The sequence below is a fragment of the Eschscholzia californica genome, unplaced genomic scaffold (assembly GCF_041429995.1).
Source record: "Eschscholzia californica isolate CP2 unplaced genomic scaffold, dmEscCali1.0.p SCAF_3, whole genome shotgun sequence".
In the NCBI taxonomy this organism is placed as follows: domain Eukaryota; kingdom Viridiplantae; phylum Streptophyta; class Magnoliopsida; order Ranunculales; family Papaveraceae; genus Eschscholzia; species Eschscholzia californica.
Genome location: NW_028238420.1, coordinates 16387206 through 16459294, shown reverse-complemented (window position 1 = coordinate 16459294; position 72089 = coordinate 16387206). Strand labels below are relative to the sequence as shown.

Below are 72089 nucleotides of genomic sequence, written 5' to 3'. Positions count from 1 at the left end.
TAGTGTGATTTTTTGAATGATTTAGTTTTGGTTTTAAAATAAAATGAATAAAATATTAAAATAAAATAACATAAATGAAAATGAACTCAAATGGGGAAAACCTAGGGTTTTCGAATCCATCCACGTGACAATCTTAAAGTTGATCTATTTGCCTTAGTCAACTAAGTTCTTTGTTTTACTCGGATTCTACAGCATGAATGTTCTAAAATCCGGAAGGTGTTATCGTTAAAAACAATAAAGACTTTAAAGTATCTAAAGATTTAATCTAAAATTCAATTGACTCGCATATAAATCGAATCGATAAAATTCTACCTATAGACTTCATCTAAACCCTATATGGAAAAATTAGTGACTCATGGAAAATGATATTAAATCAATGAGAATAAAGTAAGAGGTAAAAAGGGAAGAAAACAGACTTTTTTTTTTCTCTTGCTGGAAATGGTTTCCTTCTGATTTTCCCGTCTGGCAGCCAAACGCGCCCTAAGGGAACGCGATTTTCTCGTCTTCTTAGAAACAATTTCTTTATGGGAAAATTATTTTCCCACGGATTTTCTCGTCTTCCCCACTTGAATTATCTCTCTAACTTTCTGAAATCTCTCTTTCTCTTCTCACTCTTTCTGTTTTCTATTTCTCACTAATAGAAACTGTAAAGTAAGAAGAACAAAAATCAATCCAATTAGAAAAAAGAAGAAGAAGAAGATTGAACACTGTTTATTTCTTCTCTTTCTCTGTAATTTCTCTCTCTACAAATCACTCTCTCTTTCAATCTCTGTTTCACTCAATCTCTCCCATTCTTTCTATATATTCAATCTCTGTTCTCTCACAAAACAAAAATAAGAACAGAAAAAGAAGGGGATGAAGATGATGATGATAACTCTCTCTGTTCTACTTCTTCCTCTTTCGAAAGATTCAATAAAGCCCTAAGAGGGAGAAGATGATCAGAGGGCAACCTTCTTGTTTTACTGCCTCAAAGATCAGATCCTTTTCATTCCATGCCTACTCTGTTTTTATAAAGAGAGGGAGAAAACCGGATTCCCTCTATTTTTTATTTCCAACAATAATATCTTTCTGTTTTCAACTCTCTCCTCAATCTCTTCTTTTATCTCCCAATTTAATTGCCCTAGAAAGAGAAGATCAATGATTCTAATGTGTGAGAGAATATTAAAGCCAACCGAGTTCCAACCGAACACCTCTCTCTAAATCAGTATTATTTCTGATTTTAGAGTATCCTTCCATCTCTCTTGATCTCTAAAATCTCTTTCAAACAAGTCCCTCTCTATCTCACGTTCATTCTTTCTCTGGTTAGAGATACCAAAATATACCTCTCTTTATTTGTGTTAAGTTATCTTTCAAAACCTATTTGAGAAGATAGAGATGAGAGTATGAGAGAGAAAAAATCAATTCAGATTTGGGTAATAACCCAATCGAAATCCGTGAAAATAGCCAATCCAGTGCTGCTTAGTTGGTTCTTTGCTGGCCAGACCTAGAAAAGGAGATACGCTGGAACAGGGACTACCGGGAGAAGTTACATCAGCCCTCGGATGGTTCTTGCAGATCCGTGTGCAGCAGGAACCGTCAGATAGCACGCGGAGTACTGAAATTCGCACGTGCAACACACTTGATAATGCCTCATTCAGAACCAAGACATCGGTCCCCTGACACACCAATATTGACCGAAGGCATCCCGGTATTGATCTGGACCGTCCGATGTACTTGATCTTGCCCAACAAAGAAAACCAAATTCGGTATAGATTTGCACGAGAGAATACCGCGTGCTAGGATATCGCACCCCTGATCAGCGACACTTGTCACGTGGTGCTTTTTCTAAACATTGGTCAACTGTCTTTGACTTTAATCTTTGACTTCGCCTAAATTGCTAGTCCGTACTCCGATTTGAATCCCGTTTTCACCTACGGATTCGTCTTCGACTCTACATTTCATTCGAGCACTAAAATTTCTAGAATACCATAAACTCCAAATGACCAAAATGCCCTCAAGTGTGTCTTTCTTCGATTTTGTCCGTTTTTCGCGTTCAATTCTGTAAAAGACACCTGGACAAAAGAAACACGTAATTTATCAGAGTAACCGCTCGAATTGGACTAACTAGCCCGAGTTAAGAGATTCAGATGAGACATTTTCTTGTCTCATCAAATATCCCCAAACTTAGATATTGCTAGTCCTCGAGCAAAACAGAAAATACAACTAAACTCAATTCACCATATTCGTAGGGAATCACGATTGCACTTAGCCCGTGCAACAAGCCGTTAAACCTCTAGGTTGCCCAAGAGGACGAGTTTTGTCTCGTGAGGGTTTGCAGTGAATATACCCACAAAATTCGATATTTCAAAAAATTCATAAGGGTCTAAATATGACATGGACTAAAAATGTTTTATCCGGTAGATTTTCGAAAGTTAATAGAAATGAAATCCAAGTCGATCAGACCACACAAATGCTAAAAATCTCTTCACTAGTGATCTAGCCTCGAAGTGCAAGTGACCAGCCAATATGAGTATCCTCTCAGTTTTCGAACAGACAAGACCTTGATTACCTTCTCAATACATTTCGCCTCGACTACTGCTTCACGGTCATACACTCAAAAATTAAAGTCACTCAAGAATGGTTCACTCTATGTGTTAGTATGAATATGAAGGAAAACTCAACACATGAAAAAGACGGACTAAAATTTTGTGGACGACTGATCTCAAAGAAGGAAACAACCACTAATATGGAATGGGGAAGCTAACCAACTCTTCTCACCTGATCTACTATCTAACAATGCTTCCTAGAGGTCGATAGACGCTAAGGATGAACTAGAACTCCTGAGAACTTGACGTCTTCAAATCTTCAAGAATTTATTCAAAACATAAACATTTAAACTAAACAAACATATTTTTTTCTTTACTCTTCTTTTTTTTCTTTTTCTTTTTCTTTTTCTTTTTTTTATTTTTTTTTATTTTTTTTTCTAACAGACTTCTGGTAATAAAACTCAAAATACACAACGTACTTTCTTAACACTTTCCTTTGGTATAATTCTCTTCACTTCGGTTCATGTGTTATTCTCAAGGTTCTAAATGGTGAATAGAGTTCCTATCTTCCTCTAGTTGACGATGTTTTCAAGTTTCTCAGACTACAAAAGAAAGGTTTACTTCCTGATGACATCCCTAGTGGTTGTAAAATTTGAACTCAAGAGATCAAATGACTTCTTCTTTCAATATTACGAGGTTTAGTAGCTCTTCACTCTAGTCAGAATTAACACAGAAGAGATCACTCAAAACAAAAAGAAAGGCTCAAAATCTCACATGGGTTAAGTCTCCACTAATGATCGATTAAGTTTTCTCAGAAAAGTCCACTCTTCACCTATCTAACACTCACATGGCTAGTGCACAGAGAACTTCAAGATTCAAAATTCATGAAAAAACCTTTAGCAAAAGCATAGCATGACCAACTAGACTCTATGACTATTAACAAGCAAAAACAACTAGACTCACTTTTTCAATCCCAAAATTAAAAATTTTGTAAAAATTTGAACCCTTTTGAATTTTTGAAATAAGGACTTAGTAAAAATTTCAATCCCCTATCCCCAAACTTAAACTGAACATTGTCCTCAATGTTCTGAAGACTATGCGAAAAATATAATAAGGTGAAGGGAAAGATATTACCTGATTCAAACGTCCTAACCGTGGGTTGCCTCCTAGAAACCGCTAAGTTTAACGTGTTCAGCCAGACAAAACAGATGAATCGAAAAAATAGAAAGAATTATACCTACTGGATTACGGATATGTTACTAACTGTAAACCAATGAGTAACTATAAATACTAGGACCAACGAGTAGAAAGTTATCAAAAGGATCGACATAATAGTGAAGGCCCAATATATCTGTTGAAGGCAAAAAATCATCTGCAAGCTTAGTAGATATTCTATCCACTATCTCCATAGACGTTCTTGAGGAGATGTCTGTAGTGTCCCAAAAGGGATCAATAACCGAGTCTGAGGCCATGTTGAAGGTCAAACCAGACTCTAAGGGTAAGGCAATATGCTCGGGACCAAGTCAAGGTCCATGGTTTCCTTAGGTATACAGTCTGACAAACTATCTAACATGTCTCTAACGTCATCAATGTCCTCAAAGACATCTGAAGCCTCACAGTCAGTTATAATATCATGCCTTCCTAGAATTTCATCTAAGACTGACTCCTTAAACGTGTCAAATATCAGAAAGTTCAAAATTGTGTCACCCTTAAACTTGCTCATAGAGCCATCATCCTGAACATCAACGTCTAATGCAGTCCTATCATGATGAGATGACAGAGGTCGAGGAAACAAGACAACAAGGTCATCAGTCCGTTCGGGCTCTAGGGTCCTCTCAGTAGATTTGTCGATATTTAACTTAGTATTAGGGTTAGACGTATTACCCTCGTCATCGTACCTAGTACCCTCTTGAGTTTGGGGTGGTGAAACCCCTTCCTCGTCGACGAATAATTGTGATCCGACCATCTTTACCTGTGACTCTATCATCTTTAATTCATTTGTTAGAGACTCAAACGTATGATCTAAATGTTGCTTCATTTGAATTTGTGCCTTTACAAATTGCGACATCATCTCAGTAAAACGACTCTTAGACTCTGTTTGGGATCTATCCTCGAGAGTCTCCTCATAATAAGGCTCACTAGTGTAATTAAATGAAGACTTTTGATCATAACTCCCACCGTACCTATTAGGATCATACCTGCCTCTAAAATCATTTGTCTCAGAATAATATGGACTATAAGGTCTCTCATACATATTTGGTGTCGGACCATATCCATCACTAATCTGACCATCTCTATACATTTGTCGGTATTCTCCTAATGCCATACGAGATCGATCAGGTTCTGGTCTACTCCGCTCACTAATAGGCTCGTTTCTAGACATTTGTTGATAATCTCCAAATGTGATACCAGGTCGGTTAGGCTCGTTTATACACATTTGTTGGTAGTCCCCGAAGGTCATACCAGGTCAGTTAGGCTCAACTTGCCTATTCCCCTCGTTAAGTCGTTGATAATCTCATAAAGTCGTACCAGGTCGGTTAAGCCAGTCTTTACGCAACTGTTGGTATTCTCTTAAGGTTATATCAGGTCGGTTGATGACGGGTCCCTTTAGATCAAGGTCATCATCATCCACAGGGTACGTCCACCCATTAGAAAAATGTGCCATGATGGTCAGGCACGATCACAAGATGAGAACTGACACTTATGTAACTGAACTTGACTCCTTTCTATTGGTCCAATTTTTATTATTTTTATTATTTTATTTTTTTAATACGAAAACCGGGGGAGCACTACGAAGATCCTAGAAGGAAAACAACCACAATCAGGCGGACTCAACCAAGCAACCTAAACAAAATCTAGACGACAGACAGGTTAGTCAATTTCACTTAAAAATCTAGACAGCTCCTACTTCGTAACAAAGCTTGAACTATGATTGTTATGAGGGTTACTCCATCAAAGTACTATGGTCAAACAATTCTCCAGGTGACAGCAAACTATGAAAAATTGCAACCGTCCAACCTGAGGCAACGTTTCTTCTTCTCGAGGCGGCCTTTTTTAAAGAATTGTATGACACTTTCCCTTTTGGAATGCCCAAATAAAAATCGAGTTCCTGGATTGTTTTAAAGATCCTATGAGCTCGATACCCTAAGGCTAATGTCTAAACTAGATTTGAATTTTAAGTGAGGTTTGGGATTCGCAACGTTGTTTCCTAAATTGGCAAGAGATCGGTGATGAAATCCGACTCCTATCTTGTAATGAGGTTTGTGCCCTTACTAAAGACGATTAACTAAGCAGTTCGTCAAATCAATTAGGCACACAAAACACATACAAGGACCCACTGAGAGGGGATTCGTGGGAGATCAGAAAAGTTACTTCCCGTTCAAGACGGGCGACGACCTTTGTAGACGAGCCGGGCCACTCTTCCCTTAAGTGTCCGAACCCGAGGCTTCGTTTGATTTTCGGTTACTATTTAAAAGCCCTCTAATTTAGGGTCAAAACTTTAATAAAATAAAATAAAATTAAGAAAGTCTAAAGTCTCTCTTTCTCACCAAAATAAATACAAAAAATTAAAAAAAATGTAAATTTCTTCTTTTGAGGTCCTCCTCCTTGTTGCGCCTCCTCTTTCGCTCCTTAGTGTTCTACACACCAAAAATAGAAAAGCAAGTCAAAGTATTCAAAAAGTCAAAACTTTCCAAAAATAAAAACTTTCCAAGTTTAGAAAAAATTTAAAACTAGTCCCCGGCAGCGGCACCAAAAACTTGATGGGCCTAGAAAGTTTTCCTAAATAGGTCACCACCTGCAAGTGCACGGGCGTCAAGTGATAATTCCGGTAAGACCGGGTCGATCCACAGGGACTAAGTGAAACCTATTCTAAAACTTAGAAGTAGTGTGATTTTTTAAATGATTTAGTTTTGGTTTTAAAATAAAATGAATAAAATATTAAAATAAAATAACAGAAATGAAAATGAACTCAAATGGGGAGAACCTAGGGTTTTCGAATCCATCCACGTGACAATCTTAAAGTTGATCTATTTGCCTTAGTCAACTAAGTTCTTTGTTTTACTCGGATTCTATAGCATGAATGTCCTAAAATCCGGAAGGTGTTATCGTTAAAAACAATAAAGACTTTAAAGTATCTAAAGATTTAATCTAAAATTCAATTGACTCGCATATAAATCGAATCGATAAAATTCTCGCTATAGACTTCATCTAAACCTTATATGGAAAAATTAGTGACTCATGGAAAATGATATTAAATCAATGAGAATAAAGTAAGAGGTAAAAAGGGAAGAAAACAGATTTTTTTTTTCTCTTCCTGGAAATGGTTTCCTTCTGATTTTCCCGTCTGGCAGTCAAACGCGCCCTAAGGGAACGCGATTTTCTCGTCTTCTCGGAAATAATTTCTCTGTGGGAAAATTATTTTCCCACAAATTTCTCGTCTTCCCCACTTGAATTCTCTCTCTAACTTTTTGAAATCTCTCTTTCTCTTCTCACTCTTTCTGTTTTCTATTTCTCACTAATAAAAACAGTAAAGTAAGAACAACAAAATTCAATCCAAATAGAAAAAAAGAAGAAGAAGATTGAACACTGTTTATTTCTTATCTCTCTCTCTGTAATTTCTCTCTCTACAAATCACTCTCTCTTTCAATCTCTGTTTCACTCAATCTTTCCCACTCTTTCTATTCAATCTCTGTTCTGTCACAAAACAAAAATAAGAACAGAAAAAGAAGGGAATAAAGATGATGATGATAACTCTCTGTTCTACTTCTATCTCTTTCGAAATATTCAATGAAGCCCTAAGAAGGCGAAGACGATTCAGAGGGCAACCTTCCTGTTTTATTGCCTCAAAGATCAGATCCTTTTCATTCCATGCCTACTTTGTTTTCATAAAGAGAGGGAGAAAACCGAATGCCCTCTATTTTTTTATTTCCAACAATAATATCTTTCTGTTTTCAACTCTCTCTTCAATCTCTTCTTTTATCTCCCGATTTAATTGCCCTAGAAAGAGAAGATCACTGATTCTAATGTGTGAGAGAATATCAAAGCCAACCGAGTTCCAACCGAACACATCTCTCTAAATCAGTATTATTTCTGATTCTGGAGTATCCTTCCATCTCTCTTGATCTCTAAAGTCTCTTTCAAACAAATCCCTCTCTATCTCACGTTCATACTTTTTGTGGTTAGAGATACCAAAATATACCTCTCTTTATTTGTGTTAAGTTATCTTTCAAAACCTATTTGAGAAGATAGAGATGAGGGTATGAGAGAGAAAGAATCAATTCAGATTTGGGTAATAACCCAATCGAAATCCGTGAAAATAGTCAATCCTGTGCTGCTTAGTTGGTGCTTTCCTGGCCAGACCTAGAAAAGGAGATACTCTGAAACAGGGACTACCAGAAGTTACATCAGCCCTCGGATGGTTCTTGCAGATCCGTGTGCACCAGGAACCGTCAGATAGCATGTGAAGTACTGAAATACGCGCGTGCAACACACTTGATAATGACTCATTCAGAACTCAGGCATCAGTCCCCTCACACACCAATATTGATCAAAGGCGTCCTGGTATTGATCCGGACCGTCCGATGTACTTGATCTAGCCCAACAAAGAAAACCGAATTTGGTATAGATTTGCACGAGAGAATACCGCGTGCTAGGATATCGCGCCCCTGATCAGCGACACTTGTCACGTGGTGCTCTTTCTTAACATTGGTAAACTGTCTTTGACTTTAATCTTTGACTTCGCCTAAATTGCTATCCCGGACTTCGATTAGAATCCCATTTTCACCTACGGATTCGTATTCGACTCTACATTTCATTCGAGCACTAAAATTTCTAGAATACCATAAACTCCAAATGACCAAAATGCCCTCAAGTGTGTCTTTCTTCGATTTTATCCGTTTTTCGCGTTCAATTCTGTAAAAGACACTTGGACAAAAGAAACACGTAATTTATTAGAGTAACTGCTCGAATTGGACTAACTAGCCCGAGTTAAGAGATTCAGATGGGACATTTCCTTGTCTCATCAATGTACTGGAAACACCATATAAATCTCTCCGTTCTGTACACGGACTGCAACGTCATACATACAGAGATAAAAGACACTTTCACTTACCAATAACATTAATAATCTAATATCACTGGATTCTAAGGGAGCCCATAGCATAAAACAAAACTCAGACCGTGGAAACCCTCAACAATCTTAATTCTAACAGTAACAATCCCTGGGTAGTCATTTGTGACCTCAACAACATTCTCGACCCTTTAGAGAAAAATGGGGGTGCAGACTCAGCTCACTCCCATCTCCCTCAAATCCTAAATATCATCCATAACTTATGCCTAACGGATATGGGCTTCCAAGGTAAACCTTACACTTGGAGCAACCTTCAATTCGCGGGGAACCTCATCCAAGAGAGACTTGACAGAGCTCTGGCGAATCACCACTGGCTTGAAGCTTACCCCTAGTCGTATATTACTCATCTAGGCTCTGTAGGATCAGATCATATTCCGATCCTGCTTAACTCTATAGACATAATGCCCCAACCTAAGCCATTTAAATTCATCCGCACCTAGATGTCTCACCCAGATTGCCATCAGTTCATTGCCAATAAATAGACTCTAAATACCGACAATAATGCTGACCTCAACATTCAGCATAAATTGGTGAACCTTAGTAAACACTTAACCACCTGGAATAAGAATGTCTTCAGTAATATTGAGAAGCAGATAAACAATACCATTTCTTATCTTCACGAAAGATAGCACCAACCACCTAAACCCGAGGCTTGAAGAGCTCTATATTCTCCAAGAGAGCTTATGGAAAGAGAAATCGCGTAATAACTTCATCTCTTTGGGGGGAGAAGAATACCATATTCTTTTATTCCCAAGCTATCCAACGTCAAAGACGAACCAAATCCTGGCTATCAAAGACATCAATGGAGTGTGGCTTGAAGATCTTCAAGACATTCATAACACTTTTACCTCCCACCTGCTTAACATTAATACTACTTCCCAACCCAATCCCGATCCTACCATCATCAACCTTTTGAATCCTACCATTTCCCACTATCAAAATGAAGATCTTACAGCCATCCCTGACAAAGCTGAGATTGACCTTGCGATTCAATGGGTCAAGAAAGATGCGGCCCTGGACCGGATGGATTCCCTCCATTCTTCTTCCAATCCAACTGGGATACGGTCAACCAGGACATATACCAATTGGTCTAATTTTTTTTCCTGACGACCACTCTACCCCCAGACACCAACCACACTCACATCTGCCTCATTCCTAAAACTTTGATTCCTCAAACTCCTGCAGATTATCGCCCAATCAGGCTCCTTAATACCACCTACAAAATCATCACTAAGATACTAGTAGAACGCCTGAAAAACACCCTTAACCCCATCATTTCCCCTTTTCAAGCCGCTTATGTTCCGGGCCGAGAAATTTATGATAATTTCATTATGGGCCAGGAACTCATCCACTCGTTTAAAAAGATGAAAGGCAAACCAAGCTATTTTTGCCTAAAATGATAACTTCTTGTATCTCTACTTCCTCCATGTCGGTTCTAGTGAATGGACGCCCAGATCCAAATTCAAGCCTTCAAGAGGCATCAGACAGGGGGGACCCTCTTTCCCCTTTCTTATTCACCCCTGGCTATAGAAGGGTTGAGTTGCCTCCTTACCTCGAATCCCAGTAATGGCCAATTTTTTGGTTTCCCCACCTCTAACCCTAACCTGACGATTACCCACCTTCTCCTTGCTGATGATTACATTATCTTCGGCAAAAACTCTATCGACAATATCCATAATCTCAAAGACATTCTTAACATGTTTTACTCGGCCTCAGGACAGATGATCAATTATGCCAAGTCCAACATTTTTTACTCGAAAAACTCGCACCCTAAGTTTAAACGCCTCATCATGCGTACCCTTAAGGTTAAGTATGCCTCCACTTCGGAGAAATACTTAGGTGTCCATCTGTTCATTGGGGCGAACAAAACTAAGATGTTTAATGAAATCATAGATAAGATCCCGTCAGAATTATCAAATTGGACTCACTCCTTTCTTTCTCAAGCTAGTCGCACTGTTGTTATTTCAACAATAGCCGCGGTCGTTCCCCGATATGAGATGCAATGCTTCGCCTTACCCAAAGGTGTAAGTAAACGCATAGCGACTTTGTAAAAGTCCTTCTGGTGGGGAAAGGCTAAAGGTATATGCACAAAAACTTGGTCTTCCATTTGTCTCCCAAAGAAATCTAGAGGCTAGGGTTGCAAACCCCTCATCTTGACAACACAGCTCTGCTTACCACATTGGTCTGGAGGCTTAAATCGAACCCGGAAGCTACATGAGTTCAATTTCTCAAAGCTAAATACTATCCTAACTCCTCGTCCCCTGGGCCAGCCAAACCACATCACTCGTGGAGTTGGAAAATCCTCAGAAAACATCTTGACAATATCAATAACCTTATGATGTGGGAAGTCCAAACAGGTGGTCAGATTAACATATGGACTGACAATTAGATTCCTGGCATAATGGACCTACCACTAATCATCATAATTCGAACTTGATAACAGTTTCTCAACTCATAAACAACAACAGCTGGGACGACAATACCATAAATGCCCTTTTTGACACTGATACTGCAAATTTAATCAAATCCATTCCACTCAATAATGAAGGTTCAGATAAACTCAGATGGCCGCTTTCGGAGAATAGCAAGTTTTCGGTTAAGTCGATGTACCAGCATCTCAGTCTCAATAACCTCCCCACTCCACCTGAGTCTATGAACTGGACATTCATTTGGTCTCTCCCAACCATCCTTCGTATTCAATTGTTTGTGTGGAAAGTGTGCACCAAAGCCCTCCCAGTCAGGGAAAGAATAGGTAAATTTATCGGTGATATCTTAGTCTGTCCGAAATGTCCGGAAATAGTTTATATAGAACATGCGCTTTCACACTGTCCTCTACCTAGGCAAATTTGCTTTCAGTTCAATATCATATCAGACAATATAACATCTCTAAAAGATTAGATTTTATCTTGGCAGGAGGAAACACAACATTGTCATACGACAAATAATATCCACTTTGTTACCATATTATGGTTCATAAGGAAAACCTGGTGTGATCATTGTTTCCAATTCTCTATCACCAACACTAGTACTGTGATAAAAATGATACAGTCATTCCCGAAAAACATCAGAAATGTGGTAAAACAGGCCTCCACCCCGGAGGTCAAATGGCAACCTCCACCTTCGACCTATCTGAAAATTAATGTAGATGCATCTTTTACTAACATAGCCTCGAACATTGGTACTAGTCTTACCATTCATAATGTAGAATCTAAATTCTGAGCAGCATCGGTTACATCCACTCGAACAAGGAATAGTGAAGAAAGTGAAGCGATAGCAATTCTTAATGGTCTCTCCTGGGCGGAAGAACATTATCACAGAAAATAATCTTAGAAAGCGACAATATCAACCTGATTCGGCATCTCAAACACCGACATCACAATATTCACTGGCAGTCACTGATCCATGTCAGCAAAATTAGCAAGATTGTCAGCAAGTTGGAAAGCGTAACTTTCAGTCATACCAAGAGAACTCTAAACCCGCAAGCCGACAAGCTAGCGTAATGGGCTCGAAAGAAAGATAGATCTAAGTTTTGGACGAATGGCCCTTGTATTTTGATTCAGTTTTATTGTAATGGCACTCTAATTTAGTAATGAGAAGTATTGTTCATCAAAAAAAAATGTCGCACGAGTTTTAAAAATTAGAGCATATGCATCGAGGAACGACTCATTGTACAACTAAGTTTTGGTCGAAGTTTTCTACTAGTGAATACGTTACTTCAATTACATACACAAACGACAAACCTTTGTTGTCTACCAATTTCTTTACACCATGTTACAAGCTTCCCTTGCCTTTCAAACATTTCTTTCGTCTTAAAAACCTTAAACCCCTTCATTTAATTCGACTTCTTGGTTTTTTATCTATCGGTGGTTCACTCGAAGATGGAATTTCACATTCAACGTAGGTTTCATTTACAAACTAGGCGATTTTGGTTTTTATCTGTAGGTGGTTCATTCGAAGATGAAATTTCACGTATAATGTAGTTTTAGTTTACAAACTAGGCATTTTCACTCCCTTAAAAAACTTCAGAAGTGTTTTTGTTGTTGAATTTATTGTCCTTCTGGTCTGAATATTCTTCACTAATGATATTGTCAAAATCTCAAGAATCTATAGGAAAGAAGAGATTGTTTGGGATATTTGAGAAGTGATTATCGTACATGAATTAGAAAAGTTAAAAAACAAGCACTAGTAATTCATTGCATAGGTCGGAGGCAACAAGTCGACATAGTTATTAACCTACCGGTGGCAACTCACTAATGAAATCTTCAAAACTCAATTATGTGTCGTCAATTTACATTAGTTAGTCATTAATTTTTGCCAACACTAATTAAGTTAACTACTTTCTCAGGATTAACTCGAAAATGTAAAAAAAATAATATTTATGGAAAGTCTATACGTTGTTTGTTACCAAAAAAATTCGTCCAATGCAACTAGATTTTATCTTGATGCTGTTTTACAATGAAAATATTTTCCGAGGGCACTTTGAACTAAGCCAATTTTAATCTACTATGAATAAAGGGGGACTAGATAGGAAGATTGGTGAGACCCGGTTCTTTGATTTGAAAACAATGGGGAGCCACCTCATTCAAAATGTATAATTAGTCTAATTTTTTTCGTTCAAAGGCATAATTAGTCTAGTTGGGCAGACATTACCAAAAGGCTAAAAAAAAGTAAGACGGCTGATTTAGTGAACTCGAGTTCATACCCCAAAGTATAAGCTCCAGCTTGCAATGATTGATATAAGCTTGAGCTTGCAACGGTTGATATCTCCTCAACCGTTAAAAGAGCCTTCCTACAATTGCTTCATGTTTTAGGGTTAATTGAAGTTAATGTATCCTGTTGGGGTCCCTCCTTATAATAAAAGGACTACTAGTTGGAATAGGATTTCCCTTATTCCTTGTTTGGGGAAAAAATAGAAACTTCTATTTTTTCAAGCCTAAAAAGGAATTCCTATTTCTATTGGTAAACCTCCTTATTTATCATTATAAAAGGGAATGAAAGGGAAGAGATTATACACAACAACTTCCAGAACAAAGAGAAGTCAGAGAAAGAGAGATTTCTGAAGTGGTTCTTTCAAGAATGATTGAAAGAGTAGAATATTGGTTTGAAGAAAAGAAGATTATTAATCTTGTGAAGCAATTTAGTTTGTGGTTATCTTCTTCAACCTTTAGTAATCTAGGATTTGTTCAAATCCTAAGGAGTAAGAGATTTTATTTCTTTGTTTCTTTGTTCAGTTTATCCACCATAGTTTTGGTGAAGAGTTGTGTAACCCATTATTTAATTATAGTGGAAGATTTCTGGACTAGGTCCCGTGGTTTTTTACCTTCTAGTTTGGAGGGGTTTTTTGCCACGTTAAATAATCTTGGTGTCTCTACTTTTACTTTCGCATCGTTTATCTTCATATTCCTGAACAAGTTAATTAGGTTATTTTTCCTAACAAGTGGTACCAGAGCTAAGGTTGGATTTATTGTTCAGAAATATGGAAGTGAATACTAATCGAATGATTAGTTTAGATGGAGAAAACTACTTGATGTGGAAAGCAAAAATGGAAGATTTGTTATACTCCAAAGACCTAGCTGCACCCATTGAAAATCACGGTACAAAACCGATGAAGATAGATGAAGAAGACTGGAAGGTATTAGATCGTAAGGTTGTTGGATTTATTCGACAATGGGTAGAACCCAGTGTTTTTCATCATGTATTGACGAAGACTTCGGCTTTTAGTCTATGGAGGAAATTAGAAGAATTATATGATCAGAAGACAGCTGCCAAAAAGGCTTACTTGTTCAGAAAGCTAGGAAAATTACAATATAAAGAAGGAACCTCAATTGCTCAACACTTGAATGAGATGAAAAGTCTAGTAAATCAGCTTTCTGCAATGAAGTTAGTTTTGGATGATGAGTTGCAGGCATTACTTCTTCTAAATTCTTTACCAGATAGTTGGGAGACATTGATGGTGTCTCTTAGCAATTCTGCTCCTGATGGCATAATGCGTATGAATCACGTAACAGGTAGTTTATTGAATGAAGAAACAAGAAGGAAATCATCGTCAGACGAGTCTCATTAAGAGGCACTTGTTACAGAAAGACGGGGGAGAGGTAAAAGTAGAAAACCTCATAACCATGATAAGTCAAGGGGGAGATCAAAACTAAAGAAAGAAGTTAGGTGTTTTGGTTGTGGAAAAATGGGTCATTACAAGAGTGATTGCAGGAAACCAAAGAAGGAAAATAAAAAGGATGATGAAAATTAAGATAATGTTGCAGCAGTTGCATCAGGTGATGACATTATCTTACTCTCAGGTTGTGGAGAGACTTGCTTATGTATAACTGAGTCAGAACTAGAAACAACATGGTTGGTTGACTCAGGTGCTTCGTATCATGCTATTCCATGTAAGGATTTCTTTAACTCTTACAGAACTGGTGACCTTGGCAAAGTCAGGATGGGAAACTTAGGTTTCTCAAAAATCGTAGGAATTGGAGAAGTGAAAATTGAGACGAGCACAGGGAGTACATTGATTCTTAAGAATGTGAGACATATACCAGATCTTCGATATAACCTAATCTCTACCGGAGTATTAGATGATGAAGGGTGCCACAGTCACTTTGGTGATGGAAAGTGGAAGCTCACAAAAGGGTCAATGGTGATAGCAAGGGGGAAGAAGTGTTGTACTCTATACAGGGCTCAAGTAAAACTGTGTAAAGGAGAATTGAATGCAGTTGAAAAAGATTCTTCCACTGATCTTTGGCATAGAAGACTCGGGCACATGAGCGAGAAGGGACTTCAAATCCTTGCTAAACGACAAGACTTACCGAACATAAAAGGTATAAATTTAAACACTTGTTCTCATTGTTTAGTAGGAAAGCAACATAGAGTTTCCTTTCAAAGGAATGCATCTGAAAGAAAATCCAGTGTTTTGGAGCTCGTTTATTCTGACGTTTGTGGACCTTTAAAGGTCAAAACACTTGGTGGTGCTTTGTATTTCGTTACTTTTATAGATGATGCTTCTAGGAAAGTTTGGGCATATGCCATAAAGACCAAAGATCAGGTACTTGTAGTTTTCAAGAATTTCCACAACATGGTAGAACGGGAGACAGGAAAATCATTGAAGTGCATTCGCACTGACAATGGAGGAGAATACATTGGGCCGTTTGAAGAGTATTGCAAAACCCATGGTATTCGACATGAACAGACGTTCCCAAAACTCCACAACAAAATGGTGTAGCAGAAAACGCATGAATCGCACTATTGTGGAGAGGATCAGATGTATGCTCTCAGAAGCTAAGTTGCTTAAAAGCTTCTGGGGTGAAGCAATGCGTACTGCATGTTATCTGATTAATTTATCACCTTCAGCACCATTAGATGGAGATGTAGCTGAGAGAGTGTGGGCTGGGAAAGAAGTCAGTTATGAACACTTAAGGGTGTTTGGTTGCAGGGCTTTTGTGCATATACCTAAAGATCAAAGAGCGAAGCTTGATGATAAAGCCAAGCAATGCATCTTTTTAGGGTATGCAGATGAGAAATTCGGATACAGGTTATGGGATCCAGTCGATAAGAAGATTATTAGAAGTAGAGATGTGGTCTTTCTTGAAAATCAAACTATTGAGGACTTCGGGAAAGTTGAGAAGCATGAGAATCATAGTAATGATCTCATTGATCTAGATCCACATATATCTTCTAAGGTTATGCATGATAATGCAGGTGAAGAACAAAATCATGAAGATGAAGCTCATGAAGATGTTCCTATGGGTGATGATGTTGAGCAAGGAATGGAAGTTCAACATGAACCACCAGCTGAATTGAGAAGATCGACTAGAGAGAGAACACCATCTACCAAGTATCCACCACACGAGTATGTGATGGTTACAGATAGTGGAGAACCACAGTGTTATGAAGAAGCCATAGATGATGAACACAAAAAGGAGTGGTTGAAAGCTATGAAAGATGAGATTGAATCATTGCATAAGAACAACACTTTTAAGTTGGTTGAAAAACCTAAGAATAAGAAAATTCTTACAAATAAGTGGGTGTTCAAAATCAAGACCGAAGAAAGAAATTCACAACCACGGTATAAGGCACGCCTAGTGGTGAAAGGATTTGGGCAAAAGAGGGGTATTGATTTTGATGAGATTTTCTTCCGGTGGTGAAGATGTCCTCTATACGGTTAGTATTGGGATTGGCTGCAAGTATGAACCTAGAAATTGAACAACTAGATGTCAAGACCGCTTTCCTTCATGGTGACTTGGAGGAAGATGTGTATATGGAACAACCAACAGGGTTTGACGTTAAAGGTAAGGAACACTTAGTTTGTAAGTTAGAGAATAGTTTATATGGGCTGAAACAAGCACCAAGACAGTGGTACAAAAAGTTTGAATCATTCATGAAGGATCAAGGGTATCACAGGACGGCTTCAGATCATTGTGTTTTCGTTCATAAATTTCCTGATGGAGATTTGATTATACTTCTGCTTTATGTTGATGATATGTTGATTGTTGGCCAGGATGCTACTAAAATTAGCAGGTTAAAGAAGGAACTAAACAAGTATTTCGATATGAAAGACTTGGTCTAGCAAAACAAATTCTTGGCATGCATATCTCTCGTGATAGGAAAGCTGGAAAACTTTGGCTATCACAAGAAAGATACATTGAGAAGGTTCTAGAAAGGTTCAATATGGACAAGACAAAACCAGTGAGTTGTCTATTAGCCAGACACTTCAAGTTAACTCGTGGTCAGTGTCCATCAACTAGAAGTGAGAAAGAAGAAATGGAGAAAATTCCTTATGCTTAAGGTGTAGGAAGCTTGATGTATGCAATGGTGTGTACAAGACCGGACATTGCATTTGCAGTTGGAGTAGTAAGCAGATTTCTTGCCAATCCAGGCAAAAAGCATTGGTTAGCAGTGAAGTGGACTCTGAAGTATCTTAGAGGTACGTCTAAAGCTCGTATATGTTTTGGTAATGATAAGCCAGTATTAGTCGGTTACACAGATGCAGACATGGCAGGAGATGTAGACTCCAAAAGGTCCACATCAGGCTACCTATTTACGTGTTCAGGGGGAGCAGTGTAATGACAATCTAAATTACAAAAGTGTGTAGCTTTATCTACTACAGAGGCAGAATATATTGCCATTACAGAATGTTGCAAGGAGATGTTATGGATGAAGAGACTGTTAGAAGAACTTGGTATGAAACAAGATAATTATGTTATTCATTGCGACAGTCAGAGTGCCATCCACCTCAGTAAGAATTCTAGTTTCCATTCCAAGTCCAAGCATATAAATGTGAGATACCAATGGATCCAAGATGTTCTTGAAGACAAGGTGTTGAAGATCGAGAAAATCCATACTGACGACAATGGTTCAGATATGATGACAAAACCATTACCCAAAGGCAAGCATGAGCTATGTAGCAGTGTTGCAGGTTTGGGGATGGTAGGTCCCTCTTCATAAGTCGGGAGGGGGAGTTTGTTGGGGTCCCTCCTTATAATAAAAGGACTACTAGTTGGAATAGGATTTCCCTTATTCCTTGTTTGTTTCTATTTTTTCAAGCCTAAAAAGGAATTCCTGTTTCTATTGGTAAACCTCCTTATTTATCATTATAAAAGGGAATGAAAGGGAAGAGATTATACACAACAACTTCCAGAACAAAGAGAAGTCAGAGAAAGAGAGATTTCTGAAGTGGTTCTTTCAAGAAAGATTGAAAGAGCAGAATATTGGTTTGAAGAAATGAAGATTATTAATCTTGTGAAGCAATTTAGTTTGTGGTTATCTTCTTCAACCTTCAGTAATCTAGGATTTGTTCAAATCCTAAGGAGTAAGAGATTTTATTTCTTTGTTTCTTTGTTCAGTTAATCCACCATAGTTTTGGTGAAGAGTTGTGTAACCCATTATTTAATTATAGTGGAAGATTTCTGGACTAGGTCCCGTGGTTTTTTACCTTCTAGTTTGGAGGGGTTTTTTGCCACGTTAAATAATCTTGGTGTCTCTACTTTTACTTTCGCATCGTTTATCTTCATATTCCTGAACAAGTTAATTAGGTTATTTTTCCTAACATATCCTCAGTCTGTAAAGTCAATTTAATCACAGTATAGCCACCCCAATTTAACCCAAGTATCCTCCGTAACTAAATAAAATTGAAGATTTTTTAGTCAAAAGTCTAAAAATAGAGGGGTAATTAGTCATATATTCACTCCTAAATCAATAAATAATATAAAACCAAAATAAACAGAAAATGTAAAATAAGTCTAAAAATTCACTTTTTGGTGGGCCCCATGCATTAAGTTAGTTACTTTCTCCCATTATTGCCCTTTTGTAAATATATTCTAACCCAAAGTAAAATTTATGGTGGATATTATTGTCACTATTTATTTTCAAAATAAATATTTGGCAAATTTATTCTCGATATTTATTTCCAAAATTTTTGGTTGGTAAGACCAACATACCAAATCAGTAGTTTTTGTCCTAAAAACGAGATTTCAGTCTCTCTCTCTCTCTCTCTCTCTCTCTCTCTCTACGTTCTTACAACGTTTTATCTCTACAAACTATTTTGTCTTGAAAATCATTATGAAAATTATATATATGTTGATTAAATTTTGGATTTTCTTAAAACATTTATTTAGTTCTAACAACATACTTAAATGTAATATTTTTATCACATTTTCAGTATTTTTCTAACATTTTATTAATTCTATTAGCATATTATGTGTGCCATATGTTATGAATTAGTTAGAGTAGGTGTATAAAATTTGATTATTTTTCTAGCATCTTATTGATCCTAACAACATTCTTAAATATAACAGAAATTTGAAATTTTTTCTAGCATTTACTGTTTTTAAAAACACAATTATATAGTTACACTAAAAAATACTTCTAAGTTCTTAAAACAACTTAGGTGATGAATCTGCCTAACAACAACATAAAAATGTATCATATCATGATAGAGAAAGATATTCTCTATATTTAAAATTAGGAGTTTTTATATTTTAGAAGATATTTTCTAGTTATTTAATATTAGGAGTTTCTATATTTTAGAGTTATAAGTAATTTAGGAGTTTTTATATTTCTAAATATTGAGTCCTAGTTGATGTTTAATTAGGAGTCCTAGGAGTTTATATATTTCTATATTTCTAGATGTTGAGTCCTAGTTGATGTCTAATTAGGAGTCCTAGTTAGAGTATAATTTGTTTGGTTATAGTCTATATATATATGGTTGAGTTCATAGTAGTTAGGATATGAATATGAATATTGAAGTTATTAATAAAGTTTTCTATTAGTATTACGTTTATCTTTGGCTTGGCCTAGAGAAGGACTTAGGTTCTAATCAATTGGTATCCAGAGCAGACGCTCCTATCCTTCGCTTTCGCATTACTTTTATCTTCGTTGGAGAACCTTAATTTTGGTACAAATTCAAAAAAGAAGAAGAATGGAGAAGCAATTAAGTGAATTGGCGGAGAAGATGGCTGAGATGACGGTAAATCAATCATTATTGATTGAGAAGATTGGTCGATTGATCAACAATAGAGAGATTGTGTCTCAAAGAAGTGATCGTTTTAAAGGTGAGAGGTTATATTTTACACGGTTTAATGGATTAGATGTGGAAGGATGGATTTTTCAAGATGAACAATATTTTGAGTTCTATAACACTGCATAAGGCCAAAAGATTCAGTTTGCAATCAATTACTTGGATGGAAAAGCATTTCAATGGTGTCGTTGGGCTAAAAGAGGTATTCGTATATGGGAAGAGTTTGTTGAAGCGGCTGTAGGTCGCTTCGGGATAACGACGTATGAAGATGCAGGGGTTCCACTAGCAAAATTACGACAAACAGGGTCCTACTATGAATATCAAGAAGAGTTTGAGCGTATTTCAAACATGGTTAAGGAGCCTGGGAAAGATAAAGATAAGACAGAGAGAGAAACAACCAAAGCAGAAGAGAACAAAGCTAGCAGAGAGAACAAAAAAATCTCAGAGAGAGACGACAGCGATGCCATCCTGATGAATATACAAAAAGAAGAATCCTAAATGAAGGAAATTCATATTGAAGAAAATGTTCCTAGACCTTCTCCTCAATCAAACTGTTCGATGAACATCAATCCGCTGAAGGAAACAAAACTGACCATATATGGAGGATATTCTAAACAAGTAGCATCTAATAAGAGCAACTGCTCTGAGAAGGGAAGTTCTACAGTAAGAAGGGCGTCTCTGAAGTTATCTCCAAAGTACTATGGTCCATACAAAATACAGGAAAGAATTGGTCCAGTAGCGTATTGTTTGGAATTAACAGAGGGAACCCGGTGTTAACTATGATCAAGAACATCCTTGAGGGCAAGGATGCTGTCAAGGGAGGAGGAATGATAGAGAAAGATATTCTTTATATTTAAAATTAGGAGTTTCTATATTTTAGAAGATATTTTCTAGTTATTTAATATTAGGAGTTTCTATATTTCTATATTTCTAAATATTGAGTCCTAGTTGATGTCTAATTAGGAGTCCTAGGAGTTTCTATATTTCTATATTTCTAAATATTGAGTCCTAATTGTCGAATTAGGAGTCCTAGTTAGAGTATAATTTGTTTGGTTGTAGTATATATATATATATATATATATATATATATATATTGTTGAGTTCATAGTAGTTAGGATATGAATATGAATATTGAAATTATTAATAAAGTTTTTTATTAGTATTACGTTTATCTTTGGCTGGCCTAGAGAAGGACTTAGGTTCTTATCATATCATTTCTGACTTACTTACATTATGTTAACTAAATTTTTAACATTTCTCTAGCATTTCCTTGATTCTCATGTATTACTTAAATCAGGAAAACAATATTCCTGTAATATCTTCTAGCATTTCCATTAACTCTCAACATTTTTAACGTCTTTCACGATATATGTACTAAAATTTAGAGTAATTAAAATTAAGAGAAACCCATTAAAACATAATCAATTACAATATAATCCATTACAAGAATTACTAAATTTAAGAATTTTTTGTCTATTTATCTTTCAATTCATTCAGGAACATTTAAGTCAATTCAACCCTCATCCTTTGCGATTGCATTGATAAATCTTTGACTAACATCCCTTGTGAAAAAGGCTTAGTGATGAGACATGGAAATGTCCCATCTGAGTCTCTTAATTTAGACGAGTTAGTCTCTCTAGAGCAGTTACTCTCACGAATTACTCTGTTTTATGTTCAGGTACCTTTTTACAGAGTTATGCGTGCAAAACGGATAAAGTCGGAAAGAATACAGACTAGGGGCATTTTGGTCATTTGTTGATTCTGACTTCTTGGTCAATATTAGTGTTCGGATGGAAAGTAGAGTCCAAGACGAGCCCGTAGGCAAAAACGGAAGTCAAATCGGAGTTCGGATGAGAGACTTATAGCTAGTCAAAGTTTGGATTAAAACCAAGTCAACATGGATGATTTAGTGACACTTGGCGCTCATCCAAGCGTTAGGAGACAGATTTGGCGACAGGGATTCGGAGTGGGCTCTTTTCGGTCAAATGTGTTGGTATTTCAGGAAGCTCTGGGCGTTCAAGATTCAGTACAACCGATAGCAAGATGTTGCTGTGCACCCGAGCATATTTATTTGATCAAACGGCCTCGGTTCTACCCGTGCACGTGGCATCATCTGGGAATGCATCTCATCATCCTTTGATGTCCCGCAGCATACGCCATCAACCCCTCATGGCAATTAACGGCAACTATTTTTGAATTATATTCTCTCTCTCTCTCTACTATCTCTATTGATAAAACAGAGAGACCCGAGATTTTTCTCTCCGATAAAACAGAGAGACCCGAGAGAGAGGGAGTGAAGATTTCATTCACACGTTGGTACGGCCTCCTTCCTTATCTCTTCTCTGGTTTTCAAACTTCAATTATGAGATATCTTCATACTAACCCGAGAGAGTGGGATTGAAGGAGTTAGTTTGTTAGGATCCTAGAGAGATAAAGATCTTGGTTAATGAAGAAAATGGAGTCGGTTGGAAGATTTAGAGAGAGAAACCCGAGAGAGAAGGAGGGGATTCGATTCAAAATCAAATCAGAAACAAAGAAGGAGGGCGGGGTCTATAAAGAAGAGAAGAGTTCGGCTGAGAGGGGGGAGTTTTTTTGATCGGTTTTTAGAACAAAGAAAAAACAGAGGAGGACGGATTTTAGAGAGAGGAACAGTAGAGAGAGAGAAGTAGATTTTTTATAAACTCTAATCATTATATTTTTCTTTTTGAATTGTAATCTCTTTGTTTGTGAGAGATAGAGAGATTACAGAGAGAGAGATTGTAGAGGGAGATAAAGAGAGAATTTTGTTTAGAGTTTTGAAAATCAATTATCTCTCGGTTTTATTCTTGTTTTCTTTCTTTTTGTTTCTTGTTTAGTGAGAGTATAGAGAGAGAGATTAAAGTAAGAGATAAAGAGAGAAACAGGAGGTTAGAGAGAGAAAGAAAGTTGAAGAAGATGAGAAAATAAATTTCTCAGAGAGGAAAATATTTCCGGAAAGACGAGAAAATCGTTTTCCCAGAGGGTGCGTTTGGCAGATTCTTGGAAAAAACAGAAGGAAATCACTTCCTTAGGCTCTGTTTGGTGGGAAAATCGCAGAAAAGTTAAGTTTCTTTCTTCTTTTTCTTATATTACTTCAAATATTTATCGTTTCTAGCATGAGTAGCTAAGTCTTCTATATCTAGGGTTTTAGATGAAGTCAAAATAATTATTTTAACGATAAATTTATTAAAGTTTTTACCATTTTAACGATAAAATCTTCCGGGTTTTTAGACCGTTCATGGACTAAAACCTGAGTTATATAAAGAACTCTCTAATTAGATCAAAATTAAATTGTCGTTAGAATTATTAGGAAGACGGATTCGAAAACCCTAGGTTCCCTTTTTCTGAATACCGACTTATTTGTTTATTTATTTTTCAGTTTTATATTTTATTTTTACTTTACCACCATCAAACCAATTTTAAATCTCAATAGTTTTAAGGTTAGAATTTAGTTTAACTTAGTCTCTGAGGAACGAACCGGTCTTACCGGAACTATCATTTGACGCCCGTATACTTGCGGGTGGTAACCTTTTAGGCCCATCACTTAGTAGGCTTCGCCAACAAGTTCATCCACGTGCAAAATCACATACAACCACAATCTCGCCTATAACTTTGTAAAATATATTAGTGTTCAAACAAGTGCTTGTAATTCATGGAATGATAAAATAAAAAAATCTAAAAGAATCGAAATGTTAAACTTCATAGAAAAACTGTACAGTTGTTGATAAAGTTATTTTGAGAGTAACGATGTTTTACAAGTAACGATGTTATGTTTGTAAAATATATTATTTTGTTAGAGTTCAGAAAATGTTGGTAAAATTTCCACATTATATGCAAAATCAATAAAGTGCTACAGGAAATTTGAGAACGTTGCTGACTGCAAAGAAACTCGCTCATTCAAAATTACAAAACGTAAATGATTTTTTTGGGTAAGTCAGAAAATTATAAAACGTAAATTTGTTGTTAGAATCAAGAAAATGCTATGAAAATATACAAAAAGTTTGCGAAATATATAAGTAATTTTCGTGTAAATTTTCTAGAGAAAACAAGATTGTAGAGAGAGAAACAATGGGACAAGATCTAGAGAATTGTTTTTAAAAAAAAGATTGATATCCTAACTTTAAGAATAAGAACAACAAAACCATGATGGTGCAATAATCTATCGCGAAAAAAAAGTGAGAATATGGTAAAAAGAAATCTATAATCCATTGAGCACTATGTTCTTGTTGTTTTCTCCAGGTGAAGACTAAAAAGTATGGATGAATTTTCTCTGCAATTTCTTCAGGTTTATCTCGGCGAATTGAAGAAGAGAGAGTTGTGGTCGATTTTTTTGTTAGTCAAAAGATTAGGGAAACATTCCTTTAAAAGGAAAAGACAACTTTTTGTAGGGATAAATACTTCTTATTCAAGAATTATTTTCATGAATTTGAAAAAGTTATTTATATCTTCTAATATGGGTAGTGATGAGACATGAAACATGTCCCATCTGAATCTCTTAACTCGGGCGAGTTAGTCTAATTCGAGCGGTTACTCTGATGAATTATTTGATTTTTTTTCTCAGGTTTCATTTACGGAGTTCGATGTGAAAACATCGTGATAAAGACATACTTGAGGGGCATTTTGGTCATTTTAATGACAAGGGTATTCTCGTCAATATTAGTGCTCATGTGAAAGTAGAGTCCAATACGAATCTATTGGCGAAAGCAGAAGTGGAATCGGAGTCCGGGTTAGGGAGATAGAGCTAGTCAAACTTTTGGTCAAAAATTAGTTGACTGGATCAAGGTATGACACATGGCAAGAGCAGAGAGCAGCAGATGGACGATTATGATGCTTATGTGGTACACTTTTGGGCATTGCGGGAGTACGTCAGTATATTTCCTGAGGGTAGATTACGTGTCGCTGCATGACATCTCCCCAGTACTCCGCGCGCACATCTGACGGTCCAAACGGGAGTGAGCTGGGATCCAACTATAAAGCCAATGTGTCTTATCTGATCTTGATGCACCAACTCAGCAGCGAAATTTTGTCATCTCACAGCTATGCAGAGAAGATCATGGTGATTATTCTTTCAGTCGAAATCTCTTTCCCTCATTTCTATCTTTAGGTATATACAGTAGAGAGAGGATTCTTTCTTTTTCTACAAAATTTAAAGAGGGAGAATGTGGGAAATATAGTTTAAAGATAGAAAGAAGAGTTGGGTATTGTTGGAAGGAATTTTCGAAGATGGAAACAGTAGAAAGAGAGAGAGGTTTCGGTTGAAGAGGGAGGGTGTTCATAAGAGCTTGGAAGGCTCTCGGCTATAAGAAGGAGAAAGAGTTTCAGGAACCAGAATCATGTCTCCACGGCTAAACAACAGAGACAGAAGTTTAGAGGGAGAGAACAATTAACTCTCGGTTTAGAGAGAGAAAAGAATAGAGAGAAACCGAGAGCTAGAGCTAGAGAGAGAAAGAGAGTTTTTGGGAGTTAAAGTTTTGTTTCTTTTTCCTCTTCTTCTTCTGATTATTCTCTTTGTGAGAGAGAAGATTGGAAAGAGAGAGTTAGGAGAGATACTGTAAAGAGAGAGAGAGATTTCATATTAATAAAAATCAATTTTTACATCTCTTTATCTTCTTCTCCCTTTACTGGTTCGATTGTAGAGAGAAAGAGAGAGTTTCTTATTGGTAAAGAAAGAGAAATAGAAAGTCTAGGGGAGAAAGAAAGAGAAAACAGAGAAGGAAAGAGAAAACAGAGAAGGAAAGAGAAAAACCAGAGAAGGAAAATTATTTTCTCACCTGGAAATCGTTTCCGGGAAGATGAGAAAATAATTTTCCCTAAGGTTCTGTTTGGCTGCGCATAAGGAATAAAAAAAAGCGAAAAAAGGTGTTTTCTTCTCCGAATCTTTTTCTTTCTTTAATGTTATTAATTTTTATCTCTCCCACCATGATTATGATCTCTTTAGTGATGAGTAGCTAATTTATCTAATCTAGGGTTAGGATGAAACCTTAGTATCGCGTAAATGTCTGACTTTTTCAACTCATACCTAATATCTTCGAAGTACTTTTAAATGATAAATTGATTTTTATTATTTAAATTCATGATATGTCTTTCATTAACTATACTTATATTTTGATGATTCATGTTTAGACTAAGTGTCTTTAATGTCTCATGCTTAGGATTTGATAGTTAATAGTTAGATTATCACTTGAATATTTATTTTTGAAATCAAAACATTATATTTTATTCTAAGAAAGTTGTATTTTCCGAGGATGATAGATTTGTCTCTCCTTGAGTTATAGAAGATCGAGTTGTCACTAATTAGGCAATAATTTACGCATATTTAGGTGGATTCTGAAACCCTAGACTTTCTCCACATAAAACTTCTCCTTACACTTTATTTTCCCGTTATTTTGGAATTATTCATTATTTTTCCCACCTCAACATCTTACACCAAAGTAAATCCAAATTAGTTATAGGAGTCAGAATAAATTGACTTAGTCTCTGAGGAACGAACCGGTCTTACCGGAATTTTACAACTTGACACCCGTGCACTTGCGGGTGTAGACCTATTTAGGGTTACCTTTCTAGGCCCATCAGGTAGTTTTATTTAACCTCGAATAAGTTGGGTTAGTAGACAAAAGAGAGGATAAGCATGTAAATTACTCCTGGTGGATTTATGTTCTATTTAATATTATCGTTGGATTCTAAACCCATTGACCCTGGGATTTTGGACCTAAAAGCCATCTCTTTAATCACATAGTAACCTCTAATCTATTATATGTTATTTCTTTCTTTTTTCTTCTTTAACTTTTTGTCAACAATCGTTGGTTGGAGTGATAAGAGGTTTAGTCTTCTACCTTAGCGGTCAAGATTTCGAGGCACGCTGACCATTAAAAAAAACCTATAATATACTGAGTCATTAGAAATTATTTGCCTCCTCACGTCTACAGGACTAATTTTTTATGGTATCGGATGATTTCATCCAAACTATTTGTATTTTGTATTACTTTTCTCTACTAGTCAACTTACTAGATAGGATCTTAACAAAGAAAAAGAACTTACTAGATAAGTAACTCTTTATATTATGGGCAAGTAATTATTTGAAAACTAAAACATTAAATTAAAAAAAAAAAGACAAGATAATTGGTAATAAAGAACTTAGCAATGTCTGATTATAATCAAATAGTTAAAGAAACACTTTGTAAATTGAAGTGAAAATAAATGGCAAAATTCTAGGAAAATACGCATTATTTTGTAAAATAAAAAAAAAAGGTTTTTTGAGCTTACCCCCTCAAAACTAATTAGAAATTGAGTTTACCCCCTTCAGTAATTAGTAATTGAGCTTACCCCCTTGAATTTTGTATTTTTGGCAAAACTACTAAGGACATGGCATGAGATGATAAAATTACAAATTACAACCAAAATCAATCTTTACTAATCTTACTATCGACCAAATCAAACAATAAAAGTAAGGTGGAACAACTACGAGGAATCATATTGAATGATAATTGTTCTTGGTAGTCACATTTATTTCACGTACGCCAAACACAACCTTTGTGTTTTTGTCAAAAATAGTAAATCTAAGGGGGTAAACTCAATTACTCATTATTGAAGGGGTAAACCCAATTATCAATTAGTGATGAGGGGGTAAGTTCAAAAAACCCTAAAATAAAAAATGATTTAATAGAAGTTCTAATATCTCCTCCAAAAAAACATCGTTCTCCATCTATGACTAGTTAAAAGTGAAAATCTTGGCTTGAACTTAACGGCAATTGATGTCATGAAGTGGGTAGAACGAGGTTTATTATGGATGGATGGAAAGTTTGATGGCAGTTATGTAAATATGTTAATTTTAAGGGTTGAGTATTAATGCATTTAATTATCCACAGTTTAAAGAGAATTTATAGCAAGATTTCTTCCACGTGGAAAGAGATCTTGAGATCTAACGGGTATGAGCTCAAGCTCAATAAATCAACTCTCAAAAAATAAACCCCAAAATGGTGTTAGTGATTTTGTCCTTACTCACGTCAAAAACTAGAACTTTGTTCTACCGTTGTTTTTCTCTAGTTTTTCTCTGGTTTTTCTCCACCACTTTTTTGTTTGAATGTCTCCACCACTTTTTATACCATAAGTTTATGTCATTATGTTACCAAATTCTATCGGGTTAATTCTATTTTGGCCCCCTAAAGATTACCAATTGACCAAAATGGCCCCCTAAAGATGACCAGCTTCCAATTTGGCCCCCTTTTTCATCTTTCCGTCATTTTCACCGTTAGGGTTTGGTGCGCTGGCATTTTACTTCCAGCAATACCCCTGCCCGTATCTACCCCCTTGGTCCACGCGAAGATTTATGGTCCCAAACCTGTCCAAAATATTCTTTTTTTTATAAAGCATGTCACATCAATTCAGTGAATGACTATCACCATTAAAACACTTCACCTACCCACCATAAATACCCCCCAAAACAGAATCCATTTATATCAAACACAAACCTCCATTGTTGAACAAAAAACCTGCTTTGGGACATTCTTCATCTCCATTGCTTGCTAACCGAAATTCATTCTTCATCTCCATGAAACCTGCTTTGGGACATTCTTCATCTCCACCACTTCACCGGTGTCAAATGTGTGACGACTTAGATCATACGGCCATTGATTGCCCTTGGATCTACAGTCCTTGCAAAAACCCCAAATGTACAGGGATTAGATTTTTGTCTTCGGCTAAGAACAAAGAAGGTAAATCAAGAAAGTATCTAAGTTGCCAATTTTCGTCATGCCCAGGGTTTCAGTGGCTTGATGAGGCCAAAGATTTACACGAAGTTGATGCCACGAAGAAACCCCAAATTTGTAGCTCGGGAACTAAGGATTCATGTTTCCATTGCGGCCTTCATGATCATTTTGCTAAAGACTGTCCATGGGTGGATACGCCTTGCCCTAGGCCTAAATGCATAGGAAGGAGGAAGATCCGAACTTCAATGACAGATCAAAATTACCAAAGAAAGTTCTTGTCTTGTGTTGTTTGCAACAAATTTAATTGGGTTTCAGATTTAATGGACAATAAAGTAGGTAAAGAAAAGGGGAAAGCAGTCATTGAGGTTCCTCCTGATGAGTTTTGCAGTGAGTTTGTGAAGAAAAATGTTCTGTAAGGTTATTTTTGATTTAGGGGGGTAAAAAAGAAATTAGGGGCCAATTTGGAAAATTAGGGGCCAATGTTCTGTAAGGTTCTGTAAGGTTATGTTTGATTCCCTTTTAAATCAATTAAGTTTGTCAAGAAAAATGATTTGTGACGAATATCCAAAAACTAACATTAATATTCAAAGTTAGGATCAAAATAGACCAATTGTTCAAAACTCCAAAAGTATCTTAACCAACCAGACAAAATACACCAATAGTTTCTCCAAAGGAACTAACAAAAAAGACAAACCATTTCAGAGACCTGCAAAAGTATCATAAACCATTTCAGAGACCACCAGCATCTCCCCCCCTGTTCGATTGATTAGATGACCCAGCACCACGATTTCGAAACTGTCGAGTAAATCTCGGGACATTCAGCCTTCCTGGTATTACTACACGGGGCCTAACCGGTGGAGCTTGACTTTGTTGATTGCTGGAGGATGATTGACTTTGTTGTTGTTGTCTTCCACCAGTTCCCCTTGTTGCTGCTGATGGTGCGGGTCCCCTGCATCCCCTTTTGTTGTGGCCGTGAGTATGGCAAGTGCTGCAAAAATAGCCACGGCTCTTATTTCCCGCTTACTCGGACTTATCCCTCCTTCTCTGTGTTCTAGGCCTGCCTGCTGCTCTAGATAGCCTTGGGGGTTTCACAACATACCTTGGCTACGAAAGGTCGAGAAAGGGTATAAGGAATTGGTATGCCAGATGAAAAAAACCAATGAAATTTTACAATATTACCTCCGCCCAAGTCGATTCATCTGGGATTGGTGTAACCCTGTGTTTATACGTCTCCCTGTATGCTTTGACAGTGTAGAAATAGCTACAGTACCTAAAAGGGGTCAAAATAGAACTAGGGGGTCAAAATAGAAATAGGGGTCAAAATAGAAAAAGGGGTCAAAATAGGAAAAGAACAGTAGAATGGACTTACTTCGTGAAGTTTTCTCTTCTTGGGGTAATTACAGCAATAGCGTGAACACAAGGCAATCCTGAAACCTGCCAGACGCGACATGTGCATGTTTGATCTTGCAAATTAACTTGCCAGCGAACTCCACTCCTTACACTCACATTCCAATGAATGTCGTCAGAAGGTTGAACCTCGTAGTATCGAACCCTTTTCTTAAGCTTCTCCAATGCACGTTCAATCTTAGGAACCAAACCATCATCAGACCATGCTTTTGCTTCAGACCTTTGCTTATGAAAGGAACCCATACACATCAGCCAATATTTCTCTATCATATTGCACAAAGGTTTATCTCTCATCTTCAGAATCATACTATTAAAGCTTTCAGAAAAATTGTTGGTTATGTAATCACACTTTGAAGTGTGGTCGAAGTGTGCTCGAGTCCACGTCGAGAGAGCCTCTCGTTCCAACCATCTTTTTGCCTCAAGACTAACACCTTGCAGCACAGACATCCATTTATTAAAGTCTGCTTCTGTGTATGACCTGGCTGCATTCTACACCAACTCCTCCAAATGTAGACTAGCATGTACTTGCTTGAAGTTCTTGTACATATGTCGGAAGCAGAACCGATGTCTTCCATTGCCAAACACAGTATCTACAGCATCTATCAAACCTTTCTGTCTATCTGACATAATCGTCAATGGTTGTTGATGCAATGTCAGTTTAGGACCCACGGCTGAAAGAAAGTTCAACCATGTCTCTTTGCACTCATTCCGACACACATAAATAGCAATGGGAAAAATCCCATTAGTAGCATCAAGGGCAAGGATAGAAAGACATACACCTCCATATTTTCCCTTCAGGAAACACCCATCTAATCCCAGTATAGGTCTACAACCTTTCGAAAAACCTTCAATGGAAGCTTTGAAACACACACACATACCTAATGGTCAAAATAGAAAAAGGGGGTCAAAATAGAAAAAGGGGGTCAAAATAGAAAAAAAGGGTCAAAATAGAAAAAGGGGGTCAAAATAGAAAAAAGGGGTCAAATTGGAAAAAGGTTCCAAACTGGAAAGATTGAACATACCTGTGAATGTTTCGGTTGCATCATGCCTAGAGACTGTAGCTATACTACCTCGATTGGATAACAAGATTTGTCGAGCCATCTCAGGTGTTTTCCGGTAACCCTCTTCAAAATTCCCATGCACCTTCTCCATCATGAGGTTTCTAGCACTCCAAGTTATTTTGTAACGAATGTTGACACCCTTATTAGTCTTCACCCATGCTTGAATGTTATCCGGTGTGAGGGCTGGGTTTTCAACAAATAGATCCATGAACACTCCCGAAACCCATTTCGCGTTAGCCATCGGATTTTTATCTTCAGCATCAGCTTGACAGGTATGAACTAAGTTACTCTTACCCAACTTATAAGTGAATCTATCACTGAGTCTAGAAATGTAGACATTCCATTTGCATCCGTCAGCCTTGCACTTAAACTTCAATCTCCGCTTCTCATTCCTAATTTGCTTATAGGCAAACCGATTAGCAATTGCATGAGTTCTAATTGCTGCTCTTGCTTGCCCAATTGTGGCCCATGTCTGTCCAACTTCAAGCACATTTCTATTTTGACCCACTTCCTCTTCATTATCTTCATCATCTTCAGAGGACGCATCCTCATTCTGATAAAAATCAGCAAACTCTTCAAATCTGGGGTCATACTGATCTATACCTTCTCCTTCATCTGAATAATAGTCACCTTCATCTTCATCTGAATCATCATTTGAGTGGTATCTATCTTCTGGGTTGACATCACCTCCTAAATCTAAACCACCTTCATTGTCAACTTGATGATCAACTGTGGCTTCTGTTACTACTGAAACTTGAGTACCAACTAACTCATCACTAACCCCAACCATTCTTCTCAGTATGTCTCTCAATTATCTTCTTCAAATCCTGTCATCTATCCCAGTCAAATGTGGACCAATCTATTCCAGTTTGGCCCCCTATTCCAGTTTGGCCCCCTATTCCAGTTTCTCCTAATTCGGCTGATACTCCTACAGACCCATGTTGGTCACCGACTCCTTCATCAACTACCATCTCAGATACCCCTTCATCCACTGCCACTGTTACTTCTCGATCAACTTCCATTTCTGAAACCCCTTTGTCAACTTCCATGGGATCAACATTACCCTCAACGTTTTCTTCCTGACTAGAGGGATGCATTTTCTTTCTTGAAACATGTCTTTTAGGTTGACGACTAACCCCTTTTGACCTGCGACGACAAGTACCCTTTTGCTTCGTTCTTGGTGTCTTCTTCCAACACAGGTAAAAGTCAGGAGGGAATGGGGGAATTTCAGGGAAATCGGCATTAACAAAAAAGTGAAGAAAACCACCACCATAACTTGGTACACATGCCATAAAGCTGGTCTCCAGATCTGTATCATTCTTAACAAATCCTATATGCTTCTCAACTTGTATAATAGTCCACAAATCAAGAACAGTTCCTGCAGGGATCCCCATTTCATGGCAAATGTAGTCCAGAAATCTATCATATGTCATATGATCTTCAAGTGGATAACGAACGTCTTCGATTAGTAAGGTTTCTCCTCCAACATATTCTGAATGATGAACATCATTCCATTCCGTTTCTGGAACCCATTCACCACCATAATGCACCTGAACATCAACCATTGAAGGTGGATCGAACCGGATTTCATCATCATCTATGTTTGAACTACTACTCATGTTGGTAGGATTTAGGGCAAGGAGAGAGAGATTTTTGAAGAACAGAGCGAAGAAGAAAATGACAGAGAGAGAGAAATAGAGAGAGGGAGACGCGTTTTGTAAACTGAAGAAGACGTGTTGGTTAAGGAATGACTGAGGGAGACATTTCACGCCACCGCCGCTTCGTATTCTGCTGGGTAGGTGTGGGCGTTTTAATGGTGAGTAGTCATTCACCCACTGAATTGATGGGAAAGGTCTGGGGACCATAAATCTTCGCGTGGACCAAGGGGGTAGATACGGGCAGGGGTATTGCTGGAAGTAAAATGCCAGCGCACCAAACCCTAACGGTGAAAATGACGGAAAGATGAAAAAGGGGGCCAAATTGGAAGCTGGTCATCTTTAGGGGGCCATTTTGGTCATCTTTAGGGGGCCAAAATAGAATTAACCCAATTCTACCATCTTTCACTAGGTAAAATGTTTTCTTTTTATTTGTTTTGTGACATAGATTATGGGTTTTTCTTTATTGTCTGTTTATCAGATGTTATTCTCACTTATCATTTAGAGCCCTTTTCGTTATTTCTTTCGAAAATTACAAACTTCATTTATTTTCACCAATAAATAGTTGTTTGCTTGTGTCATACTATACTTTCCCTAAATTTTCATTTTGCCAAGTAAAAATATACACTTCTGTAAAAAAAAAATACTTGTTCGTTTCTACTGTACTACAACTTATTCCGGACACTTGTTCATTTTTCAAAACATATTGTTGTATGTTAAAAATATAACAATATTTCTCCCACTCGAACCATGATCCCATCCTTCGGTTCTTCAATGGACTCTTTAGACCCTAAACTCTAATTACAAGACTCAATGATTCGCAGATCGTATAAACTTGAAATTCATTATTACATCGGGGCACACATTTGTGCTTTTTTTTTATGAAAGGAAAAACATAAATAAAACAAACAAGTACAAGGTCTCTAGTGTAAAGCAGAAATAAAGGGAGGTACAACATTCCAAACGTTTCTGTATCCATGTCTTCTGCTCCCTTTTGCAAGCGCGTCTGCTTGAGCATTGCATTCTCTAGGAGCAAATGTGAATATAATGCTTGTAAATTTGTCTTTGAGATCCGTCACTTGTTGCATAATCTTTTTGGATTGCCAGTGAAGTCCAATACTTTGACCGTTGATGAAAAGTATTAGTGCTTGGTTATCACTCTCTATATGTGCGTGGGTAATGTTCAACCGTATGACCCATCTTATACTGGCGAGGATGTTATGCTTTCACATTCTTCCGCATTCTGGCATCGAACTGTGTTAGCTACTGTTATATGAAGTTAGAGTCTTCATCCCGAATGATACATCCTATGCCGGCTGGTTATGAGATTGTGGAAAAAGAGGCGTCGACGTTTAGCTTAATGAATGGTGTCGATGGAGATCTCCATGTTTGTTGCTTAGTTTTTTTCCTGCATTTGTTAGTGATAATAGATTCAATCTTGAGAGGCCTAATAGATGTGTTATTTATCCTGTCCATCATTTGTCTCGGATTTTGTTTGTTTGTTTGTGTTAAAGCAGTTTTCACATCGCGCTTTCCATATAAACCAAAGAATTTTGGCGTACAGATTAGTAAGTTCCTCATCTAAATTTTTCCATTGTTGTATCCATTGATTTTTCGTGATTATTTGATCTGTTCTTACCTGAAAGTGGAACCATATTGCTTTCGCAAAAGTACAATGAAGCATGACGTGGTCAAATGTTTTGTTATCGTTACAGTTTATACAAGAGTATGAGTTTTCGATGAATTTACCTATTTTTGCCTTCACTGGTAAACTGTTGGTGCAGCATTTCCAGAGAAATAGTTTAACACGAGGGATAGTATTCATATTCGATATAAAAAACCAGTCGTTTTGATCCTGCATAAGATTTGCACTTCCTGTTCTCAGAAAATTGTAGATAGATTTAATATAAAAATTACCTGATTATGTTAGCGTCCACGTCGGTTTATCCTCTTGGTTACTCTGAATGTTTATGCTCAGGATTGAGCTGAAGATATCACTGTTAAAACAATTTTGTAAAACATTAATATTCCAGGTATTATTATTTATTAGTTTAGCTACCCTTTCAAGGTTCGATCCACTCTGGTTAGTAATGGGAGGGGGTGATTCGGAATCCAGAAGTCCTGCCAGATATTAATATTCACTCCTTTGTTGATATCTAAGAAGATCAGCCCATCCATCTGATTAAACTGTTTGGTAATGGATTTCCAGGGCCAGGAGTGATAAGCTTTAGGAGGAGAGGGCTTATGAGACTTGGGGAAGTACTTTCTTTTAAGTACTTGGACCCAGACAACATTAGGATTGTTGATAAGATGCCAGTTAATCTTGTTGAGGAAGGCCTGGTTGTCGAGAAGGGGAAGATGAAAGCCCAGCCCTCCAAGTTTATGCGGCTTGCAAATGGTCGACCAATTGATAGTATGGAACGTTTTGGATTTTCCCCACCAGAAAGTCCTTTGGAGGGACTCAATGCTGTTGCATATGCCTTTTGGGATGACAAAGCACTGCATTTGGTATCAAGGAACGACCGCTGCGATAATAGAAACAACTACCGAGCGACCAGCTTGAGAGAGGAGATGAGATTGCCATTTGGCGAGCTTGTTTTTAATGTGGGTAAGAATAGGTTGGAAAGAAGACTTTTTGTTCATGTCAATGAAAAGATTGGTGCCAAGGTATTTATCACCTGCAGAAGAGTAGTGGACTTTGAGCTCTTGGATGATCATACGTTTAAATTTCGGGCGCGAGTGTTTAGAGAAGAAGATATTAGATTTAGAATAGTTGATCATTTGTCCCGAAGCATCGATGAACTCTTTCAGAATAAGCTTAAGATTATAGATGTTGTCACGAGAATTTTGCCCGAAGATAATACAATCATCAGCAAAAAGAAGATGATTGATGGTGAGCTCCGAATTAGGTATAAGGAAGCCTATGAAGGAGGAATTGCTGTTCTTCTTCTCTAAAAGCCGACTGAGGCCTTCCATGGCTATCGCGGACAGGAAAGGCGAAAGTGGGTCGCCCTGTCTAATCCCACGACTAACATCGAAGGTTAAGCTAGGACGCCCATTAATGAGAACAACCATGGAACTGGTAGTGAGGCAGATGCTCATGAGCTCAATCCAATTAGGGGTAAAACCCATCATATGCATAATACTCTCTAGATAGTTCCATTCGATACGGTCAAAAGCCTTGGACATATCGAGTTTGAGACCAAAATAGCTTTTCGCTCCTTTGATTTTCTTATAGGAGTGAATAAGCTCTTGGCTAATGATGATATTGTCCGTAATTTGTCTACCTGGAACATAAGCGGCCTGGAAAGGGGAGATAATATCAGTTAAGATAGGTTTGAGCCTATTGGCAAGGATTTTGGTGATGATTTTATAAGTGCTTTTGAGAAGACTAATGAGCCTATAATCTACAGGCGATTGGGGAGTTTTGGTTTTGGGAAGAAGACAGATGTGTGTATGATATTCGACATCATCGGCAGAGTTGCTTCTCTAAAGAAGAGGGGGACCATGTGAATAATGTCTTCCTTGACCGTATCCCAATTGGCTTGGTTGAAAAGAGGAGGAAAACCATCTGGGCCAGGGGTTGCTCCTGGTTTTAGAGAGAACGTGGCCTTTTGGATTTCCTCCTCCTCAGGGATAGCGGTTAATACCTCATTCTGGAATTGGGAAATCTGAGGAGTGAAACACTCAATGAGGTTAGCCGACAAGGTGGATCCGACCGACGAGGAGATATTCTAAAGATGGTTAGAAAAGAATGTGGAGATCTCCGCCTCATCATTGGACCACGAGTTGTCATCCTTTTTTATGGAATGGATCTGATTTTTATGGTTTCTCGTGGTAGCTTTAGCATGGAAGTATTAAGTGTTTCAGTCTCATAAATTGATATTCGTTATTCTCGATTTTTCTTTCCACAGGCTCTCTTGTTGGAGAAAAAGGGTTTCAATCTAGGTGAAAGTATCCTTGAATCTATCTACATCTTTAATGGATTGCAGTTTTTGAGTGAGGCTTTTGATGCTATTATCAATATGACCGAAGACTTCTTTATTCCACTTAGAGAGTTTGATGGCAAGGGAGTTGAGCTTGGTTTGGATGGGATTAGGAAGGGTGATCCAGTTAGTTTTGATAAACTGAGCACAATTAGGGTGGGACATCCAGGTGCGAATGAATTTGAAAGGTCTACGCCCCAGAGAAGAGTTAGGTTTGGTAGAGAAAAGGATAGGGTTATGATTAGAACCCAGAGTAGGGGTGAGTTTAGACTGGGGATGGATGGTGAGCCACTTGTAATTAACTAAAGCTCGGTCGAGCCTCTCTTGAATGAGGTTACCTTTAAATTGTTTGTTTGACCAAGTATACGGGTTTCCCACAAAACCAATGTCCTGTAGGCCCAGACCATTAATAGTATGCTTACACTGAGAGATAGTCATCTGAGAGGCGACTTTTCATCCTAGCTTTTCAGATTGGTCAAAGATGCAGTTCATGTCGCCAATAACAAGCCAAGGGATACTGTTATCAAAAGCGAGCCAAGGTATCCCAGAGCTTCATTTTGTTTTTATTGTAAGGGCAGCCATAGAAACCCGTGAGATGAAAGATATTATCATTGTCCGCTTGGGTGCCTTTCACATGAATCATATTGTTGTCCGCGTAAATAACTTCTATGTCAAATTGAGGAGACCAGAACAGAGCTAGCCCCCCCGCTTTATTAATCGGGTCAATCACATGTTTCTCATAAATGTTATTCAGGTTAAGTATTTTGTAGAGGTTCGTATTGATGCTCTTGGTTTTCAGAGAGGAATATAAAGTCCGGGTTGTGTTCTTTAATGATCTTGCTAAGGTGCTTACGATTTGCAAAATTGCCACAACCACGGACATTCCATGCCATGATCGACAGCTCCATGGATCAGTGGCACGGGGTCTAATATCTATACACTAAGGGTAGACCAGCTACTGGGCTCTTGGACGAGGGACGAGAGATGAAGCTAAGAATAAAGGCCACCCTCCGACAGTCCAAGAAGACGGCACATAGGTAAGAAATAAGGCAACTGACGAGGTCAAAGGACTACTAACTAGGTGAAGACTAAAACCACCCTAGGTCAAAGAGGGAAGAGGAGAGGTGCTATAAGCCTAAGGGCCACACTCAAAATGTCTGAAAGACAAAATTAAGAGTATAAAGGCCCTCCAAGTCAAAAGGTGAGAGAAAGGGTGTAAAGTTTGAGGGCCACTCTCTACAAGCCCAGAAGACAAGGAGTAGATTTAAAAGGTCGCCCGAGAAACTGTCTAAGCTAAATCTCCCCGAAAAAGCGAGAGGAAGGACCACTGCTATTCCAGCTAGGAAAGAAAAAGCACTAAAGACAATAATTGTCTAACAGTCACAACCAACACCGAATGCTAAGAGAAATAAACGAGTAACAGAAAGACAAAAAGAAGTAATTATCTAACAAACAGAGAAACACTAAAGCTGAGAACAGAACTCTAAAGGCAGAAGAACAGTAGAAAGAGAACTAAACAAAAACTGACAAGGAAGCATAGACTAAAACTAACAGTCTGAAATATATCTCAACTAGAGCTACTACAAACAAGATGACTGAAACTGAGGTGTCTAGTACCACCCAGTACAGCCTATCACCTCAAGGAAACAAAAAGTCCAGATATGGACTATAGCTAACTGAGAAAATAATTAGACTATTACCACAAAAGATCCTACACCAAACAAAAACAGCAACACCAAGAGACTAACCTAAACACCACTAAACATAACTAACATGCACATAACAGAGAACTAAACCAAGATAACAGAAAACTAAAAAGAAGACACCCAGGAACTGACTAATGAGAAGACGAAACTGAGAGTGCAGCTTCATCCTTATCCCCTGCATTGGTGATGATGTTAAGACTATGAGTGAGTAGCAATGATTCTTGCAAGAGGCTTCTAGCTTCCACATTCTCCAGTATAGTTACATCCTCCTGAGAGTCCTCGAGAGATTGATTAGAGTGACCAGCAGATGAGGGTCTCGAGTTGTCTCTAACTCTCTTACCTGAAGCTTGAAAAGGCTAGTGAGGTGGAATGACTCCATGGACAGGTGATGGAGGGGGAGCTAGGAGTTGAGGGGGTTCAGGTCACAAGGTAATAGAGTCTACCAATAGCTTCCATAGGTTCAGGGTTGGATTCTAACTCTTCATCAGAAGAGGTAACGAAAATAGGACAGCTATTCAGTGGGTGCTCAATAATACGATATAACTGACAAATGGCTCCTGGAAATTTCCGATAGCTTATCTTGATAACTTTCTCTCCATCAGAGAAAATAGGATTGATCACTGCTACCAAAGGGGATCTGATATCATACATAAAATAAACTTTGACTGTGTTGTTGTTAATTCTACCAAAGTTTCTGGGTTTGATACTGATAATCTTGCCCATGCAACCAAAGATGAAGTCAAAATCTTCCCTATTCTGTAGTGCTTGAGGAACCTTGTACAAAGTGCATCTCATAAGTTCGAAGAATAAGTCTTCAGTAGAATCTGTAAGTGGAAACACCACTTCCTTGAGGACCAACAACATACCTCTTAGTATCCAAGGACGTCCAAAGTTGAGCTTATCTAGAACAAACTGGCTCTTAGGTTTGATGAGAAATGTGTTCACAGGACCTTCAGTAGGGTAGTAGTCACAATCACGGAAGAATCTGGATTTTGGGTACAACATCTTTTTGATGAAGGTAAGCCCTACATCATATGGACATGCCCAACGAGCAATAAAGCCAGTGTCAATGGGTTGAAGCTCCTGTTTTGATGATGGTTTGGTAAACTTAAGGGTTAAATTGCCATGGGTATCTCTCTTATGTATCTTGATGAAGGTAAGACCTTCATATCTCGGACTTCCTAGTCTATCTCGATCTAGGACTCTTAGACGCTTTCTAGATGCGTCTGGGATGTCTGAGACCTTCGTGTCTCAAATTTCCTAGTGCATCTCGGAATAGGATTCCCAGTCTGACTCAGACTGGGATACTCTAGACACGTCTTTCGTGTCTCGGGATATCGCCCGAGACACGCGGGGTCGGGCTAGAAGTTTCCTAGACGCGTCATGACCGGACAAACCGTGCAGTTTCTAAAAATTTTAGAAACATCCATCCGCTCCTCCTTTTTTTGATTGATTCCAGATGCTGTTTTCTGATGATTCAACATAAAAAAACTCATATTCTTAAAACTCTTTCAAAATCTTAAACCTTTTAATCTTATTTTCGAAACTATTTTAAGAAAATCGAAAATCTAGGGTTTTAATCCATTGAAACTCTTTCAAAACCTATTTGATTACGCCTAAATCTCAATCAAACTAATCAAATTGATGTCTAAATCTTTATTCAAACTTATCTATCTAATTAAACAAGTCTGAATCTATTTCGTTTAGACAAAATTAGCTCGTGCAAGAGGCTCTAACACCACTGTTGACTTATGGTGCCACCTAGTGTTGTTAGCGGAATCTCAGACATCTAATATGTCTAATACTAGTTTCCAGGATCACATGCAAGAACTAATAATGCACTAAATATGGAAAGAAGATTACCTTAATCACTTTCCCTCGAACTAGATTTTAATACCTTTTCGAAAGATAAAGAGCTCCAAACGTAGCTCCTCTACTTGAGATACCGAGTAGGTTGACTTGAACTCCCTTACTTCAGTCAGCTAGGACCTTAATGAAGGTTGAGATGAAGAACTCCTTCTTCATAACTATAAGGATATAATGAGAGTTTTTTTTTCTCTAAAATCCCTCTCTACTTGATGTTGTAGAGATTGGTTTTCTCTTGAGAAAATTCCACACATTTTCTGCTTCATAACTAGTCCTTATATAGAGAAATCCTAAGGGTTATTTTCCAAATAGCCCCCAACTTTGTGACCAGCTTCCTGCCTAGCCCCCTACTTTATAAAAAATACCCAGATGACCCCTTTTTTCAGATTCCTTTATAACACCGTTAAGCAGTCATTATTTCTCTCTCTTCCATCTCATCACCTCTCTCTGCCGCCTAACCTTCTCGCCACCTCATCATCTTCTCCGGCGAAGGTCGCCAGCCGGCCAATTTCCCGGTCGGCTACCTTCAAACATATAAAAATTAATTAATTTTTTCTTCTCTCTTCTTTCTCTCTCTAAATTTTTTTTTTTTTTAAGAATCTCTCCTCTCTCTCTTGATCCGGTGAACCAGATCTGGCATTAATAGACTATAAAGTAATGAACTTCTCTCTAATTCTTCTTCAATTGTTGGCATTAATTTTCTCTCTCCTGATGAAGTTCCATAACTATAAAAAAACCCATTAAACGCAATAATTAACAAAACCGACCCAAATAAGAAAGAATCAATTAAACTAAAAGATAAACAGAACCCATTAATCATTTAAGAATTTTATATTTAGGTTTTGTATGTTGGAATCTAAAGTTTAGGGGTCAAAGCAAAAAATCAAGGGTTATTTCCCAAATGGCCCCCAACTTTGTGACCAGTTTTCTACCTGACCCCCTACTTTAGCAATAATTCCCGTATGACCCCCTTTCTCCGTTATCTGTAACTTTTCGTTACTCTCTCCCCTCCATCTCATTTTCTCTCTCTGCCAAGTCACCTACCACGCCACATCATCATCTTCTCCGGCAGGGGTCGCCGGCCGGTCAATTGTTCGGCCGGCGACCTTCAATTTTTTTTTATTCTCTCTCTCTTAAAATTTTTATTTTTTTAACCTTCTTTTCTCTCTTGATCTGGTGAATCAGATCTGGTTCACCAGATTAATGGCCTGCGAACAGACCTTCAAGGTCGCCGGTCGAAAAATTGGCCGGTCGCGACCTTCGCTGGTGAAGATGATGATGTGGCGTGCTGAAATGATGTGGCAGAGAGAGAAAATGAGATGGAGGAGGGAGAGTAACGAAAAGTTAAAGATAACAGAAAAAAAGGGCCATACAGGAATTATTGCTAAAGTAAGGGGCCAGGTAGGAAGCTGGTCACAAAGTTAGGGGGTATTTGGAAAATAACCCAAAAATCAATCTGGTGGTGAAGTTAATAAAAATGTGAATCTCTATGGATCTTGGATCAGAGATAAAAGAAAGAATTATCAATCAAGGGTAAGAAGATGATAGATCACCATTAAAAGATAAATTTAGGGAAAAAATGAAGAGAAAGGACATTTGGGTTCTTGGGTTTTGATTTTGAGATCACGAGGGCTTATGAAAAAAAAAAGTATGACATTTGGGTTATTGGGTTAATAAAAGAAGGGGTGAGTTGACTCACCTAGTTAAGAATTCAGAAATAGGTTGACCACAAAGGATGGGAGAAGTATCACCATTGGCAATACGAGTAATATCAGGTTGAAGATCTTCATAAGTAGAAACAGGGATGATTTTTTTACCCAGACCTAGATCTGGTCTAGATTGAGGAAAGATTCTTTAAAAAAAAAATTTTAGAGAGAGAAAGAGGAGAGATTAATTTTTTTTTTTTATGTTTGAAGGTCGTCAGCGACCTTCGCCGGAGAAGATGATGAGGTGGAGAGAAGGTTAGGTGGCAGAGAGAGGTGATGAGATGGAGGAGAGAAAAATAATGACTGGTTAACGGTGTTATAACGGAATCTGAAAAAAGGGGGTCATCTGGGTATTTTTGATAAAGTAGGGGGCTAGGCAGGAAGTTGGTCACAAAGTTGGGGGCTATTTGGGAAATAACCCAAATCCTAATTATAATCATATTTAAACTTGGATTCAATATGGACCACAGAAAAGATAAAGTCAGAAACCTTTTCTGACTGGGACTCCTAGATGAAAGGGAAGGGATTCGATCAAAGAGTTCCCTTTAATGTGGCTGGCCAGATCAGCCCATTAATGGACTTGGCCTGGCCGGCCCAATACTCCTAACCGTCCATCTGATGGCCGACCCTGTTAGCTCTTTCCGGGCCTCTCTTTCGGGCCTGGTTCTTTCTATCTATTATCCGGACTCTTTTCGAATCTTTCGGGCCTATTAAGTTGGATCTAACCCATCTATTGCCAAGTTCCCACTAGTCAAATCTCTTCGTTCAAGCCACCACTTTTTGGTGTAACCCTTTGTATGATATAATCTATTTTAGCCGCGAATTATCAAAGTGATTCGACATCGTAGTTCGCTTCTAGCTAGGAATTACGATCCCTACTTCGAACGGACTAGATGATCTCCCTGATAAGGTCATCGTAATCCTATTCCAAAAACTGTGCGCATTGCCATCTTGGTCGAAGGACACTTCTTCAGAAGGACATCTCCTTCAGACCGAAAAGGTATATCCTTCACCTACATCATTTACTAAGGCTTCTAAGGTTCCTGAATGGTGCAAGGTTATGTCTGAAGAAATTAGTGTTTTGGGGAAGAATTGTACATGGGTGTTGGTAACATCAACTCCTTCTATGAACATTCTTGGGTGCAAATGGGTGTTCAAAAGTAAGTTTAAGGCTGATGGGAGTATTGAGAGATACAAGGCCAGACTTGTAGCTAAGGGATTTCATCAACTAGATGGGTTGTCCTATTTGAAACTTTTAGTTTAGTGGCTAAACCCACAAACCATCAGGCCTGTTCTCACAGTATTTGTCAGTAAAGGCTGCCACATCAAACAACTAGATGTGTCTAATGCCTTCCTAGATGGTGATCTTAAAGAAGATGTCTTTATGAAGCAGCCTCCTGGCTTTGTGGATGCCTCTAAGAAGGATTATGTTTGTCATTGAAGAAGTCTTTGTATGGCTTGAAACAGGCTCCCAGAGCATGGTTTACCAAATTTGTTGAGTTCCTTTTGAGTTATGGGTTTCAAAAGAGCTCCACTGATCACTCCTTGTTTGTTTATAAAATGGGATCTGACACATTGGCTTTACTTCTATATGTGGATGATATCATCTCGGCTGGGTCTTCTTCTTCAATGATGCAACAACTAGTCAATTCCATGAGTTTAGAATTTTCAATGAAGTATTTTGGTGATCTTTATTACTTTCTCGGCACTGAGGTGAATCCCATCACTTCTTTACCAGGTCTATTACTTACTCAAAAGAAGTATACATTAGAGCTTCTCCAAAAGGCAGATATGTTGCACTGTAAGCCAATTTCCACTCCAATTCCTTTTGGTAAAAGATTATCAAGTTAGGAGGGTGATCTTCTTGAGGATCCTCTTCTTTTTCGAAATCTATTAGGCGCCTTACAATATTTGATAATGACCAGACCTGATATTTGTTTTGGAGTCAACTATGTTGCTCAATTCATGTCTACTCCAAGAACTTCTCATCTTTAAATTGTAAAGAGAATTCTGAGGTATCTCAAGGGAACCTTGGGGGTCTGGTATCTCTATTATTCCTGGTGACATTTCCACCTTAACTGCCTTTAGTGATTCAGATCGGGTTGGATGCCCTGATTCGAGAAGATCAACCAGTGGATTTGGAGTGTTTCTTGGCTCTACCTTAGTTGCTTGGTCTTCAAAGAAACAACCTAGTGTGGCCCGTTCTAGCACAGAGGTTGAATATAAATCAACGGCAGTAGCTACTTCAGAAATGCTTAAGATTTCACATGTTCTTGAAGAATTGGGTCTTCTATTATCTCTTCTTATGCTTCTGAAGTGTGATAATATGGGTGCCAAGCATTTGGCTCTGAATCCTGTCTTTCATGCTCACACCAAGCATGTCGAAATTGACTACAGTTTTGTGCAAGAATTGGTTACTGCTGGCCTGGTGCGCGTGAACTTCGTTCCTTTATCTTCTCAGCTTGCTGATGTTTTTACTAAGGGTCTTTCTGATCCTCTTTACTCTCAACTGCTATCCAATCTAATGCTTCGATACTCTGCTTCAGCTTGAGGGGGACTATTAAAGAATATGAAGTGTAATTGGAGTGTTAGCATATATTTGTATTTCTAGTTCTGGTTTGTGTCTATAGGCACTCTTATGTTAAGGTTAATTGAAGTCAAAGTTTGTTATATGACTTGTCAGAGTCATAACTTGTAACATCCTTAAGTATTATAAGGGGTGCCTATAATGGTTAGAACCATAATGACTTTAAACCATTAACTATTGCTAGGTTATCATCAACTTAGTACCAATTAGTGATACAATAGACATATACTATGATTAGAAACTAATTACAACAATAATATAGTAACCCTGGATCATTATAGTTATATTAATGGAGTATATATATACCCGGACAACAACCTAGGTTATTTAGGTTATATAAATATTGTATAAATACACCCTGACAGTAGCTTAGATGCTAAGAATTATTTGTGTTATGTTATTGATATTGATAATTGATTGTATGAGATGATATGTATGATATTAGAGCATAACTGCTATCAATAGTTTTGTGTGATATATTGCTTTAGGTTGTTAACCTAGAAAGCATAGGCTAGTCGGAACCAAGAATTGTTGGCTCGACATGTGGGTCAATTGCAAACACTAGTTACTGATGTGATATTAGATAACTTGGTGGACCATGATCTCGAGTCTCGTTAATGGATTGAACTAAGACTGGTTGGCTCGACATGTGGGTCGATTGCAAACACGGGTTTGTCAATGTGATATAGGACAACCAGTGGACCAGGGGCTTGAGTTCTAATAGGGATTGACGGTTGTAATCTATAAGTAATCGGTGGTTGGCTCGACAGGATGATCGATGCAAACACAAGTTCATTCTTGTGGACCACATACGTCTAGTTTGAGAAGTAATTTACCAACTAGAGGTTGGCTCGCCTCCTGCTCATATGTGAAGTGCTCGTGTTGCACGGATTCCCTTTGTGTGTGGTATCCCTTGACTATTGAGAGGTTTAAGTCGATGCAAACACAGATGACAAGTGAAGCTATCTCGTGGACCTCAAAATTGGTTATGCTCCTCCAAAAGGGAAGTTGTATTGTATGAATCTTTCCAACCGTGTAACAGGTTGACTTCAGTTGTGTTGGCACGAAAGGTGTAACTCAATGGACTATGTTATTGTTTTTCTTTTGTTTGATACTTGGTTTTGTTGCTGAATTGGTCTATTTAGACCTTAGGTAATTAGAAATCTACTAGTTGGGTTCTGACCCAGCCTACTATTTTTCAGGTGATAGAGATCGGGGAGCGCCACTAGTTTGATCTCAGTTCGTCAGCTCGAAGTTTCTTTCTTAGTTTTCGCTTTCGAGATTAGATAGTTATTTGGAGTTTCGCCTCCTAGGCAGTTATTTCTTTTATTCGTTATTGTCCGACCTACGTGTCGATCATTTAGAAACATTGTTTGAGTTAAGAAAGTTTAATGGTTTTCTTTTAGATGATTTATTGATTCTTATGATCTTTACATTTGATATTATTTGTCTCTTTTGATGGATATATCAACTATGTTTACTGTTCAGTGGAGAAATGCTTTGAGTTTAGGTTGTCATGGCGGCCGACGTGGAAATCTAGATTTGGGGCGTTACGAAGTGGTATTAGAGCTCTAGGTTCATAAATCCTAGGGTCAGTGTGATAGGGTTCAACCCCGTTAAGCGCATAGTATGTGGTAATTTTCCGTACAGAGCTATTCACTGTCTGAGTTTTAATTCACGTTCTCTTTTGGATGTGAATAGAGTTATGGAAAGCGAGGGGGGGTACTGGTCGTGGCATAGGACGTCACAGTGCTCGCACCCGAGGAGGTGGTTGAGGTGTTATAGTTGAGGAAGGGGGGTCTACAGGACCCCAAGATTCACAGGCACAGTCAGGAGGTCATGAAACCACAAATCCTAATATGAACGGAGGAGCGACAGTGACCATTGATGCAGCCGCATTGCAAAATTTGATTAACATTGCAGCAGAGGCTAAAACAAGGGAACAAGTTGAGGTGCAGAATCCGACACTAGAGACGGGGGGGGTCCTATGGTGAATCAGAGGGCACCGACTGAGATGACATGGTTGAAGTACTACCATGAGTTTAAGAAATGGGACCGCCAATATTTGATGGGTCTGGAGGACCGGTAGAGGCATATGAATGGTGTAAGGAGATAGAGAGGATGTTCGCGGCGTTCGATTGCTCTGAGGAATATAAGCAGCGGATGGCAGTGTTCCAGTTAAAGAAGAATGCAGCTAGTTGGTGGGACACTCAGTCTAGGCTAGTGGATCCGTTGAGGTTCACTTGGGAAGAATTTAAGAAGGTCTTCATGGAAAACTTTATTCCTTTCTCAGCACAACAAACACTTAAGAGGAAATTTCAGGAGTTGAAGCAAGGGGAAAATCAATCAATTTTGGAGTATGAGAATGAGTTTCACAGACTCTCCCTCTTCACTACTCAACTAATTCCCACAGAGGGGTAAAAGATCGAGAGGTTTTTAAAGATGGGTTGCGTGACAACATTGCTAAGTACATTGCTGGGCAACCTAGTTTCGACACCTATCAGAAGGTGGTTTCTTGTGCTAAGGTTCACGATGCTCGGATACAGGAGGCAAAGAAGAAGAGAGGAATCAAAGTACAAAACAAATGTGAACAAAAGGGGAACGGTAGAAATTATGGGAAGGTTGGTTGGAATCAGCGCAACGACTATAATGGCAGCGGGATTGTAAGAGGCCTCGGATCGAGGGAGGCAGCAGGGATATGGCGGTGGTGACTACAGATAGGCAACCGCCAGTGGCTAATGTTGATGGTGTGGGACAGAGACCATTTAGAGGGGTTTGTTTTAATAGTCAGGAAGTAGGGCACAAGTCTTTTGATTGTCCGAGGAGGAATAGAGCTGAGACAGGAAATCAGGGGCATCATCATGAACGTAACCCACAGGGCACACCATAGGGACGTGGGCAGCAACCACAATTGAATGTTATCGTTCCTAGAGATGACCGCGCACCTTTTGATATGGTGGAAGGTACATTCCTTATTCATACTAGAATGGGTGAAATTTTATTTGATCTTGGTGCCATGGGTACATTCGACGCAGCGGCCTCTACATCAACATTTATCTCTATTTCTTTTGTTCGTAGGTTACCCATAGAGCTAGATCGATGTGGGAGATCTTTTTCAGTGTCTTCTGTTTGGGGTGGTTTGGTTGTGATAGACCACATCTGTAAGGGGTGTATTATTAGATTAGGTGAGCGAGACTTCGCTGCAGACCTTTTTGTACTTGAGTTGGTGCGGTATGATGTGATTTTAGGCATGGATTGGCTTGCCTCATACCATGTACTTGTGGACTGTTATGCCAAAATAATCACATTTTCCCTTCCAGGGGAAGAAGTGTTTACAGTATCAGCATTGACTAGTCAGATGACAGATGTTCACTTCAATAACGTAGAGCTAGAAGAGCATCCGGAAGTAAGTGAGGGGATTGATAGTATTGATGTGGTTAGTGAGTACCACGAAGTGTTCAGAGATGTACCAGGGTTGCCACCACGCAGAGAGGTTGACTTCTGCATTCAGTTGGAATCGGGTACTAAGCCTATAGCCTGAACTCCTTACCGAATGGCTCTGATAGAACTGCGAGAGCTCAAGGATTAGATTCAAAAATTACTAGATCAGGGGTTCATACGTCAGAGTAGTTCTCCTTGGGGTGCACCTGTTCTTTTTGTTAAAAAGAAAGATAGGTCAATGCGGTTGTGTATCGATTATAGAGAGCTCAACAAGGTTACTGTGAAGAATATATATCCTTTACCAAGGATTGATGATCTGTTCGATCAACTGAGAGAGACCAAGTGGTTCTATAAGATTGACTTAAGGTCAGGGTACCATCATTTACGAGATCGAGAGGAGGACATTCCTAAGACGGCATTTGTAACACGTTATGGTTCATATGAGTTTCTTGTTATGTCTTTCAGTTTGACTAACGCTCCTGCAGTGTTTATGGACCCCATGAATCGGGTGTTTAAGGACTTCTTGGATAAATTTGTCATTGTCTTTATTGATGACATTCTTATCTACTCCAAGACTAAGGAGGATCATGAGGATCACTTGAGATTGGTGTTAGTGAGACTGATGGAACATCAGTTATATGCAAAGTTTAAGAAATGTGAATTTTGGCAAGAGGAAATAAAATTCTTAGGCCATGTTATTTTCAAGGATGGAGTATTGGTCGACCCTTCTAAGGTTGAAGCTGTGCTTAATTGGAACCAGCCTACCTCGGTTACTGAGATTCGCAATTTTCTAGGATTGACTGGGTATTATCGATGGTTCATCAAGGGGTGCTCAAGTATTGCAGGACTTTTGACTAATCTTACAAAGAAGGGAGTGGTCTTCTCATGGGATACAAAGTGTGATGAGGCTTTCAACGAACTTAAGACGAAGTTAACTACGGCACCGGTGTTGGTCATTCCAGAGAGTGGCACCAAATTTGTGATTAATTTATACTGATGCTTCTATTCAGGGTTTAGGGTGTGTATTGATGCAAAAAATATAAAGTGGTTGCTTATGCTTCTAGGTAGTTGAGGCCACATGAGCAAAACTATCCAACTCATGACTTAGAGTTGGAAGCTATAGTGTTTGCCTTGAAGATTTGGAGGCACTATCCGTATGGTGAGAAGTTCGATCTCTTTACTGACCATAAGAGCCTCAAGTATCTCTTCTCACAAAAGGAGTTGAACATGCGTCAGCGCAGGTGGTTGGAGTTGATGAAGGATTATAACTTCACGTTGCATCCGGGTAAGACAAATGTGGTAGTCGATGCACTAAGCCGACAACCGAGGGGTATCGTGGCAACATTGATGATGAACCAGTGGAAGATGTTGGGGGATGTGGCAACATATGCCATTGACGTTGTTGGGTCAGGAGTTGACTCGTTATTTCTGGGTAGTATGGTTGTTAGACCATCTTTGTTGAATCGTATTGTGGATACCCAAATTGATGATGAGTGGTGCCGGAAACAGGTTTCGTTAATGCAAGGGACTGAGACTGAGTTCAGTATCGGGCAGGACGGCGGATTGAGATTTCGAGGGAGATTATATGTACCACCAGATCCGGTCTTGAGACGGGATATATTAGATGAAGCACACCGAAGTAAGTACACAGTTCACCCCGAGGGTAACAAGATGTACAAAGACTTGAAGAGGCAGTACTGGTGGTCAGGGATGAAGAAAGATGTTGCGGAGTATGTGAGGAAGTGTAATGTGTGTCAGATGGTGAAAGTGGAAAATCGACATCCATCAGGAATCTTGGAATCGTTGCCCATTCCGGAGTGAAAATGGGAGAATATATCCATGGATTTCATCACAGGCTTACCGCGTTCTAGTAGAGGCTTTGACGCCATTTGGGTGATAGTAGACAGGTTGACCAAGTCGGCTCACTTCCTACCAGTGAAGACGATAGATAGTGGGGATCGACTGACACAACTTTACATCAAGGAGGTAGTCAGGTTGCACAGAGTTTCAGTGTCTATTGTTTCAGATAGAGATTCGTCCTTTACTTCACGGTTTTGAAAGAGTTTCCAAACTTCTATGAGGACATCGTTACATTTCAGTACAGCTTTTCACCCTCAGACTGATGGGCAGACGGAGCGAGTTAACATAGTACTTGAGGATATGTTGCGATGCTCAGTACTAGATCTTGGAGGGAGTTGGCAAGATCACTTGCCTTTGGTGGAATTTCCATATAATAATAGCTACCAATCTAGTATTAGCATGGCACCTTTCGAGGCATTATACGGGAGACCTTGTCGGTCACCATTGTGTTGGACAGAGGCAGGTGACGCTAAACTAGAAGGACCAGAGATAATTCGTGATACTTCTGAGAAGATTAATTTGATTCGGAGTAGGTGATGTGACACGAAAATTTCAAATTTAGAGCGCCTAACTTAAACTAATTAGTCCTTTTCGGGTATTATCAATAATATTTTATGTGTTTCTCTTGTTAGGTACCTATTTTGGAGTTAAGCATGTGATTCGGAATAAAACAAAGCATTAATCGCTATTATTTCATGTGCCCAAAACGAGAGAAAATAATTTCAAGCAAATCAAATGACAAGGGGAATCAATGAAGAGTCCGACGGTGAAAACGGAAGTCAATTCCTAGTTCGGACGGGGAAGCTATAAAAGAAAGAAGTCCGAGGGTATTTGAGTCCTTTGTGAGAACTTGAAGATGTAAAGACAAGGATGGAGGCACCCTCTTGGTTTCTAAATCAAAGCCCAAAACCAAGTCCAAGCCCAAGAAATACTAAGAGAAGAAGAAATGTGTAGAGATGTTATGGGCACCCATTTGTGGTCTAAAGACTTAGTCAAGTTTGACTAAGTCTAGGGTTTTAATCAAGTTAGAGAAAGGGGTCAAAGAATTCATCTTCTTCCCCAAGCAAGAGAAAGAAAAGGAGGCAAGGAGGAAACTAGGGTTTTGGTGTTCTTCAAGTGCAAGAGTTTGGTTGGAGAGAGAAAGGGAGAAGAAGGAGACCTGCCAAGCTAGGCAGGCCTAGCCGGTCAAGCTTGGCCGGCACAAGAGTGTGCACGGGACGCGACCAAAAGGCACGGGACAGAGCTACTGCTCGGATCTTCACAGACGCGGCCAGCAGCAAGAACGTAGGCAGCAGGAGCTTCCAGCACGGAGCTGCAGCAGCTTCCAGCACGGAACAGGAGCTTCCAAGCTCGGGAACGTGTGGCTGCAACTCGGGCTTCTTCCTTGGACGCGTCTGCAGCTCGGACAGCACAGCCTTTGACCCGGATCTAGTGTTTTTGGCCAGATTTCAAGCTATTTTGGCCGGATTCTTCTTGTCTTTGGCAAGATTTTTCATGATGTTCCGGGCACTTTCTTGGCCGGAAACCTTAGGGCTTTGTTCCCCTCATCCTTGGCTTGCTTCCCATGTGGTTTGATTTGATTTTGGTTGAAGATTGCTAAAGAGAGAAAACTAAGGTTTAGCTTTAATGGAGGTTGAGTTCTAAATGGAGAAGATGATGATGGTCGCTATGGGAACTTAGAAAATTGCTAAGGGGAGATCGACTGCAACTAAAAACTCATATTTTCCGGCGATCTTAACCTCGAACCACATCGAAAAAGGGGGATTCTCTCATCATTTTCTTTCCATTTCTTATTCATTCAACATTTTAGCTAACTCTTGTATTCGAATACTTGTGAAGCATGATTTGATTTATGATGAACTTATTATTTCTTAAATGCGAGTTCAATTAACTTCGTCTAATTTTATGAATTAGAGGGCTCAATCTTAATCGTGTATTGACACATAATTAGATAGTGCGTACATAGCTAGATAGTCGATGCTTAGTAATTTTTGATTGATTATAGTTATTGTGACGCATTATACTTTGGAATGTCATATTAGTTCATTGATACGTAATTAGATAGTGCGTGCATAGCTAGATAGTCGATGCTTAGTAACTTTTGGTCGATTATACTTATTGTGACGCATTATACTTTGGAGTGTCAATGTATATGGGTGAAGTTAATTAACTTTCCATTCTAGTAGATAATTAGTATAAATCGTTATCAATCTTGTGAACCAAAGTATCCCTCTCACTCGACTTTCACCCGAATCTTGTCCGACTTCTTGCGACTCTTCTCCTGAATCTCTCTCACCTCTCACTTAGATAGTTTAGTTAGTTTCATTTGTTTTCTTATTTCTTACAAATCAATCATCAAATTTATGAAGTGGGGTGTGTGTGTGTGTTTTAGTCTAAGTAGATTGACATCTTGATTATTAGGTTAAACTCGCCTTCAATATCCGAAGTTGCCTACCTATCCCTTGGGACGATTCACGAATTTACTAACATACTATAACTTGACCCCGTATACTTGCGGGAATAGACCTATTTTAGGCGCCGCTGCCGGGGATAAGTTTCATTTTATTTTCAATCTTGAATTGGTTTTTTTTATTTTTGTCTCTTTTGATTACTTTGACTTGGCTTTCCTTTTTTTTTTTGTAGATTCACAAAGGAGCTAAAGGGAAAGAACATCAAGGAGGAAGACATCAAAGAAGACCTTTTTAGATTTTAGTTATTTTAGTATTTTATTTTATTTTGGTGAGAGAGTGTTATAACTTTTTTTTGTATTTCTTTATTTTTGTTGTTTTGTTTTAAGGACTTTATTGTTTTGACCCTAAATTGAAGGGCATTTAATTTTGAAATCGAAACTAAGAAGCCTAGGGTTCGCACACTTCCGGGAAGAGTGGCCCGGGTCGTCTACAAAGGTCATCGCCTGTCTTGAACGGGAGGTAACTTCTAGATCACCCACGAATCTCCTGTAAGTGGGTACTTGTGATGTTTTCTGCTTGCCTAATTGATTGTCGAACTGTTAGTTTAATTATCATATTAGTAAGGGCATTAACCTATTACAAGATAGGAGTCGGATTTTATCACCGGTCTCTTGGTCATCTAGGTAACAACATTGCGCGATCTCAAGCCTCACTTAAAATTAAAAATCGATTTGGACATTGGCCAAGGGTAACGAGCTCATAGGACCTTCTTGACAAATCTCGAACTTGATTAGTATTTGGAGTTTTCCCAGGAAGAGGGAATTATCCAAGCACACAATTCTTTTCAGCTTTCATAGTTGGCTGTCTCCTGGAGAATTGCTTGATCGTTGTACTGTGACAAAGTAACTCCTCATAAGAATCATAGTTCAAGCTTTGGTAAGACGTAGAAGCTGTCTAGATCCATTTTTAGGTGAAAAAGACCACCCAGTCGTCTAGATTGTGTCTTGGTTGCTTGGTTGAGTCAGCTTGCTTGTGTGTGTTTTCCTTAGGATCTTCGTAGTTTCGTTACTCTTTAAAAAAAAAAACCAAAAAAAAATTGGAAGGATTCTTCTATGAGGACGAATTGGAAGAGAGACGGAAGGAACAATCATTGTTATGAACACAAGAGATACTTTTACAGAGCATGTCTAGACTTGAGGCGACTAACACTACTCTAGATAATTTTGACCAGTTCCGTAATGATGGTCATAACGTTGATAACTATTGGAACCAATCTCAACAAGGTTGTGTCCCTCAGTTACAAAATACCAATAATTATCAACGTCTTAACGATCAAAATTATTTTGAAAATCCGAGGACCACTGTCTATGGTGATAATTATTGGCAGTATTGTCAACCTCAAGAACGTTATGAGTCACACTATCCATATGTCAATAGTTCATCCCATGGTGAATATAATGGAGAGTTTTATGAACCAAACATGTACCAACCACCTCAATGGGATAACATTCGAACTAATGACTCTTCATCATCTTCATTAGACCAAATTTATAGTCTTGTAAGGTTAAATATAGAGCTTGAGCAGAAAGGTCAAGAGCTATGAGTTGAAAGATTAGCTTTAAATGAAAGAATTGATAGAAATCTAGAGATGCCCCTTAATAAGAAACCCAACATCATAGAAGATGAGTCCTTTGATAAGATGGAGTACAATACACAGGAGTTTTATGATGATGAGGATGGTAGTATAACTGAGGCAAATACTTTTATTGATCCTACTCCATATTTAGTTTCTGACGATAGTATTTTGCCAATTGTAGAGTCGTCGCTATCATCATATGAGTCCATTGGTAAGGAAACTCTTGAACCATCTTCAGAGAAACCAAAAGCTGAGTCTGTGTTGTCTCCCGAGTCTAAACCTTATACTCATCTTATCCATGATAACCCTTTGGATCAAACTAGATGTCTTACTAAAGATGAAGCTGATGAACTTTGGCTAGTTGATATGTCCAAAGAGAGTGATGACTCACTCAACTTAGGTGAAGTTCTAGATATTAATGAGGTCATAATGAAAGAAAGTCTAGAAAGTTTGTATGAGTCTTTACCGAAGGAGATTAGACCCAACTTGGTGGTAATTTCAATACAACAAGTCAATGGGGCTATTTTAGAACCTCCGAGTTTGAGTATTGATCTAGGTGAGTCAAACCTCATTAATATTTATGCACCATGTCCCTCGGAAGTCTAAGTAACCCCGTGTCAGTCACTTGTGCATTTTACCATAGTCTCTCAATCCATTTGTCATGTTTATCAGGATCCATTTTATCCAATGTCTGTTAACTCTGGTTTATCGCTGAATCTAATGATTGTTGCTTCACCTAAGTTTGGGGATAACTCTTTCACATTAAAAGTCTCACTTAAATCGTCATATCATTCAATAGACGTGAGACTGAACCTTCCTGGATACATCATCTTTTGGGTTGACCCTCAAATCTTCCGATTACTATTGTATGGGGAGTCATCAAACCTTAATCCAGTAGGTTTACAATAATTTTTTTTTTTTTTTTTGTAAATAGTCGTCGTTTGGCTGAAGACGATAAATTAAGCGCTTCTTGGAAGGCAACTCATGCTTTTGGTATAAGACAGTGGAGTATGGTAATATCTTTTCTTTCATCTTTTTATTTTGTCATAGTCTTCAGAACATTGAGGACAATGTTCGGTTTAAGTTTGGGGATAGGGAAGAACTTTTGCTAAGTCCTTCATTTCATAAATTCAAGAGGGTTCAAAGATTTTCAATTTTGGACCGAAAATGTGAGTCTAATGGTTCCTTTTGGCTTATAAATAGTTATAGAGTCGAATTGATCGTACTATCTAGTTATTAAAAGTTTCTTCGTGAATGTCGAGTCTTGAGGTCGTTTGTGTGCTAGCCTTGTGAGTATTATGGAAGTGAAGGGTAGATGGTTCTGAGAGAACTAGATTGATCATTAGTGGAGACTTAACCCTTGTGAGATTTCTAAGCCTTTCTATTACTTTTGAGCGTACTCTTCTGCACTGACTCTGAGTGGAGTGAAGAGCTACTCAACCTCGTAACTTTAATAAAAAGAGCTGATTTGATCTCGTGTGCTCAACTTCCATAGCCATTAGGAGTGACATCAGGATAGCGAATAAAACTTACTCTTGTAGTTCATGAAACCCGATAATAGTGTCAACTTTAGGAAGACGGATACTCCACCATCCATTCATCATATGACTCCCGAGAATGAAGGCATGAAGAGGAGAGAAAGAAGAATGTGAAAGCAAAGTGCAAAAAAAGGAAAAGTTGATTGTTGAGAATACTAGTGTTGGTACTGCATTGTTTGTATTGTTTATGTTGTGTTTGAAAAAAAAAAATGAAGAGAAAAATCTCTGAAAAACAGAAAGTGTGTGTAAAAGTTCATGTGAACTTTAGTTTGTTATGTAAAATAAGTGTTCGAAGCAAAAAGCTAAGTATGGAAGTTGCTTTGAGTTCTCTAGCATTGAAGGCGTCGACATTCTCGGGATCTCATCATCATCCATCTCTTCGCTTGTATCCGTTGACATTTAGGAAGCATTATTAGAGGGTAGAGTGGGTGAGAAGGGTAAGTGAGCTTCCCCATTCCATTTAGTGGTTATATTCCTTTTCGTAGATCATTCGTTTCAATATATTGTGTGAGTTCAAGTTATGTGATCACACTCACACATACGAGCGAACCATTCTTGATTGATTTCATCTTTTAGAGCGTATGTCTGTGAAGCTAAAGTCGAGGCGAAATGTATTAAGATAGGAATCAAGGCTCTATTTGTTCGGAACTGAAGTGATTCTCATTTTGGCTAGTCACGTACACTTCGAGTCTAGGTTACTAGTGAAGAGATCTTTAACGTCTATATAGTGTTGTTAACTTTGACTGATTCCTATTAGCTTGTTAAAATTTTCTAGGAGATAAACATTTTTTGTCTGTCTTAGTTGACTTTGAGTGTTTTTTAACCCTAATGTGTTTTTGAAATGTTTTTGAATTTTGTGGGTATATTCACTGGAAACCCTCACGAGAGAAAACTCGTCCACTAGGGCAACCTAGGGGTTTAACGGCTCGTTGCATATGCTAAAAGCAACCGGGATTCATCCGATAGTGAGTTAGATTTTTCTTTTATTTTGTTTTGTTTGGGGACTAGCAAAATTTAAGTTTGGGGATGTTTGATGGGTCGTGAAAATGTCCCATCTGAGTCGTTTAATTTAGCCGAGTTAGTCCGTTTCGAGTCTTTATTATAATAAAATGGTTGGTTTTCTTGATTAGGTGTTTTTTGTAGAATTATGTGTTAAAAACGATTAAAAACAGGAGGAAGTTACTTGAAGGGCATTTTGGTCTTTTGGACATAAGGGTATTCTGGTAAATTTGGCCAAGGTCAGTTTATGGGTGAAAAGTAGAGTCCGAGATGAGCCCGTAGGAGAAAACGGAAGTCAATTCGGAGGTCGGACGAGTGAAATATGCAAAGTCAAAGTAGGAGTGAAACAATGTTGACCGGTGAGATACTTTCGGTCACCATTCTGGCTGGTGGGACACAACAAGACGACGTGGCACGTCCAGAAGCGTGGATCATCAGTCTTTCGTATACCCACTGAACATTGAAGTTCCATCCCAAATGCCCAACGGACATAATTCGCGTGGTCCCTTCTTTTCCACTTTTAAGTCCCCGAAATTACTTTTTAACCCCTCCTTTTGTCCTTCCTTAATTTTCAGCTTATAACTAATTGACAAGTGGCCATCTTTTCACCACAACTCCCACCAAAAATTCCATATTTGCCCCCAATTGTACTAGTTGATTCCTTAGCCAATGTTTATTTGTTTTTTGAGTAGAAAGCAACCCTAACTTCCTATTTTAACCATCTTTCTCCCATTTTTTCCCAATTAACTCCTAAAACTCTAACCATCAACCCATCTATAAATAAATCTCTACCTCTCTCATTTCTCTCTAGACTTGAAAACCCTCTCAATTCCCTCTTACCTATTTCTTTCTCTACTCCTTTCTATTTCTTTCCCATACCTTCTCTTCTTATTAATACTACTACTTCTTCTGTACCACTATTATTCTTCCATAAATAGTCTTCTCCTTCTTCCTTCCATATTCTTCTATCATCTTTATCCCCTTTCATCTCTTCTTTCCAACTTCTTTCTACATCTAATTTCTTCCTTCTCTTTCTTTTTCTTATTTGGGTGGCAATAAAATAGCTATTACTTGAATTTCTTGGAGTAAAATTTTTGAGCACAAATGGAGCAAATCTTGGATAAAATGGAGATACATGGGAATATGGATTTTGAACATTCTTGGTGATTTCTTTCCATTAATTTCTTAGTATTTTCATTTATTTTACAATGTCAATGAATGTTACTTTAGATTTCATGTATAGTTAACTTAGCCATCTAAGGTTGTAGATGAACCCATTTCGGATCTTTGTAATACTTGTTCTTTACTACCCATTCCACCATAATTTCTTTCCAATCTATTTTCTTATCTTCCTTTCCAATCTCTCTCCTTTTCTAATTTCTTCATCTCTTCTCTACAATTTCTTTCTACTTCTAATTTCTTCATCTAAACTTCTAATTTCTCCATAACTTCTTCTCTAAATCTCTTCTTCTTCTATCATCAACTAAAGTGCTATTATTTGGATTTGGAGCATAACTTCGATCATATTTGGAAATCAATTGGAGCAAAGATTTGGGTGATTTCTTTTCTGTGTCTTATTTATTTCCATGTATTTCATTTTATCAATGTATATGTCTCTAAATTCAATGAGTAACTAATCTTGTATCTAGGGTGAAGAGGAAACCCATATTTGGACTTATTCTGAGATATGTTATTAATTAGTAAATCTTTCTATTTAGCTTCAATGTTTATTAGTTGTCATTTCATATTGATTCTATGATCTTTTCTTCATTCATGCATTGTAATTAGATATTTCATGCTTTTATTAGATTATTAGATGAGATATGCTTTTTAGATAATGAATGATAGTTTAGGAATTTTGATTTATATGATAGTCAACCAAATATATATGGTTTTGAATTGAGTTATTAAAGAATATCTTCTGAAATCTAAATAGTTTATTATGTTAGATTTTGAGTTATACATGAGAAAAGGGATTTGTTGATTAATGCATGTTTTAAATAATCCATTTATGTGGTGGAATCAAGAACCCTAGATTTCTTTCCCACCTTGATTTCATTCATATTAGTTTATTAGTATTGTTTTCCTTTTAAAATAGTTTTCAAAACCAAATCAAAATTATTAAAGGTGGTGTTCATTTAAGATTTAGATAAAATTACTTGTCCCTTCGAACGATTTCCCAATTTACAAATTATACTATAACTTGATCCCTACGTGATGCACCCGAAAGGTTGCACACCCAAGCGGAGGTATCAAGTAGTAACCCGGTAAAGCCGGGGTCGATCCAAGGATAGGTTGGTAACTCAGATATCGAAGGATCTTATCCACCGATTTAGATGTCAAAGGCTAACTTAGACAAAAAAATAGAAACAAATAAAGTAAAGAGGGGGGGTTTTAATTAGGCATTGACAAGAAAGAAATAGAAGAGAAATAAGTAAACTTGAACTATTAACTAAAGATTCTTGGGAGGCTAGGGTTTTATTCTAAATATGAGAGAGGTTAAGGATTCGGGAATCCATCGAGATATATTTGCGTAGATGCTTGTTTGGGTCGATTCTCAAGTTTGAGTCTTCTCGACTCTAAATTAGATGCTCTAAGTGCTAGATATACCTAATGGTCATAACTAGTCAAAGGGTCATCATATTCCATTAACATCGAGTCTAGATCGGAAAGATCGATTAACAAGTAACTATATGACATATGCTTGACATAAGACATGAAACAAGTTTAACCGACTAACCTAACATGATAGAGATATCAAACATACTAATCTAATCAAACAAACAAATAAATAAACATATCAAGATTTCATCATAATCCTCAACAAGAGGTTTAGCTAGACATGGAGAAATTCTTGAATTCAAGCACAATTGAGAGTGTGATTAACATTATAAACACCATAAAATCCATAATCATACTCACTTTATTTTAATTTCTCTCTCTCTCTAGGGTGTATGTAGCAAGAACAACTAGTAATCAAGCTTTAGAAGGACTATTTATAAACTTTGAATCAAGAATGAGAGTAGTTATTCATAAAGATAATCAAATCAAAGCATAATAACATGAATCACTCATATTAAGTACTTTATCTCTCTAAAATTCATCACAAGCAAGTTCAAATAACTCAATACAACCTTAAGAATAGCTTAAAAAACCTTAGAAATCAAAAGAAGAAGAAGATACAAACAAAGGAATTCAAGGGAAGCAAGAGGGGTGTTTGGACGACCAAACCCTATGCAAAACGAGCTTTCCCAGGCCATTAATGGGCTGAAAAAGCTGCTGGCCGAGCTGGGTAGCCATGGCCAACAGCACCAAAGCATAGCCAACCCATTCTTCACCTTCTCTACCTTCTTTGTTTCACTTCCTTTTGATTTCTTCTTGTTTTCCCTCTCTAGATCTTTAAATCTCCATGAACCCTAGCCTCCATTATCATTTTCTCTCTCTAAATTTCAGCACCTAAGCAAGAAGATGAAGTCTAGAGACCAAGTTAGGGCATTAATTTCTATTTCCTACCCCCAAAAGACCACTTTGCCCTTCCTTAGTAGTTATAGTCACTCCATTGTCTAGCTTGACTTCTTCAAGTTATTTTGACTCATTCAATGACTCCATTTCATTTTAACTTGAATAATGGGCTCTCTAACTTGACCAAAGGGTGCAAATGACAATTTTGCCCTTGTCTCCTAACTTGCTCATTTCTTATGCTTTTCATCTCTAGTCTTCACCAAAGTGATAATCATGTTCCAAAGACTTCATAGACTTTCTCAAATTATATTTTGACCATCTTAGATGCAAATGACCATAATACCCTTGGTGAGTCTTTATCTCCTTACTTGCTCCCTTTTGCTCTTAGACTTTAAGGACCTTTTCTTAAATTCTTTTAAGTGCTTTTGACTCTTCTAAGGTCTCCTTAGCTCATTTCCTTGCATAGTTCTTTTATGGTACCTTGTCATGAATATAAACATATCTTATTAGAATTGAAGCATAAAATGGACTAATTCATCTAAGTTAAGTGACCTAAATGTGATGTTTTCACATCACATCAAACATCCCCAAACTTAGGCTTTGCTTGTCCTCAAGCAAACAATAGAAAATTACACAACAAAGCAAAAAATCTAACTCACTTTCGGAGGAATCCCGGTTGCATTTAGCCTATGCAACAAGCCTTTAAACCCTTAGGTTACCCCTAAAGGACGAGTTTTGTCTCGTGAGGGTTTCCAGTGAATACACCCACAAAGTTCTAAATTTCCAAGGGATATAAGAGCTCAACTATCGATGCAAATAAGGTGATGATCAACAAGTGAGAGATTTAAATATGTCAAACATATGAATCAAACCGATAAATACAAAAGCATGCTAAGAGTCTCCTCACTAATAGTTTTATACTCAAATGCAAGTATTCCATCATCATGAGCATCATCCAAGTCTAAAGTAACAAAACCTTGTTTCCTATCATAGCACATTTCGCCTCGACTTTGGCCTCACGGTTATACGCTCTTAAACATGAAATCACTCAAAAACGAATTATAATGGTTTACCCTCATATGTGAGCATGGAATAAAGTAAACTCAACATATACAAAAATTAAATGAGGATATCAAGTTCTAAAATGAAATGATCTCTTTGGAATGGAAATAACCACTAACGGAATGGGGAAGCTCACTCACCCTTCTCACCCACTCTACCCTCTAATAATGCCTCCTAAAGGTAAACGGATATAAGTGATGGAATGGAAGATGATGAAATCCCGAGAATGTCGACGCCTTCAATGATAAAAGAACACTCAAACAACCTTTAAGTTGACTTTTTGCATTGAATACTTTATTTATTCCAAACACTTACATAAACACTCAAAAGTTCACATGAACTTTTACACAAAAACAACTTTCTTTCTTTTTATTTTTCTTTTTTCTTTTTCTTTTTTTTCTTTTCTTTTTTCTTTCTCTTTTCACTTTTTTACACACATAACCAAGCTTCACAGGAGTCCACAATGTCTTTCACATTTCGATGCTTCAAAAACATGTGAGAGATGAAGATCAACATTTAGTGATAGATTACCATGATTTGAAGCTCCAGCCAAATGTATCATATGAAGATGAACCAGTTCGTATCATTGATCGTAGAGAGCATGTCCTTCGCCGAAAGACGATTCCCATGGTCAAGGTTCAGTGGCATCACCACAATGCCAAGAAAGTTACTTGGGAACGTGAGGTTGATATGCAGCGTCGTTATCCCCATCTTTTTTTTCTCTGGTCAGGTATGTTCGATTTCTAGGACGAAATCCTCTTTTAGTGGGGAAGATTGTAACATCCTTAAGTATTATAAGGGGTGCCTAGGCACCACTTATATCCCCACGCTGTGGCCAGATTTTTAATTTTAGGGTCCACTTTCCCTATAGCAAAATCTATGATTCCTTATAGCAACATACCCACTTAATAACCCAAACAACAGGTCACTTATCTCTTTCTCTTTTTCCTTCTTGGTTGCAGCCATGAGAGTGCTAGAGAGATAGGGTTTTGGTGTTTTAGAGAGAGAAAATGAAGAAGGAGAGGGGGATCAAAGAGCTTTACTAAAGGGTTTAGTTTCTTCTTCTTGGTGCTACATATCAAGTAGGTTTCTTCTTCCCTAGGGTTTACATAGCCCTCTTTAATTTCTAACCTAGATTTGGATGGTTAGAACTATAATGACTTTAAACCATTAACTTTTGTTAGGTTATCATCAACTTTGTACCAATTAGTGATACAATAGACATATACTATGATTAGAAACTAATTACAACAACAATATAGTATCCCTGGATCATTATATTTATATTAATGGAGTATATATATACCCGGACAGCAACCTAAGTTATTTAGGTTATATAAATATGGTGTAAATACACCCGGACAACAGCTTAGATGCTAAGAATTATTTGTGTTATGTTATTGATATTGATAATTGATTGTATGAGATGATATGTATGGTATTGGAGCATAACAGCTATCAATAGTTTTGTGTGATATATTGCTTTAGGTTGTTAACCTAGAAAGCATAGGCTAGTTGGAACCAAGAATGGTTGGCTCGACATGTGGGTCGATTGCAAACACTAGTTACTGATGCGATATTAGATAACTTGGTGAACCATGATCTTAAGTCCCGTTAATGGATTGAACTAAGACTGGTTGACTCGACATGTGGGTCGATTGCAAACACGGGTTTGTCAATGTGATATTGGACAACCAAGTGGACCAGGGGCTTGAGTTCTAATATGGATTGACGGTTGTAATCCATAACTAATCGGTGGTTGGCTCCACAGGATGATCGATGCATACACAAGTTCATTCTTGTGGACCACATACTTCTAGTTTGAGAAGTAATTTACCAACTAGAAGTTGGCTCGCCTCCTACTCATATGTGAAGTGCTCGTGTTGCATTGTGCTCGTGTTGCACAGATTCCCTTTGTGTGTGGTATTCCTTGTCTATTGAGAGGTTTAAGTCGATGCAAACACGGATGGCTGATGGGTCATGAAAATGTCCCATCTGAGTCGTTTCATTTAGTCGAGTTAGTTCGTTTCGTGTCTTTATTATAATAAAATGGTTGGTTTTCTTGATTAGGTGTCTTTTGTAGAGTTATGTGTGAAAAGTGATTAAAAACGGGAGGAAGTTACTTGAAGGGCATTTTCGTCTTTTGGACACAAGGGTATTCTGGTAAATTTTGCCAAGGTCAGTTTATGGGTGAGAAGTAGAGTTCGAGACGAGCTCGTAGGAGAAAACGGAAGTCAATTCGGAGTCCGGATGAGTGAAATACGCAAAGTCAAAGTCATGTCAACATTTAGTCAACATTCGGGACACAGTTGGGCACGGTTCTGGCTAGTGGGATAAAAGTTGCTGACGTGGCCCGACCTGGGATGTGGAGCACAACGGGCATTAGTCATGTGGTCCCTCTTTTCTACTTTTTACCCCCCGAAATTACCTAATAGCCCCTCCTTTTTGTCCTTTTCAATTTTCAACCAATAAGAACCCATTTCTTGAGTAGAAAGCAACCCTAACTTCCTATTTTAACCCTCTTTCTCCCTTTTTCTCCCAATTAACTCCTAAAACCCTAGTCATCAACCCATCTTTAAATAAATCTCTACCTCTCTCATTTCTCTCTACACTTGAAAACCCTCTCAATTCTCTCTCCTCTTTTAGCCTCCTTTCTTTTCTAACCTATCTCTTTCTCTCTTCATCTTCTAAAACCCTAGCCTCCATTCTTTTCTTCTCTACCCATTCCACCATAATTTCTTTCCAATCTCTCTCTTCTTTTCTAATTTCTTCATCTCTTCTATACATTTTCTTTCTACTTCTAATTTCTTCATAACTTCTTTTCTAAAATCTTGTATCCTCTTATTTCTTCTCTAAATCTCATCTTATCTCTTCTTCTTATAAAAAAAGCTACCATTGGAGTTTTGAGAGAATATTATTGGAAACATTTGGAGCATTTATTGGATATCAAAATGGAGGCAAGTGGAGCAATGGATCTAGATCTCATTTGGTGATTTCTTTTCATTTATCTTTTGTAATTCCATTTATTTCATAAATTCAATGAATATTACTTTAGATTCCATGACTAGCTAAATTTGTATCTAGGGTGTAGAGGAAGCCCATATTTGGGCTTATTTGGAGATGTGTTATTGATTAGTAAATTCTTTTATTGAGCTTCAATGTTTATTAGTTGTCATTTCATATTGATTCTATGATCTTTTCATCATTCATGCATTATAATTAGATATTTCATGCTTTTATTAGATTATTAGATGAGATATGCTTTTTAGATAATGAATGATAGTTTAGGATTCTAGATTTATATGATAGTCAATCAAATATATATGGTTTTGAATTGAGTTATTAAAGAATATATTCCGAAATCTAAATAGTTTATTATGTTAGATTTTGAGTTATACATGAGGAAAGGGATTTGTTGGTTAATGCATGTTTTAAGTAGTCCATTTACGTGGTGAAATCGAAAACCCTAGATTCTTCTTCTCACCTTGATTTCATTCTTATTAGTCTATTAGTATTGCTTTCTTTTTTTAAAGTAGTTTCCAAATCAAATCAAAAATTTGAAAGGGGTTTTAATTCGAGATTTAGGTAAAATAGCTTGTCCTTTGGAACGATACTCGATCTTATCATAAATACTATAACTTGACCCCTACACTTGGGGAATAGACCTATTTTTAGGCCTATCAAGTTTTTGGAGCCGCTGCCGGGGATAGGTTTAGTAGTTTGGATATCGTTTGTTTATTTGTTCATTAGTTTAGTGTTAATTTCTTACTTTGACATTTTTGTTTTATTTGTTTTTCTATTTTCTTAAGTGTATTTTTTTTTTAGGTACCATTTTCAAGGAAATAGCCAGAAGAGACATAGGAGCGAAGAAAAGGAAGGAATCGAGAAGTAAAGCGAAAAGTCGGTAGTATCGCATTTTATCTCTTCCTTCTTACTTTTGTGCGATTGTTTAGTTCTATAATTGTTAGTTCCCATTTGGTGATTATGTGTTACCATCTTTGAATATTGTTAGATCATGGCCCGTTCTTATAACGGTTGGCCATTCGATGTTGATGATGATGAGCTTATTTCGAGGATTCCCCGCATTAACCGACCTGATATGACCTTAGGTGAATACCAAAGGATGTGTAGGGATGCTCCGATTAGTGAGGGGAATAGACCATTTGAGCATGACCGATCTCATATGACCCTAGGGGAGTACCGATATATGTATAGAGATGGTCAAATTAGTGATGGATATGGTCCGACACCAAATATGTATGAGAGACCTTATAGTCCACACTATTCTGAGACCAATGATTTTAGAGACAGGTATGATCCTAGTATGTACGGTGGGAGTTATTATCAAGAGTCTTCATTTAATTACACTTGTGAGCCTTATCATGAAGAGACTCTTGAAGATAGTTCTCAATTAAAGTTTGTGAGTCGTCTGACTGAAATGATGTTACAACTTAAAGAGATACAAGATCGATTTCAACAGACGCAAACTCAAATGCGGCAAGAGTTACCACAAACGCAGACTCAAATGCAACAAGAGTTACATCAGAAGTTTGAGTCTCTAAATCATCAATTAGAGATGATTGCTTCGCAGTTATTAGCCGACGAGGAAGGGGTTTCACCACCCCAAACTCAAGAGGGTACTAGGTCCAATGGCGAGGGTAATACGTCTAACCCTAGTACTAAGTTAAATGTCGATGAATCAACTGAGAGGACCCAAGAGCTTGAACAAACTGATAACCTTGTTGTCTCGTTTCCTCACCATGTGTCATATAATCATGATAGGACTACATTAGACTTTGAGATTCAGGATGATGTCTCTATGAACAAGTTTGGGGATGACACTATTTTGAACTTTTCGATTTTCGACACTTGTAGGGAGTCAGTCTTAGATGCCAGACATGATGTTATAGCTGATTCTGAGGCTTTAGATGCCTTTAAGGACATCGATGACATAGTACCTAGAGACATGTTGGATAGTTTGTCGGACCATTTACCTAAGGAAACCATGGACCTTGACTTGGTCCCTGAGCCTATTGCCTTACCCTGAGAGTCCATTACAACCTTTCACGTGATCTCAGACTCGGTCATTGATCCCTTTTGGGACATTTTAGTCGTCTTTCCTAGAGTGTCTATGGACTTAGTGGATGTTCTATCAACTAAGCTTGCAGATGATTTTTTGCCTTCGACTGACCTCTTAGCCCTTCACTTATATGTCGATCTTTTTGACGACTTCTTAGTCGTCGCCCCTAGCATTTATGCTTACTTAGTGTACTATGCATCCACTAAGTTTGGGGATGGCTTATTTTCTTCAATCGTCTTACTTGCACTTTATAGTTTGTACATAGTTGTGAGACGATTACCATTTGTATATAGCTTTCTTTGGGTTGACCCCCAAATCTTTCGTCTTTTGCTTTATGATCGTTAGGCCGATTGAGATGGGTCTTGATGTTTGCGGGTATCATCTCTGGAAACCCTCCACGAGACATAACTCGTGTTCTTGTATGAAATCAAGAGAATCAAAGGCTAATTGCATAGCTCAATGCAATCGTGTATATCCACGGTAGTGGTAGATTTGTATGAGGTCATGTCTTTTATGTGATTCATTCTCATGATATTTGTTGATATTTTAGGAGCAATTCTTATATGTTTTACTTCTAAGGCGTGGTTTGTTCCAAGTTTGGGGATAGCGCGAGCTTCACATCAACTTGGAACCTCTTTATACATGAGTCATGGTAGTATCATCTTTTATCTCCTTCGGTTATGGTAATATCTCTCCACTCTTCTCTTTAGATTGATGTGTCTCTTTATCTTTTGGTGAGTGTATGCTTAGAACATTGAGGACAATGTTAGTTTCAAGTTTGGAGATGCGGGATATGACCATAACCAATGCATGACCATGGGTTTCAAAGACAAAAGGTTTCAAATTAGCCAAAATTTGAAAATTTTGAACATTTTGAGTAGATTTGCATGTGATTCTAGTGATAGTTTTAAGAATTTTGATGCATATGTGTCGAGTTGATGAGTTTTGTAATTTCTAATGGCCTTTGCATAAAGTCGAGTCTTTTAGTGTTTGTGTTGTGCCATATGAGTGACATCTTAGTGAAGAAGAAACATTTCTAAGAGACCTAGAGTAGTCATTAGGGAGACTTAACCCATGTAAGAGCTCAAAGTCTAAATTGCCATTCGAGTGTACTCTTCCGCACTAACTCCGAGTAGAATGAAGAGCTACTCAACCTCGTAACTGATAAAAGAGCTCATTTGATCTCGTGTGCTCAATTTCCTTAGCCACTAGGAGTGACATTAGGATAGCGATTTAACCTTGCCCTTGTAGTCCATGAAACCCAATGAGAATGCCAACTAGAGGAAAGCGAATACTCCATAACCATCCATCATCTTATATCCCGAGAATGAAGACATGAGATAAAAGAATGAAGAATGTCAGAAGCAAGTATGAAATGAGAAAAGTTGATTGCAAGAATATAGTATTATGCGAGTTATGTTTGTTTTATGTGATTTTGTGTTATGAGAAAAAAAAAGAGAAAAAAGAATGAAAAAAAAGGAAATAAAGAAGAAAACAAAAAAAAAGAAAACAAAAAGAATGATGAACAAAGTTATTTATGTGTTGACATTCGAAGCAAGAAACGAATGTCGAAGTGCTTAAGAGGTTCTATCATGAAGAGTTCGATATTTTCGGGAATCTACCGTCACCATCCATCTCTAGTATCCGCTAAACTTTAGAAGGCATTTTTAGAGGGTAGAATGGGTGAGAAGGGTGAGTGAGCTTCCCTACTCTATATAGTGGCTAATTCCTTTTCGAATGTCATTCGTTCTAAAATGTTGTCCTCACCCCTTTTTATGTGTTGAGTTCAAGTTAAGTGATCACACTCACACATACGAGTAAACCATTCTTGAGTGATTTCATTTTTGGAGTGTATGTCCGTAAGGCCAAAGTCAAGGCGAAATGTACTAACTTAGGAATCAAGATTTTGTGACTTCGGAACATAGATGTGCTCATTATGGTATGACACTTGCATTTTAGGGTAAGACCATTAGTGAAGAGGTCTTTAGCTTTCACTTGAACTTGTTTACAGTCCGGGGTGAATGAAGTTCATGTGAGGTATAAAACCTAATCAATGACAGTGATACATATATATTATGTAAAGATCCTGTTTTGCTAAAAGTAAAGTAGAAAGTCAATCTAGGGACAGTAACCTTCTAGCTTATTAAATAAACAAGGGGGTGGGAGAGGGGGTGCCATAGGTGCGACGGCATCGACCCCCCCCCCCCCCCCCCCTTCCCTCAAACGACAAGAAGAATCAAATGATCCGGGGCCCCTCGATTAACTAATTTTAGTATAAATGTTCGAAAGACTAATTTATGAAATGAATTTAGTTGTAGCTTAGTTGGTAAAGGCATTAGTTTGCAAACTAGAGGTTAAGAGTTCAATTCAAGGCCCCCCATTTTTCTTTCTACGTTCACTCACATTCATCTAAAATATAACTAAAAAAAGAACGATGCAATTAAAGTGGAATCTTTGTTTACTATGATAGTAGAAAAAATCATTTTTCGTTTTCAATTATCAAAGGGCCCCAACTGAAACTTCGCAGTGGGCCTCGTTTTTCCCAGCCACGCCACTAAAAAACTGAAATTCCATTTGGAAGTTAATTTACCAGAGCTGCATGTGACATTGGCATATCCTATCTAATTTGTAGTTGGACATGACTGCATTGAAACAGATGGGCGACCAGGACCCCAAACCCAAACGGCTGGATCCATCAAAGATTCCTTTCCACAAATTATGGGTAACAAAATACACTATGGACATATATCATATTTGTGGCCAGACCAAAAAAGTTTTAAGTGAGGTATTATGATTATTAAGAATCGCATTAAAGGATTTTTATAACTGGTTGTTTTTCTTATGGAATTGTAGTTACTAGTTAATCAACTCACCTACATGTAGTATTGGCAATTGTGAATCGAGATGGTTATCGAACAAACTCGACGAACTACTCTAAGATTGTATTTTCATGTTTTTAAGGTAGAAGGTAATGGCCCTCTGCACATTATTTTCAGAGAGAAATCAATAGAATTTTGTTTTACTCTTTGTAAGTAAAAACTATCTGAAAATATTAGAAGGTTGTAATATATTATTGTTAGAATGAGAAAAAAAATATTCCATATACTAATATTCATAAACACTAATTCCATGGAATTAAATCAGAGTATTGTCGGCCATGTAACTAGCATAAATGATGGATAATCTTGCCTAATTCCAGTATATTTTCTTCTCCTGAGCACTTCAAATCTTCCCGTTTTAACATTGTAGGACAAAATGTCGTAGGAAGAATTGCTAAAATTTTTACGAATGAATAGAACATTTGGGTCGACTGGGTTGATACCTATAATCTCTAGTTGTTTTGGTATATTAGATTTGTGAACGAGGCGCCAGTCTTGGTCAATAAGTACCCAAACGCTCAACTGACCTATCTTGATTTTAGAATAATAGATCAACCCATCTGACTCCCCAAGATATCGATTATACTCGGTTGTTTCATCAGGCAAACTAATCAACTCGCATTGATCGCCATTTACGCCAATCCTGGTATTATTGTTGTTGTTGTAATTGAGATTATATGCTAATATTTTGTTTCCTCCTACAAACCAATATAATATTCCATTACATTTAACTATTCTTCCGTTGAAAAAAGATGGTTTGAAAGTTACTTGTTCTGGACATGAAACATTGAAGGCCTTCCATTCACTTAACTCTGAGTAAAAGATCTCTATGGTGAAATCTTTGACTGGCTCTTCTCTCGTCGGTACTCTCACCACCATGAAATTTCCTGCAATTTTCTTTTTCTTTCTAATACTCTTAGATGATGATGATAACAGTAATGGTGGAACAAGGGAGGTGTTCGAAGGTTCGGAGTGTTGGATAAATGGCTTCCAAAGCCATTGAGTCCGATAGTCCCACTTGAGGAGAATAGCCGGTCTGAACAAGTCGGGTCGGGTCGGGTTTGGGAGTTCTGGAGTTTGGGGGAATTTAGAATAAAATAAATACTTTTTGGTATTTATTATTTCTAAAACTCTATTATTTGTTTCTTTGTGGAACAAGTAACGGATAACCTCAAATCTCACGACTTCCTTATTCTTCTCCACGTTTTCTGGGAAACCCTAATCGGGTTTACTTGGTCTATAAATAAGACCTAAACCAGAAGAGAATGATCATGTACAACCACTATGAAGGATTCATCTTCTACTAAATATCAAGTCGATTTTCTGCTTCTCCAATATTGTCTTCTTCAGTGCAGTGGAAGATGGTAGATGTGGTAAATCCTTGGGAAGTGTTCGGAATCATACAATTTGCACCGAGGTTGTACCGAAATCACTTTCAAGGCAGTGGCCTCCATACCAAGACACATCAAACTCCATTCTTGATTTTTCTAAGAGAATACTTTTCATTGATCCAACCCTATATTTCCAACAATTTGAAAGTGATTTCGTTGATTCAATGAATTTAACCATTGAGAGTGGAAGGACTAAACAAACGGCCAATGAATCGTGATGCTAAAACGGATGCGTTCGTTCAACACAACTACACGAATTTCGAAACCTTCTGGTCCCTCCGTGGGAAGGTTTGCTTACGTCACCGGCAATCTTCAACTTGCTAATCGATATAAAGAGAAAATCGAGAAACGTCTGAACATGATGAAGACGAGCGTTCTGTTTCAATTTTGAAACCGTAGCAACAACAACAAATCTCTTACTTGGTGTACTCTAAAGAATCTTTAGAACACATTCTTTCAGCCAGTACCCACCATCTATTCTCTTTTGTCTTCTTTAATTCTATTTCTACTTCTAGAGACAGAAAAGGAAAGAGAGTATAATTTACTAAAATCAGCTCTATATGGTGGTGGAAGAAAAATTTGGTGTTGTTGGCTTTATCTGGCTCAGGATTTTGGTTCATTGTTCTTTATGATGGGTGCTGAAATTAGTAGCATTGAGAAGAAGGCAACAATAGTGATGAGTTGCCGGAACCTGTTGATTGGAGAGAGAAAGCACTATTGCCGACCCAATTTTAGAGGGTAATATTTAATCGAATGAAGAAAACCGATTAAATCAGAAGTTCTTCATCTCTCTGTAAATCTGATTGGAACAACAATGGAGAAAGAGATTGTATTACTCTCTAGAGTTTTATATCTCATCTTAACTGGTTTTAGAGAGAGAAACGTCTAAAGAGAGAGAGCAAGAGATTGAAGCTAGTGTTGGGGCTGAGTTATCCTAGAGTTACCAATGGCGGTTTTAAGTTCTTAAGGAAACACCTATACCTAAAATTTCTAGTCTCAATGCTTCTGAAACCAAGGGGTTAGAGAAGAATGAGTCTGGTTCTTTAATAGTAGATGTGTTGATTCGGTCCTTGATGGTGATTGCAGCTTGCCTAATTCTGCTAAGGTTTTGGTAAGTATCTGTCTAATGATTCAGTCCAAGTGATAATTCTTCTTTTGGTTTTATTGATTCAGCTCACTTCAAGAAGAGTGAGGATTGGATCATGGAGGATGATCGAGCAAGAGAAGGTTACTCTTTGTTATTTCTTATCTCTTTCTGGAAATTTGGAAGGGTCTAGAGTAATTTCTTCACATATTTACTTTATTCCCAAGTGTACTCTTGATTCTTTGTTATTTCTTATCTCTTTAGAGGATTAGAGGAAAAGAAGTTTGTTGTGAATATGGATTATTGTTTTGTGCCAAGTAATTTGGGAACAACATATTGGAGCAGCTAGGGTTGTTGGTGTCGTTCTCATGGACGGTGGCCT

At 37.8% G+C, this 72089-nt stretch overlaps 1 protein-coding gene across 1 annotated transcript; it reads right to left on the bottom strand.

Moving 5' to 3' along the window:
• Positions 1-29523: 29523 nt before the first annotated feature.
• Positions 29524-32148, bottom strand: LOC147548720 (uncharacterized). Its single transcript, XM_086668106.1, has 6 exons — positions 31320-32148; positions 30823-31175; positions 30260-30591; positions 30070-30160; positions 29915-29994; positions 29524-29596 (listed from the first exon to the last, which is right to left on the bottom strand). The coding sequence occupies exons 1-6, from the start codon at positions 32146-32148 to the stop codon at positions 29524-29526; spliced, it is 1758 nt and encodes a 585-aa protein (XP_086524232.1).
• Between the last annotated feature and the right edge of the window lie 39941 nt (positions 32149-72089).

What these genes read in the sequence shown, in the direction of transcription:
- LOC147548720 (XM_086668106.1), bottom strand. Translation starts at nt 32,148, where the DNA reads ATGGTTGGGGTTAGTGATGAGTTAGTTGGTACTCAAGTTTCAGTAGTA. An exon ending in TGTACAAGAACTTCAAGCAA is followed by an intron (nt 30,592 to 30,822) that starts GTACATGCTAGT and finishes ATGATTCTGAAG; the next exon opens with ATGAGAGATAAACCTTTGTG. An exon ending in AGAAGGAGGGATAAGTCCGA is followed by an intron (nt 29,597 to 29,914) that starts GTAAGCGGGAAA and finishes ATACTTTTGCAG; the next exon opens with GTCTCTGAAATGGTTTGTCT.